Genomic DNA, 72,089 nt, shown 5'->3' with positions numbered 1-72,089 from the left:
TTGATGAGGAAGGAGCAGGTGTTCAGGAAGACAAGCTTCCCCTCAGGCCCTGGACTATAAGCAATATTTTCAGGGCAATATTCACAACTGCAATTATGCAGTACCTGGTGGAAGAAATTAATTTCCACCAGCTATGTTTGTGCTGTGGCTGGATGTGGCTGCCAGCGAAAGCACGCACATGAGGGACTGGCAACCTGTGGAGGTGGGGGAGAACTTTGTGTGGCTACCCTTACCATGTTGATGGTGTGTGTAAGAAAATATGTGCTCCATGACTATTGGTCAATTGATGAACTCTTGGGCACACCTGTCCTCGATAAGTATATGGCCCATGACAGGTACCTATTTATCCTAAGGTTTCTCCATTTCAATAGAAATTATGGGCCTGTACCAAACAACAGGTTGTGGAGAATTAGACCTATTCTAACAATACTCAAGGAGTCATTTTCCAGGGTTTTTCATCCATTTCAGAATGTGGTAATTGATGAGTCACTGGTGTTATTCTGGGGCAGGTTGGCATTTATTCAGTATGTGCCGTCCAAACATCACCCCTTTGGGCTGAAATTCTTTGTCCTTTGCAACTGCAAAACTGGATATGTGCTCAATGTGATAGTTTATTTGGCTACGGATGTTGATATACCTATTGATGATCCTCACGGTTTCTCGGCATCAGTCATGAAAGTACTGATGGAAAGATATTTCAACAGCACCACATGCTGTACACTGATAATTATTACATGGCCCCGGCATTGATAAAGTATTTGCTTTAACACAGTACTGGGCCGTATGGAGTGGAACTGTTCGGGCACACAGAAAGAATTTTCCTGTATTCCCAGTGAAGACTGATAAAGAAGCCCTTCTTACCAAGAAATGGGACAGCGTGTTAGTCCTTCTCTATCATGACAAGAGACGGGTTAACATGTTGTCAACAGTACATAAGGGTGTGCTTGAGGAAACGGGAAAAACAGAAGCCAGATGCTGTCAACGATTGTCATATCAACATACAGCTTGTTGATAAATCGGACATGCAAACTGATAAGGTTGATTGCCTATGTAAGTCCTGCAGGTGGTACAAGAAGAAGTTTTTACACTTTCTTGATATCGCCATCCTGAAGAGTTTCATTCTGTTCAAGGAACTCGTCAGGAAACCTCTCTCTCTAGAAGAGTTTGAGAGAGAGCTTGCACATGAACTCTTTGAAGAGTATTCAACCACACAGGTGCCAGGTGCTAGGCAGGAGATGCAGACTGCAAACAAGCATGGACTGACTGGTAGAGATTGGCTGTACCACAGCAGGTCGTCTGACATACTGGCGTTGCCACGTCCGTAACACGACCAAATGCCATCCCCCAGCACCGAAGAGACGGCCTACCAATGTGCAGAGCTAAGTCTACTAATACCAAGTCGGTTCACTTTCCCTCAGTGTGCAGGGAGGTGTGGCTTGTGTGTGACGTCAGTAGGCTTAAGTAACAGAAAATGTATAAAAGGGAAGACTCAAATTAAACATTTATAATAAGGGAAAACGAAGAAGGGGAAAAAGTGTGGACTCGTTTAACCGTATAACATAGCAGTAGGTTCCCTCACACCCCTATGCCTTCCCTCACACCCCCATACCTTCCCTCACACATTTCAGTCCCTTCCTTCACTTCGGACTGAAAATGTGTCATGATCTGGAGAGTGCAGCATACACCCACTCACCACCACGGTCAGGTGTCAACTGAACTTGGGTTTCGTGCAAGCTGACGTCACTCCGATGCTCCATCCCCTGCGCCAGCTTGGACCCGTTTTAGATGGAAGTGATCCGACTTGGTATTAGTAGACTTAGGTGCAGAGCGCAAGGTCCCTCTATGCTCAAAATGTTTTTGCAAGTATCATTCCGAGCGTGATTACTGAACAGGTGTGTGGGAAAGTGTGAATAGTATACAAGTATGCACTATTTTTTTTTTTTTTTTTTTTTATAAAGAAGTGAAATGTTAGATAGCCTATTATAAGCGATTTCTAGTAAGTGCTATGATATAAGTGGTTTATAATAAGTTCTACAAGTGTGATGCAATAAGTGTTACTATTAATTGGTTATTGGTGAAACAATTATTGGAAATACCTTGAGTTAGTCTACCTGTTACAAAACCACTTGTGGGCGGACCAGAAAGAAAATTACCTGGTTAGCTATAACTAAATTTTTTTCCCTTGATATTCAGGAAATAGTGCTGGATATGTGAGCATAATTGTATTTGTGATGTGAAGTACAAATAATGTAAGTTGTATATAACATTTGTAAGATTTTCACGATGTCCCTGCTTGGTACAAATCAGTCTGAATTATAGTACAAGTAATTACCTCATAATCTCAACCATACTGCATAAAACAGCCACAGCATTCACTTGTCAAAGTCCAATTACTCATAAACTTGATGTCAAGTGCAATTATAAGTGTCGTTGTAGAGGAAAATTGTTATAATTGATGGAAAAAGTGAGTACAGAAAAAGGATTTTTTTTTTTCCCCCACACACTCACGGGGCATAGTGGTGCTATGAAACAGGCGGAAAACTCTTTGGGGAGCCACATGGACGGGATGATGACTCATTCTTATGACTGTGAATAAGGAAAAGTCGAAGATCAAGTGGAATTTTCCACATTCCGTCCAAGGACGCCTGGGCAGTGTTACAATCACCACTCCATTCATTGCTGCCAATGCTAGCCAGTGAGTCCAAGGACACTGCCAGTAGCGCACGCTCAAAACCAGCCCGCCTAATTGTATATAACCAGACATATGCCACTTACCCTTACTCGTCGACGGGACTACATGGAGACCTCGGGATACTTTCATTTGAAAGAAGAGGAGTTGGTAAGTCATATGTATCTTTATTTTTTTCCTTTGGCTATTACAATTTGGCAGATATTAGGGTTTAAAGTAAGAGTATTTTCCCCAAAATCTCGGAAATTCCCAATAAGGAGGAGTGGTTGATGGCAGAAACCCCCGTCGGATAGGGGTTAATAATGCTTCTTTGTGTGTGTGTGTGTGTGTGTGTGTGTGTGTGTGTGTGTGTGTGTGTGTGTGTGTGTGTGTTTCTTACTCATCCAAGTCAGGGCAAAAACCAAACATTCCTTTACATGAAATAAAATAATCCTCCTACCCTTCGCCCATCAGAACGGATACAGCAGTTCCTCCTAAGCAGTAATGACCACCACCCCAAGGAGTACCCATTCGTCGTTTAAGTCTTTATGGGGAAAATATTCCAGTAACGTTTTTACCAAAGGTTCCTGAGTGTGTTATTTATATTTTGCTCTTGCAACCGCCACATCACACTCACCTTATGCACCTCACTTTCATAAGACGCACAATCCTTCAACTAAATGCCAACAAAAGAGTTGTGGTAACTCCGGAGTAAAGCGGCTGATTTCCTGTGGTTCGTCTTCGTTCAGATGAGCTTGGGGCTGGAACAAGAACAACCGCCAGACGACAGTCCGCGTTCTCAGTCGCAGAATATCGATAGGTGGAATTAAGCAATGTGATTATGCACTCTTCGCTTTTTCTCCCAAATTGTCCATCTGTCAATCGTGAATGCTGAGTTGCTGCAAGAGATGAAAATTAAATTATGATAGTCACGAGGGAGAGCTGTGTACTGGACAAAGAATCGTAGTATTGCGTTGCTCTGCTACTGGGCTGTTTGAAATAAGCTATTGAAGGACGAAAATCTCCAGTCTAATATAAAAGGGATGCAATTGCATTCACCCTGTATTTCACCAGATAATTCCATTAACTCCCTGAATTCGTCAAGGATTTTTAAAAATTATTATACCTGCATATCGCAACGAATTCATTAAAGCTGGGAAAGGCTTCTAGTACTGAAGGGATTAAGAAGGCTATATTAGTATCTGTTGTTTCGAAAAATTCATCCTGAGAGTGCCTATTGGCAGAATAAGATAAAAAAAAAAAGTTCCTGATTGGAGGGATTGCAAATGAAAAAAAAAAAAAAAAAAAAATCTTTGATAACTTATTCCTGCTATAGTTAGACTAATTAGTCAGTTTCAAGTTTACATACTCACAGGCACAAATGAGAGCGAGAGGATGAAGAATATTTAGCAAGTATAGTGCGTAGACCTAGACCCTGCCCAATTTTCGCTCTTTTGCGTTTATATTATGTAGCTCATGGGCAGGAAAAATAAAAAATACATTGCTACGACTCCACATCTGTTCCACAGCACTTTTCCTTGAGCAGCATTATACTTCAGCGTTAACATATTGCTACATTTCAACACTCCTTCATTCGCACTTTCCTCAGAAGCTACCATTAACTTTTTCACACCTATAACATCTTTTTGTAGCACACTCTTGCAACAGTCACACGATTTTAGTCAGTAGGATCTCGTCCTTTTAGACGCACAAAACGGCGTGAGAAAGAGTCAAACGAAGCCACTAATTGCGCCCCTTCTCTCACAGTCCCCCCTTCCCCCCTAAAAATCTTATTAACGCTTGCACCACAAGATATTGCTTCAATTTCCCGGCTTTCACTCCAAGAGGATTTCGTTTCCTCCCAACTGCCTCCCCTTCCTGCAACACATGGCAAGTAACTGAAAACAGGAAATACCTCGCAACACCAACAATGGAAGTAATGCGAGTATAAGTGGCTGGGGAATAGCTGGGAGAAGGAGGGAGGTGAGAAGACAGGAAGAAATCAGTAGGATAGAAGTTGTGGAAGCAATGAAGAAAGTTAAATCGGGGAAAGCCCCAGGAATTGATGGAGTGTGTGGCGAAATGCTGAAGCATGGGGGAGAGATAGTAGTAGAATGGATGTGGAAGATGTGCAGATTGGCCTGGGAGGAAGGTAGAGTCCCGGAGGATTGGAAGTCAGGTATAATTAATCCCTTGTACAAAGGAAAAGGGGAAAAAGAAGTGTGTGGTAATCATAGGGGCATTTGTCTTCTTAGTATAATTGGAAAAGTGTATGGTAGGATATTTATTGACAGAGTTAGAGAAAGAACAGAGAAATTAGTTGGAGAAGAACAGGGAGGCTTTAGGAAGGGAAGAGGTTGTGTGGATCAGATATTCATTCTTAGATCTTTAGTGGAAAAGTTTCTAGAGAAGGGAAAGAAGTTGTATGCGGCTTTAATGGATTTGGAGAAAACATATGACAGGGTGGACAGACAAGGATTGTGGAAAGTGTTAAGAATATATGGAGTAGATGGGAAGTTGTTGAATGCTATGAAGAGTATGTACGATGGTGCGAAGGCTGCAGTGCGTGTGGATGGTGAACTAAGTGAATTTTTCTCTTTGAAAGTTGGGTTGAAACAGGGATGTGTCATGTCTCCATGGTTGTTCAATCTGTACATGGATGGGGTAATAAAAGAGGTACAAGGTAGGGTAGTGGATGTTGGAGTGGCCCTGGTGAGAGAGGATAATGTTCGGAAACTCCCTGTACTGTTGTTTGCAGATGATACTGTGCTGTTGAATGAAGACGAAGGAGAGCTGCAAGGCTTGGTGGATGAGTTTGGGAGAGTGTGTAAGAATCGGAATCTAAAGGTGAATGTAGGGAAGAGTAAAGTGATGGTCTTTGAGAGAGGTGAAGTCAGTGAATGTACAGCGAGGTTGGATGGTGAGGAATTGGAAAATGTGAGTACGTTTAAGTACTTGGCTAGTGTGATGAGTAAGGATGGAGGTTTGGAGGGTGAAGTGCTTGAAAGGGTACAGCAGGGAAGAAAGATTGCTGGTTCTTTGAAAGCAGTGATATGAAGCAGGGAAGTGAGCATGGAAGTGAAAAAGTTACTACATTACAGTATTGTGATACCAACTCTAACGTATGGAAGTGAAGCTTGGATGTTGCTGGAAGGACACAAGTCAAGAGTGAAAGCAGTGGAAAAGAGTTATTTAAGAGGAGCCTGTGGAGTCACATGGAGAGACAGGCTGACGAATGAGGATATAAAGGAGCGTTGTGGTGTGGATGTGGATGTGACAGGAAGCGTTATGAGGAACACACTGAGGTGGTTTGGCCATGTGGAGAGGATGGAGGGTGAAAGACTGACGAAGAGAATGTATGTGAGTGAAGTGGAGGGGGGAAGAGGGAGGGGGAGGCCGAGGATGAGATGGAGGGATGGGGTAGAGAGGTATATGAGAGAGGGGGGTGTGAGTTGGAAGCAGGGGAGTGAAATGGCGGGGGACAGGGCGACTTGGAGGCGATTTGTTTGTGGCCACCCCAAACGGGATTGAGGCGTCTGGCAATAGATAGATAGATAGGTAGACCAACAATAAACGAATAAGAAATACCAAAAGCAATATCAGGCATAATAGAAAGCAAAACCAGGAACAACATTAAGTAACACCAGAAGCATTTCTCTAAGCCAACAAATAAGAAATACCAGAAGAAAATGAAGGAGAAACAGAAGCATCATCCAAAAATATAATAAACAAACCAGGAATAAATTACGAGGAACAATACGTGGTAATACCCAAAGCACCACCACAGGTACTCTCAGAAACAAACCAGTAATACATAGTAAGACATAACACAAGCGATATCTTGCCTTCACCCCCAAAGGATTCCTGGCCGCTTTCTTCGCATCCCTTAACACTTACCAAATAAAACAAAATTAGAAGAAGCATCCCACAGCACCAAAAAGAACACCGCGTAGCTTCGGAAGCAACCGATAATATAATTTACGAGCAATATTAAAACAGAGAAAACGAGTAATAATATTAACAAAAGCAACGACAAAAGCAATACGATTCTATGCCCGCAGAAAACGACGTAAAAATATTACTAAAAGCACCCGCCAACTTATACCACGAGAAATATCACAAGGTAAAATTGAAAATACACACACACACACACACACACACACACACACACACACACACACACACACACACACACACACACACACACACACACACACACAATACCGTGCAATATCAGGATCGACGTAAAGATTAACAGTAGAAGCTCCTTTATACCCTGCACCACCATGAGCAGTTCGAGAAATAATTCCGATAGAAACACCAACACACAAACTTCAGGCAATATAAGATGCATATCCCCCCCAAAAAAAAAAATTAAATAAATAAAAACAACAAACGGTAATACCAGGCTTCATATCCCCAGCTTTCACCCCCAAAGCTGGAACACCCAACCCCTAATCATCCCAACCACCACCACCACAAAAGAAAAAAGAAAATCATGTAGTATCAAGAGGAAAGTACCGCAGATAATACTCAGTAGCAGCACCAGGCCGAACCCAGTAATTAATACCATAAGAAGCACTACTATGCAATACCAAAAGCATACCAAGAAGAAATACCAGAAATAATACCAGACTATATCAGAAAGATGACCAGGTGCGCCAGAAATAAAACCAGAAGAAACACTAGACTGCAGAAACCAAAGTGTTAACATTCAGACTCTTTTGACGCCTTCACAACTGAAAAAAAAAAAAAAAAAAATCAAGCTTTAACTGCAATAAAATACTGCATGTCTCCATCATGAATTAATGGTAACAGTATTAACACCCTCAGGCCCTTTTGGTCTCTCATACCCCAGTAACATTATCTAACGCTGTAATACTAGACTGTCCCGATCAAAACAGAGTTGAAAGAGGCAACATAGCAAAATATCAGAAGCTATCCAATAACAAAGGTTTCGGTTTCTGGTCCGCTGCTTCCGCCTGCCGCAAGACCCAACGAATACCATAAGCAAAACAAGTAATATTGCTTATTTTTGTACATTTTAACTTGGACTATAAATGCCATTTCTCCATATTGAATGCTTAACTGTAACAAGAGACTAACATTAGAATATGATATTTGTTTTGAGGGAATGTTATAGTAAGGATGTAGAGCCGTCATACTGCCCTTTTTATTCCCACATGAAGTTAGTTGCGATAACGAGAAAATGTGAACTGAGCAAAGGTGAAAAAGCGACATTACCAAAAGTAAACCAAGAAGCAATAATTATCAGCAGGGGAAAAAATAAAACGCAATCCCTGAGTCCAAACGTAATGCAAAATGGAACATCGAAATCAAATCAAGAAGAAATACCAAACGACACAATACTATTTGGTACAAACAACTCGATCAGCTACACCAAGAATAGTCGCAGGTACGACAGTGAACTGATCGCATGTGTTTGTGAATCTGGCCACTGGTCAGTACCCCTCAAGGATCTGGCTTCCTTGTGTCGCTGCCAACGCCCACCACAATACTTAACCAGTACCCGAGGAAAGTTACAAGACTTTCCCTCAGTACCAATAAGAAAATAACGCGCATTGCAGAAAAACAATATCATAAAAAAAACACTAAAACCAAAGCACGAAACATTAGCAAACCATAGCCAAAACAACACCAAAACCAACACCAGAAACAATGCCAAACCAACGGCAGAACCAACACCAAGACCACCATCAGAAACAATGCCAAAACCAATGGCAGAACCAACACCAAGACCACCATCAGAAACAATGCCAAAACCAACAACAGAACCAACACCAACACCAGTACCAGAAACAATGCCAACCCAATAATGAGAACCAACATCAGAAACAATACCAACACAGCTGATACAACAACACTAGAAAGAATACCAGAATAAAATCATAAATATTATTAACAACCGAAGCAGCACCCAAGCATATACTACCAGAAACAAGATAAAATCCAGTAATATAAGGAAACACACACACACACACACACACACACACACACACACACACACACACACACACACACACACAAGACAAATTAACACCTAGCACAACATTACAATCCATTAAAAGAAATTGCGCAACTAATACGAGAACTCACATCAAAACCTAATCAAAAGCAGTGCCAGAAAGAATACCATCAACTTCACCATAAGTAACAACAGATGAAATGCCCAAAACACCACGGAGGTAAACACTGAAAGTGACATCCACGAAAGTATTAAAGTAGCGCCAAAAAAAGAAAAAAAAAAAAAAGACACACACACACACACCAAAGAAGTACCAAACGCAATATGAAAAGCATTGTCGGAATATAAACTCACAGAGAAAACAATGTTATGGCTAAAGGAAATGTGAATAACCGGAGAGAAGGACGGAGCGCCTTTAAGGGAGGAGTCAACGTGGGAGAAGTGGCAGAGTCAACTGGGCCCCTCCACACAGGAAATTAAATATTGGCTTGTGTTGTATCCTCCTCAGTGCTAGGAAACACACCAAGGCGAGAGGGGTATCTAAAGGATTGTTGGCAGGCAGGGGGTCACGGGAAGAAATGAAGAGAACGAGGAGGGGCAGGAGATGGAAGGGGGAAAGGACACAAATGAGAAGAAAAATAATGGGCACGGCAAAGGGGGGAGAAAAATTGAGAGGCTAAGGAAGGAGAGATAGTACACAGGGGCACAAAGGAAGTACACATAACAGGAAGCCTATTGGCCCATGATGACGATATCTGTTAGAAAAATTGCTTGTACAACTAAAACCTAGTCACGTGTAGGAGAAAAGAATAATAAAGAGGAAGGCTGTCCCCCACCCACCACAGCATCCGATAAAACCAGCAGGAGAAATATTTTTAAAAAATACACAGTGCTTGCTAAATTGAATATTATAAGAGAGGCAGAAGAGGACCAACTATGCACTTTGTAATATATTTTCTGTAGATCTGTAAAAGAAGGCAAACACAATCGCCAAATGTTTTCGTTATTAAGAAACGTTTCAGTCGTCAGCTTACACTTCAGCCTGGAAATAGACAACACTAAGTTAGTTAGAGGGCAGGATCCCATTGCTACCTGGCGCATCCTCAGGTAGTGGACAAGGAAAGGCCTTGCAGATATACGGGATACCGTTTCAAACTGCGTGGGCCATGCGACCCCCTAATAGAGGTCTCCACTGATTATACTTAATAAGGTGGCACAAAATTACATCACACCAGAAACCATGTGGCAGGAAGATGAGATTATTATGTCACAATCCTCCCAACCAAACATGAATTCTACAGTTAATGATTTGATGGGCGTTCCTGTTGGATCATTATCTACTTAAGGTCCAACCACACTGCCTCCTATGCTGACAGGCAATGTGCCACCAAAAGTGAGTAGGCACTGTCTCGGCAAATCAGAAACTGGGACACCAAACAAACTTGAATCCATTAAGATCTACACGTGCAATATTAGAGGCCTCAAAGAAGTTTCTAAACTTGATAACTTAATGGCTAAATTAGAAAAGGTTAGTTGGTATATTGTAGGGTTGAGTGCAATCCACATAATACAAGAAAAATTAATTCAGCTCCAGGACAGCAACCATCCATTTTACCACAGAGGAAGGTAAAATGCATGAATCATTTGTGTCGGATTTCTAATTAACAGAAATCTTGCAGAGAACATTGTTCAAATCAGCAGTGTAACTGACAGAGCAGCATGGACTGTAAATAAACTGTGCAAAAGATACACACTGAAAGTATTACAAATATAGACACCGACTTCTCAAAGCTCAGATTAAGGAACATGGATATTCTTTGGCAACATCTCCCAGATTATGAAAGAATAAAAGACCAAATATACTATACTCATGGGAGATTTCAATGCAAAAGTTGGCAAATCGAAAAATGGGGAAGCACGTATGGGAAAATTCTGAGTGGGAGAAAGGAATGAAAGAGGTGAAAATGGTGGTAACGTTCGCTGAAATGTATAGCGTGAGAATAATGAACACATTCTTTCACAAACGAACAGGGAGAAAATAGATCTGGAGAAGTCTGCATCAAAGAATGAAATCAACATCATTATGGCATTTACAAATAACACGATCATAAATGCCACAGTTATCAACAAAGTAAATATAGGAAGTGACCATAGAATGGTGGGTTGCACGAGCAGATTCAGTTTCAGAAGTGATGGAAAGAAGCAGATTAAAAATAGATATGTCCAAAAAAAAAAAAAAGTAAGAAAAAACAAAGCACCCTCACAATTAGAAATAACGAACAAATTTCAGGCTTTAAGTTATGCTGTGTCACTGACAAGTTGAATGATAGACTAACAGAAGTGCTAAGTGCATGAGCAAAGGTAGGAGGGAAAAGTATTACAATCAAAGCCAACAAGTATTCAAAAAAGACCCTTAAGGTCATGAAAAGAAGAATGTAGATGAAAGTAAAATCAAATAAAGATGAAACAGAAAGAACGACATTAAATAAACTTATCAACATGAGTCAGAGAGAAGAAAGAAGAAAATTAAACATGGATCATATCTGAGAAATTATCAAAAAAGGAAAAAGTCTGGAACAGGTCCGAGGTAAAATGCCAGTAGGAAAGCAACAACTTGTATCACTGAAAGACAATAATGATGAAGTCATTAAATGCAGAGATAAGATGGTAAGCAGAGTTGAAGAATTTTACAAAGAACAATAATAGTAATAGCTATCTTTTCAGTTGATACAAGTGAAATACCTGAGCTAACACCAGACGAAGTAATCATTTCTCTTAAAAGTATGAAAAGATTGAAGGCCCTACGAGAAGATGGAATAGTAGCAGAATTACTGTTGGATGCAGGAGTAGATGCACAAAACAGGCTTGCCCATTTATTTATACAGTGTATAAATAAGGAGAAAATTCCCAAATCATGGTGTAACGCAGTAGTTATTTTAGTTTACAAGAAAAAGAGACTCAAAAGATCTTAGTAACTATAGACCAATTAGCTTATTATCAGTTTGCAAACTCTTCACTAAAGACCTTCCGAATAGGATAACAACATTTGTGGAAGAAAACCAGCCTTGTGAACAAGCAGGATTCCGAAGCGGGTATTCGACTACTGATCATATACACACAACGAATGAACTAACTGAGAAAACTACAGAATATAACTAGAAAGCACTCACAGAGCGCATACCTCCACCAATGCCATTGCCATTAAAAAGGATCCGGATCCAGATCCGTGGAGATGTTCTGTGGAATACATAGGACACGAATCCTCCCCCAAACTTAATCAATTGTTCCTTAACCGATAGCCCACTCCTCCACAAAATTTTATTGAAATTCACAGAGAACTTTTGTAGATATTGTGCGGGATACATAGGATCCGGATCCGGATCCGCCCCCAAATTTAATAAATTCTTTCTTGGCCCATTGCCCACTCTTCCACATAATATCATTGATATTCACCTGGAGCTTTTGGAGATATCTTCTGGACAAACAGACAAACATAGATGAATACATAACCTCCTCCAACTTCGTTGGCAGAGGTAAAAAGGGAACTGCGACAGTTAAATTGCATAAAGATGCGGAATAAATTAAGAGTGAGAAGGGAGTACGTCAGAGAGATACAGTTTCACCAAAAACATTTATACCATGTAGGGCCGTAACCAGGACTTGAAAACAGACGAGACGAACACAGCCCTACTATGGCACTGTCCCCCGTAAAAGTTTTTGTTTTTTGTTTTTTATCCCTAGCACCAAATAATGCAATTGCAGGTGAATTGAACAGATTTAAATTAAGCAACTCAGAATATTTTTAAAATGTTGCTACAATTGTATTTTTATTAATTTATTCAGGAGTTTGTGGGGGCTCCTATTGCAGTAGGCTGTAGTAGCCTATACTATTCAGTCACGTTCTGAGTTGGACTGATCCACTCCCGAAGACTCACCCACAAGCACTGCGGGTTGAGGATGACAGGGATCAGTTTAAAGTTACGAACGCGATCAAAACAAGTCCCTGGACTTTGGGGTAGGGCTGGATTGAGCAGGCTGCTAAAGGAGGGGAGGGAGAGAGGAGATGCCAGACGAGGCGGCTACCTCGCCGGCTGCCTCGTCTGCCTTAAGGTGGTTACGGGCATGACCATGCCTAGAATGTATTTTAAGAAAGCTAGACTTGGAAAATAAAAGAATAAACATCAGTGGAGAAAACCTAAACCATTTAAGATTTGTAAATGACATAGTCCAAATCTCAAAAAAAAAAAAAAAAAAAAAAAAAACAATCATTACAAGAAATGTTAAATAATCTAAACAGGAAATGTTTCAAAGTAGGACTAAAAATGAATCCGAGTAAAATTAATGTTTAATGAAATCATACCGAATAGCATCATCAGAATAAGCGAAGAAATTCTTGAATATGTCGAGGAGGACAAATACTAATACTAACAAAAGAACATGATATAAATTGGATCAAATTAATTTTTTTTCTGAACACACACACACACACACACACACACACACACACACACACACACACACACACACACACACACACACACACACACACACTTATCAAAATATAACACCAGCTCTTCCTTCACAAACGCGGGCGTAAAAGTACGCCATCAGAGCAAAGTGTTTCACCAAGTGAGTACAGTCCTTGATCTTGATCGTCACCTTTGTTTTCCACTATCTCTTTGGTTTTAAGAATGCACACTTCATTTCCCAAGACTCCAACGCATCTTTCTTCTGACTGATAGTTGTATGGTTGAAGATAAACGTATATACCGGTACTAACAACCTTTTACACAACCTAAGTTAAGGTGTTTATAAATCTTGCCCTTGATCGTCATTCTTACCAGTTTTCCATTAACTCTTGGGTACGATGAAAGCCCATTCCACATCCCAGGTCTGCAGTGCACCCATGTCCTTACTCCATCATTCCTTCTCCCACTAAATCACAGATGATGATCGCCTCACACGCCATTTCATATCGACTGCATGAATCCTCCATATCCCAGCATCGTATCCTGGTTGCCTCCCTCCCCCCCACCACCCCGACACTGTCCCCACAGTTCACTCAACCTCTTTCTCCCCACCTTGGAATTCAATTTCCTCTCCCTCTCCCCACCTCCTCTCTATCCTTTTCACCCTCATTACCAACCTACCTTGGCCCTATCCTCATCTTTCCACTTTTACTCCGTCCAACTCCTCCTATCCACATCTTCACTTGGTTCAATTCAGCCCCTAGCTCCACTTCCCCGCGGTCGCCTCTTTCCCTTCTTTCTCCTCACCTTCCCAAGGTACTGTTCTCCTTTCAGGTCCCTTCCCTCGGTTCTGTCTGGCAACATCCCTTCCCCCATTCTTGTCCCTCCTCCTCACTGCCCTTGACCTTGTCCCTCCTATCTCCTCTTGGTCCTGTGCTCTCTCTCTCTCTCTCCCTTCGTACGTAAATTCCTTCTCTCCCCTCGTCCCTATACTCCATACCTTCCCTCGGTCATCTTCGTCCTCCCCTCGTCCCTATACCCTTTCGCTACCCTCCGTCCTATACGCTGTTTCCCCGCCCCCCTCTGTCCTATACCCTGTCTCCCCTCCTCGATCCTATATCCAGTCTCTCCTCGGTCCTATGCCATGTCTCCCCTCTGTCCTATATCCAGTCTCCCCTCGGTCCTGTATCCATTCCCTCCTCGGTCCTATACCCTGTCTCCCATCGATCCTATTCCCTGTTTCCTTTCGGTCCTATACCCTGCTTCCGTCGTCTCTATACCATCTCCCTACCCTTGGTCCTATACCCTGTCCCTCGTAGTCTCTATACCTTCTCTCTACCCTTGGTACTATACCCTGTCTCCCCTCGGTCCACATCAATCCTATACCATCTCCCGCCCTTCAATCCTATGTCCTCTCTCTTCCTTCGGGTTGATACCAACCTCTCTCTACTCTCCCCGTTAAGCTCCCCTTGGCCCTTTCCACTTATCCCTTTGCCTCATCCCGACCATTTTGTCCCTCCTCTCAGTCCTATCCCCTACCGTTCTCCCGTTCTCTCTTCCTTCATCTCGGTCCCATTCCCCCCCTCCCCCCCTCCTTTCATTGAGTCAAGCGCCCTTCGAAAAATTCTCCTCCTCCCATCGTTTCTTCCTCATCCCCTCTCCTCCGTTCCGTCTTTCACACTCCTTCACCCCCCCCCCAACTGCCAACCACTGTCTTTAAGATAGCCTCTCTCTCTCTCTCTCTCTCTCTCACTCTGTCAGTCTGATCTCCGAGCTACTGAGGGGAAGACGTGTTTGGTGCTCTCCCAATCTCCTGCCCAATCATTCCCTTGTCGCGTGTGTTGCGATTAGTTTATATGAGATTTCATTGTTCCGTGAGTTGCCAAGTAGGTGAGACAACTGACTTGTTATATGCCAGGTGGAAAAGTTGGATGAATGAGGCTGGATTGATGAGTGTCAAGGCAACATATGTAGAAGAAGTCGGTACAGAAGTGTTCGGCAAGGTAGATAACTTAGAAATTAGGCAAGCTGAGATCAGGCTAGATGATAATGATGGCTTTTAGTCAGTCTAGGGGAGGGTGCAAGGTTAAGGTAAGTAACACTGGTAGGAGTATGTCTACTAGGAATACGTTTCAGGTACAGTACTAGAGGATGAAGCGCAGCATGAGTGCCCTTATAGTTGGCACTTGAGGGGGTGGGGAAGTGAAGAAATGTGAAACGGAAAGGGGGGGGGGGTGAGGAAGAAGCGATGGGAAGAGAAGAATTTTGCGAAAGGCGTACGTCGTCTACACCTCATACATGTCGGGGATTCGTTGAACAGGCATAGGGGTTGTAGGAGGAAGTGTTTTGACTTTCTTGGTTGTAGGATACAAGATGTGAATGAGATAGTTGATTACTTTGTCAACAACACCTCATAGGACTCGGTCTTTGTTAGGGTTGGGACAAATAATGCAGCTTCAGGCAGGTCTGAGGAGATACGTAGAAAGTGTAAGGACCTTAGGAGGAAGTTCAAGGATCGTCGAATGAAGTTAGTTATCCGTGATCTGTAGAATAGAATGATAGGAGTTAATAGTAAGTTGGAAGGCCTATGTAGTAAGGAGGGTGTAGTGTCTGTAGATGTTTGGGACAATTTTTGTCAAGACAGTAGAATGTATGATTGAGGCAGCTTTCATCTCAAAAGGATAGGAAAAGTTGGGTTAGGTAAGGATCTACATGAGAGTATTAGGCATCCTTTAAGTAGTGAGAGAGAGATAGAAAGAGGGGTAGTTAATGACACAGCTGTTAATCTAATTCCTAAGGCCAATAGGAGAAGAGTAAGTGAAGAGAGATCAGCTCACCAGGATAATCTGGTGCATCTGATCTCAACTCAGGCGCAGGTAGACAATCAAGAGACTAGTGGAAAGAGAGGGAGTGCCTGATCAGCAGCGTTAATTATGCTACATCTTCTAAGGATTTATACGATTAAATAGGGCTAATTTTTGTGTGTCTCACAGTCCTATTAGAACCGCCATATTATGTATATGAATGCAAGAAGTATCATTTCAAAGTGAGAGGAATTAGTCATCTGTGCAACTACCACAATCCCGACATAATTACGATTACATAATCACCAGTGGGAGAGTTCTAATACATATTAAAAATCATATATATTCAATAAAGATAAGGAAATTGGATGTTGAAACATACGATTCTCTATGTCGAAATTGTGCACAGAGTAATAAACCCATTTTTTTCAGCTTAGTTTACGACTACTCAAGTTAGTCGTGCAAAATGACAAACTATTGTCTAGCGAAATAAAAACTATAATATAAAATGAGGATGACGTTGTTTGGGGGGATTTCAATAATCCAAACACTGACTGGAATAATTCACGTAAAGACAAGGAAGGAATAGGATTATAGAACTGATAGACAAAGCATTTTTTATCCAACCATCATCCAATCCTACGTTGCCCCATGAGAAGCGTAGGAGCCCGAGGCTAGGCAGTTGGTCCTGACATTTAAGATGAGAGTGACCAGCCTCACTCATCCCTGAGTGGCATTACGTGAGCAATAAACCCAAACCACCCCTTGGATATAAACCTTCACCGGCTCAATCCGAATGGAGCACAATAATTACCCACTAAACCACCAGGCGCCAAAATTTGGTTATATGGTTACCACCTAGCCTAGTAAATGGTTTCCTGGTGTACAGGAAACCATTTGGCTTGTCACTCAGTGTAGTGTCACCCACGGGCAGAAGGAAGAGGAAAGAATGAAGGAATGAAAGACAGAAGAGGGAGTATAAAGTCACCCGCAGGCAGAAAGACGAGGAAAGAATGAAGGAAAGAAAGACAGAAGAAGATGGAAGGAAAGAAGGATGGAGGAGAGGACAGGGCAGACACCCGAGAGTAGCACTACATTGAGTGAGTGGATGGTGAGCGTCCCCACTTACCACAAAGCATTTTTACGTCAGGCAATGAATTCACCGATGGATGCTAATAATATGTTCGACTTTGCCCTAGCAACAGACAGTGACCCAATATATTTTTGTGATATTGATGAAAATGTTAGTAACAGTGATAATAATATCATTAGACATGAAGCTAACATCAGCTGTAAGACCGGCATAAAAAGCCCTTTAGTTCCTAACTTTAAAAAATGTAACATCGATAACATGAGAATGGAAATTTCCAACACTATCTAGATTGGATTACTACGGGTGGATAACGTCGAAGGAATGTGGGAAATATTCACAGATCAACTGATGTCTATCGAATGAAAAAAATTACCGAGAATCACGCGAAGAAATAATCACACCAATAAACCAGTCTGAATGTCGAAGAATACTGACGCATCGGTAGCAAGAGAAGGGCATATGAAACCTATAAATGCACAGGAAATCATAATGACAATACAGAATGTCTTAAATTACAGCAGCAATGTACTAAAATAATTCGGAAAACTAGATGAGACTATAAGGCAAAACTTTCTCAAGAAGCAAAACACACCCTAAATTATCTTTTCAGTCCGTGAGGAGAAGGAAGAATGTAAAATACAGCGTAGGCTCTCCACTTAGCTGGGGAGGTGATCTCGTCCATGATTCCAAAAGATAGCAACAATACCGAACGACTTCATCCACAATCTTTTCACCAAAGAAAATAGCATAAAGATTTCCATCCCACACTCGGTTTTCCCAGGACCTGAAGCTGATAGGTTATTAGTCAACTGAGGGACAGGACACGAAGTGTTAAATTATCTTCAGAAAACTGACCCAAATAAAGAAACTGGCCCAAATCAGATTTCTCACATACTTCGAGAATTTTACGGTCAGCCTTTCTTATAACATAAATATTCAATGAACCATTAACCGAACGTTGAGTGTCTGACCAATGGCAGCTCGATAATATACCGCCTATCTTTCTTTTAAAAGGGCTATAAAAAACGCGCCACAAAGTACCGCACAATAAGCGTAACGTGAGTATTATGCAACTTTTTTGACAAAAAGGTGAGAGATAAAATTACCGTATTCCTTAATAAGCACAGCTTTGTAACAGATCATAGGCATAATCTTGTAACAGATAATCAGCACACCTATGACTGATTTTTTTTTTTTTTTTTCTTTTTTTTTTTACAAAGATATTCGATAACTGGGTCGCTAAAACATTATTGGATGTCAGCTACTAACATTTCCAGAAAGTGTATGATAAGGTCCCCCATGCAAGACTGCAACAAAACTAAAAGCCCACGGCCTCCCTAACAAATTATGTTCATTAATTTGAGATAAGTTAACGAATCGCAAGCAGCATGTATTGATAAATGGCGAATCATCAGACTGGCTAAAAGTAACATGTGAAGTTCCTCCAGGGCCTGTTCTACGACCAGTCCTTTTCAGTTTTTATATCATTGATCTAGAATATGGAAAGCGTTTCTAAGGTTGCGAAATTTGCAGATGACAGGACGAGTGAAGGCAAAGTATTTACGAATGTAGACTATGAATCTATACAAAACGATCTGTACAGTATAAGTTAATAAACTGGAGTGAAAATAGCAGTTGAAATTTAACATAGATAAATGTAAGATAATGCACTTTGACGACAAAAACATTAAATATGAGTATCGTATGTTCAATAGGCCACTGACGAAAGTAAAGGACGAAAAGGGTTGAGGAGTTATCAGTAACGACCTCATAAACTTCACACAGTGTAGAGCATTCAGTAACAAGGCAAACAAAATGCTCGGGTTCATCGCAAGGAACTTTGATCATAATATGTACGAGGTAATCTCTGAGCTTTATGCGTTATTACTTAGGCCATATTTAGAATACTGTGTACAGCAGTGGTCCCTGAATCCCATTATGGACGAAGACATACTCGAGAGAGTGCAACGCAGAACCTCAAAAATGATCCCATCGCTGCGAAATTTACCCTTCTAATACCAACTAAAGAAAATGAATATTTTTTCCCTACGAAAGCGACGACTCGAGGGAGATATAGGACGATCCTTACGATCCTTAAAAGATCTGACTATGTTCGATATGGTAATTCGTTCGAAATACAGGATGATGCTCTGAGGAGAAATAATGAAATGAAACTCAAAGGTAAGAGATACAGCAATAATATAAGGAAAACTACTTTAATAATCTCATAGAACAATGGCATAGGCTATCAGTAACAATAGTTAGTGCAAAGACGAATGATATGCTTAAAATTTGACTGGACAAATACTCGTCTTTTGAGGCTATAAGCTGTAACTAACTTCATCACCATCATCAGCCATTGCATGTCTACTGCTGAACAAAGGCCTTCCCCAACCATGTACACGAATTCCTTGACGAAGCCAATCTCTGCCACGTTTTGCCTTCAAACTTCTCTATCTCATCACTCCACCTCCTGTCTGGGCATTTTCTGCAAATGCTTACAATCTCGTGGAGTCCTGTCTGTCAGCCTTTTGCTCCATCAATTATATATCCATTATTCTTGCTACATGACGTGCCCATCTCCATTTCTGTTCTTATATAACTTTTATAATTTCTTTTACTTTAGTCTACTCTCTCAACCAAGTTCATCTATTCCTGCCTCTTAAAGATATTCCCAACACTGACCTTTCCATTGCTCTTTGAGAACGAATTAGTTGATTTTCCATCAATATTGTCAGATTCCAGGGTTTATAACCGCACGTCATAGCTGAAATTAAAAATTCATTATATACTTTTCGTTGCATACATATTGACAAGCTACTTTTCGTGATGTCTCTACATTTATTGGAAGCTTTTCACCCAATTGTAATGCGTCTTTGGGACAGGTGAAAGATATAGGCCACAAGGCAAGGATAGCTCAAACAGTTTTGATCTGATCTGAACCAAGTTTGATGCAAGTCATGGGTCATGCAAGATCAAAAGTATTACACTCAAAGAAAAATCAGTGAACAGTCAAGGTCACTGGGTAAGGTCATAGCTCGACCTAGGTACCTGTGTGTGAACCAAATAACTAAAAGTTTTGAGATGAATCGAACCAAGCTTGGTTTATGTGCTAATGGTCGCCCACGACACCGACCTATTTGTTTTTTTAGAACGATAGGTCAATCAAGGTCACAGGGCAGAGCCAACTTCAATAGTTTCTTTAGCAGAAGGGTGCAGGTTAAAGCATGGATAATGATATACAATTTTTGTCAAAGTTCAACGTCACGGGGAAAGATCAATTGTCCAGGTCACAGGGGCAATGTCAACTCAGACAGGTTTGATCTGAATTAATGAAAGCTAGGTGGAAGGGTAAAGCATTTTGCAAGAATGGAATAAATCGATTATGAAGGTAATCTGTTCAAGGCCAGTGTGACAGGGCAATGTCAAATATTCGACCCTCAGTTGTGGATGCTGCACGTTGAGCGGTCCCTCTTGTTCGTTTGGTTCTTACCCTCTTCAGTCGTTTTTATGCAAGTTTTCAGTGATAATTTGAGCTGGGAATCTTTGATAGAACCTTTATTATATTCGACAATATGGATAGCGTCTCTTAAATGATAAAGTCTAAAAGAATAAGTGAAAATAAGAAAAAAAAGGTTTGTCATCGGACTAACTGGGTTAAGTTTGTTATTCTGCTGCTTGTATAAGAGTTTGTCTCATTCATACAAGTACTAAAAACTTCACAATCAGATTAAATATTGAAGTGACACAATACACAAAACAACACATTTTCTGATAACAGCTACTTCTCATTGAAACTTATTAATCCTGTAAACTGGTTAGGATCCTTTATGAATACGATTCCAGAGTCAGGTGGGAGGGTGAGAAGAAGTGTGCGAAAAAAAACATCTATGAAATTAGGATGCAGGCAGCGCAGAACATAATATATGCACCGGCGGCCCGGGAAATGGATGCACCTTCATCATACAGATGAGGCTGTTGAAACATGGACAGAATGGCGATACGGAACCTGAATGGGGAGGAGGGGTTTGAAGGACGCGGCATACACTCGTAAAATACGGGATAGAGTCAATGCAAAAGAAAAGATGCATTGCAGGCTTGAGATATGGATGTGCCTTCACTATACATACCACTCAAAAGGAAATTAGTACACTGGTGATGAGGAACCGAGGCTGGGTATGAGAAATACAGTATGGAGGAAGCATGGATCTGACAATATTACATAACGATCGAGTTGACGTAAAAGAAAATGCATGATGAGATTTCGAGGCTTGGGAAGTGGAATGAGACGATTATCACCCACGATAAAATTGATCTACATCGTCAGACGCCTTAATCTCGCAAGGGGTAGTCACAAAGGCTACATGCTACCATCTGGCAAGCCTCTCTCTCTCTCTCTCTCTCTCTCTCTCACTATATGAGGAATGAAAAAAGTGTTTAGATGTCGTTCACTTAGAATGGATGTAAAGAGAAGGCTGTATGAGGGTGGTATCGACTACATTATATGGGGCTGAAATATGGAATATAGGTGTAGCAGAAAGGAAAAGTTTGGATGTAATGGAGATGAGGTGTCTGAGGAGTATGTGTGAAGTGACGCGTATGAATCGAGTGAGAAATGACGAAGTCAGAAGGAGAACTGGAGTTATGCGGGAGATGGCTGATCGAGATAAGCAGAGGGTGTTGTGATTGTTTAGGCATATGGAGATAATGCATGATGAACGATTTGTGAAAAAGATAACTGGATCGGATGTGAGAGGTGTAAGGCTAAAAGGAAAACCACGAATAGCATGGATGGACAGTGTGAAGAGAGCGTTGGATGCGGGAGGGATGTCTGTTGAGCAAGGAAGACCGGCTGTGGGTGATAGAAATGATTGGAGAGAAATTGTTATTGAATAAATGACGATGCACCCCTAAGAGGGTATTCTCCCGCATTTGGTCTGATCAGCTGATCAGGTCAGGTGCAGGTAAGGGGATGGGTTCATTATGATGTGGCAAGGGTAAACCAGCTCTGCTGTCGGGCCCTGCAGTGGATGTCACTGATTGCAATGCACAGTTGACCCTCGTGCAGTATGGTGCGAAAAGGATCTGTCCCTTCTACCCTTGGGGCTTAGATGCGAATAAATGTGTGTGTGTGTAGATGAGCAAGTTGAGAGTGTATCGTTCTGTCTCGGCTACCTCCCCCACTTTGGGGGAAGCAGCCTAAGTGTATAGATAGATAGATAGAATATATATATATATATATATATATATATATATATATATATATATATATATATATATATATATATTGTTACATAGCCTATGATTTCATCATCCTTTGTATAATTCTAACGTACACTATGCTGCATGTTTGATCACGATTCGCCTTGTGGCTTCCATAGTGACCAGGCTAGCGTGTTTTCCCTCACTCCCCCCTTCTCCCCCTTATAGTAGAGTAAGTCGTTCTTTCTGTTGTTCAGAGCAGGAGTGTCAACTCTTTGTCCCCTATTGCTTCATTTGCGCGTCCTTCTTACAAGTTGTATCAAGCTCTGCCGGCCCCTATATAATGAGCTCAGTCTCTGCATTAATTGCCACTTAGATCTACTCCTCATTTTGTTCACATCTCTGTCCTCTCCTGTACAGTTGTTATTATTTTTGTGGGTGCTCAGGAAGTCTCCAACCATCTAGCTGCTGTGTAATTTGAGTATAAGTGTTATTACATTTTTTTTCTTGTACTGTATAGCATAAGGTGTTAGTTCGTAGGCCTGGTAAGGTTTTTGTGATTAATGTAAAGTTTTACTGTCAGCCATTGTTAATAATATTTTGTATCTGTAATAATATATCTTGCATTAACTGAGCATTATCCGGTTTTCTAATTTTATCAGGGCTGACTTAGATAAATTTACTCTTGCTAATTTCGTGTTAATAGAGGCTATTGCAGTTAACCATATATTTAACCTGTTTCTTTGCCATTACATTATCCTTATGAGTCCTGAATGTTTAGTTGTTAGTTTGAGCATTAAACTTTAACTTGTAATTTTACCTAACACTTTTGTTTTGAACCCGGAACGTTGCGGGACAGTAGTGATTTTGGTGTTCCCACTTGAAGTGTTCATTATCTATCTCTGTTCCGTAACATAAATTTGGCGACCTCTTATCAGGTTATTCAGGATATTATCATAAGGATATTACTTGATATTTTGTGACTGTGATTTATTCATGATGTCTACTATTAATACGCTTGATGAAGCCAAAGATTTTTTGTCAAATGTGCAAACAGTGTGTGATGTAGAAAACAGAACAAAGAATGAACTTAAGCTTGTTGCTCAACAATTGGGAATTGCTGTTCACTCTCATCATTCTAAAGATCAAATTGTTGACATGATTAATGAAAGCTTGTTTAATGTAACTCCTCCATATGAGCAAACGCAGATTGAAATAGCTAAGTTACAGCTAGCCCCGCAGGAGGCTCATGCTAAGGAGGCTGAGTTTCAGGCACGTTCTAAGGAGGCACAGGCACAAATTGAAATTGCTAGGATTCAGGCAGACCATGAGTATCGCATGAAACAAAGTGGAACTGGATCATCTAGCTCTGATGATTTTGATGTGGCTAAAAATGTTAAACTTGTCCCTCCTTTTAATGAATCTGATTTAACAAAGTATTTTCAGTTGTTTGAGAGGGTAGCTACAGGTTTTAATTGGCCCAAAAAGTATTGGCCAGTACTCCTTCAAACTGTTCTCACTGGTAAAGCTCAAGTAACTTATACGTCTTTGCCTCAGGATCAATCTGATAATTATGATGTAGTTAAGAGCTTGATTCTTAAGGCCTATGAGTTTGTTCCTGAAACCTATAGAGTAAAATTTAGGACAACTTATAAGCAAGATAAGCAATCCCATGTTGAGTATGCAAAAATCAAAGAAGATCTGTTAGAGCAGTGGTTAAATTCTAAGAATGTAAATTCTGATTTGATAAATTTAAGCAGATGATTTTGCTGGAGGACTTCAAAAGGTGTATTAATAAAGATGTAAGCCTATATCTTGATGAGAAAAGAATAGATAATTTGTCTGATGCTGCAGTTTTAGCTGATGAATATGTTCTCACTCACAAGAGATATTCTAAACAAAAAAGGAAAGCTGAGAGTAAGTACGTTGCCTCTACTCAGAGTACAGGTAACAGGAAAGCGAATAAAGATGATGTTTCTCAGGAAGTAAATACCAGCTCCACCTCTAGATTTCAGAAAAGTAAATGTACTTATTGTAGTAAGCTTGGTCATACTACGGAGAAATGTTTCAGGAGACTGCGTGATGTGAACAAAAAGGAGTCTTTAAATATTCAGTCAATTGGTCTAGTGTCCACCCTTGAGAGTTCCCATAATTCTTTAACTGAGTTAACTGAACCTGCTTTGAGGGGTAAATTAAATTCTCATGATGGAGCTCCTCTTTTGAGCAGTAACGTGGGTGACACTCTCAAGAGTTCATGTGCTAATTTCCTGTCTGATGGTTTTGTCAGTCCTCTGGACAGTAATAACAGAAAATCAGTTAAAATATATCGTGATACAGGTGCTTGCCAATCCCTTATGCTGACCAGTGTTCTAGGCTCTAATGTTAATTCCTTTGATGAAACTGTAATCTTACAAGGTGTAGGGAATAATTACTTCTCTGTTCCTCTGTGCAGAGTGAATTTAGAGTCTGGTTTTGTTAATGGTTCCATTATGGTTGGGTTGATTGAGACACTCCCAATGTCAGGTGTAACTTTCTTACTTGGAAATGATATTGGTGGAAGTCAAGTGTGTCCAGCTCCTCAGTTGTCTAGTGAGCCAGTGACTGCAGCCCAGGATTGTGATGTCCCTGATGTGTTCTCTGCATGTGCTGTCACTAGGGCTAAGTCTAAAGTTACTGGTGACTTAGAGGATAATGATGATGATGATGTTATCCTAGCTGACACTTTTCTTGCTAATTTGGACCACTCACCAGATGAGGCAGTACCCCGTAGTGTTGATAATTTGTCTCGTCAAGAGTTGGTTGAGTTGCAGGTTGCTGACCCTGAGTTGAAAGGTCTAGCTAACTCTGCTTGCAGTGAGGAAGAGTCAGCTGGTGCTTCTACTTGTTATTATATAAAGTCAGGAGTACTTATGAGAAAGTGGAAACCCCCAACAGCATCAGCCGACTGTGAATGGGAGGTTGTACATCAAGTTGTCATCCCTTGTGTTTGTAGGCAGGATATCATTAGAATGGCTCATGATTCCAGTTTGGCAGGACACCTTGGAGTGAGGAAGACTGTGGCATGCATTTCGAAACACTTCTACTGGCCAGGTATCTTCAGAGATGTTTCCTGGTATTGTAAGTCTTGTCACACCTGTCAAGTTGTGGGGAAGTGTAATCAGACCGAAAAGGTTGCACCTCTAGTTCCCATTCCTTCTTTTGAGGCGCCATTCACCCGTGTGTTGGTGGATATTGTGGGCCCTCTTCCGAAGACTTCTTCAGGATTTTCTTATGTGTTGACCCTGATTGATATGGCTAATCGTTATCCTGAAGCCATTCCACTTAGAAATACCTCAGCAAAGAACGTGGTTAAGGAAATGCTGGGGTTCTTCACCAAGTTTGGTCTGCCCAAGGAATTACAGTCAGACCGGGGAAGTAATTTCATGTCAAATGTTTTCAAGCAGTCTCTGAAAGAGCTGGGCATCACCCAGATCACGTCTTCAGCTTACCATTCCCAGACCCAAGGAGCGTTGGAGAGATATCATCAAACACTCAAATCGATGCTCAAGAAATACTGTTTGGAACATCAGAAAGACTGGGATAAAGGTCTTCCATTAGTTGTATTTGCCGCAAGAGAATCTGCAAATGAATCACTGGGCTTCTCACCCTTTGAACTACTGTTTGGCCATGAAGTAAGAAGACCCCTTAAGCTACTCAAGGAATGCTGGCTGTCGGAGGAAGATGACGTCAACCTGCTGGAGTATGTGATGAAGTTCAAAGAACGGCTGTCCACTGCTTTACAGCTGGCGAGAGAGAATTTAGGAGCTGCTCAGGAGAAGATGAAGACTTGGTATGATAAGAAGTCCAGGTTACGCCACTTTCAGCCAGGAGATCAGGTTTTGATTCTGCTACCGGTGCATGGGCAACCTCTTCAAGCCAAGTTTAGTGGTCCTTATTTCGTGGAGAAGAAACTCAGTGATGTCAACTATGTCATCGCCACACCAGATCGTAGAAAGAACAAGCAACTTTGTCACATCACCATGCTAAAGTTATATCACAGGCGGGACAAAAATAACCCAGTCTGCACTGTAGCTGTTCCACTCGAGTCTGCAAGTGAAGTTCTCCCATGCAGTATGAGCCTGAGTGATAGTTTGGGGAAGAATCCTGATATCATGAATGATCTCCAGACTAAGTTTTCTCATCTAGCTCCCGAGGAAAGGCAGGAGTTTTCGGCATTACTGCAGGAGTACCCGCAAGTGTTCCGTGCCACTTCAGGAAGAACCACTGTGTTGATGCATGATGTTGATGTTGGAGACGCAAAGCCAATTAAACTGCCTCCTTACCGTGTGAACCCAGTGAAAGTTCCTCTCATCCAGAAGGAGCTTGGCTACCTGTTGGACCACAAGATGATTGAGCCCTGTCAGAGCGAGTGGAGTTCTCCTGTCACTCTAATCCCTAAGCCAGGTGGGTCACAGCAGCTTTGCATCGACTACAGACGTGTTAATCAGATAACCAAAACAGACACCCTGTCCCTCGCATGGAAGATTGCATAGACAAGATCGGAAAGGCTAGGTACGTAAGTAAGTTTGATTTGTTAAAGGGATACTGGCAAGTACCTATGACTGAACGTGCTAGGGAGATCTCATGTTTTGTAACACTAGGAAAGACTTTTGCATGTTCTGTAATGCCATATGGTATGAAGAATGCACCAGCCACTTTTCAGAAGCTCATGAATGTTGTAACAGAGGGTTTGGCAGGGTGTGTTGTTTATATTGATGATGTATTAATCTTCAGTGACAACTGGAAAGATCACCTATGCCATGTCAGTAAATTTCTTGAGCGTTTGGTTCAGGCTAATCTTGTAGCTAATTTATTAAAGTGTGAGTTTGGTCAAGCTAAAGTTCAGTACCTTGGGTACGTAATTGGTGATGGACATGTTGCACCACCAGGAGCTAAGGTTCAGGTTATAAGTGATCTTCCCAGACCTAAAAGTAGGAAAGAGCTACCAAGATTTTTGGGAATGGTAGGTTATTACAGGAGATTTGTTCTTAATTTTTCAATTCTTGTATCACCACTTACAGACCTACTGAAAAAAGGAGTTAAATTTGTCTGGACCGATAACTGTGAATCCTCTTGCAGCAAAGTTAAAGCTATCCTATTAAGTCAGCCAGTGCTCGCTACTCCAAATTTTGCTAAGCCTTTTAAGATGGCTGTTGATGCAAGTGATACAGGAGCTAGGGCTGTTTTGCTGCAAGAGGATGATCAGGGTATTGAACACCCTGTATCTTATTACAGTAAGAAGTTCACTCCACCTCAAAAGAACTACTCAACTATTGAGAAAGAGCTTTTGGCCTTGATTTTGGGTCTACAGCATTTTTCATTTTATTTGTGTTCTGGTTTTGACCCCATAGTCATTTATACCGATCATAACCCACTGAAATTCCTTAGTAAGTTTAAAGATAAAAATCAGAGATTGACAAGATGGAGTCTACTTCTTCAGGAGTATTCATTAGACATACAGCATGTCAAGGGGAAAGAAAATGTTATTGCAGATTGCTTATCTAGACTTTAGACAGATTGTTTTAGAGTAATAAGAAATTTCCTTTGTAAATTTTTTTTTTTTTTTTTTTGTGGGGAGGTGTTACATAGCCTATGATTTCATCATCCTTTGTATAATCCTAACGTACAGAATGATGCATGTTTGATCACGATTCGCCTCGTGGCTTCCATAGTGACCAGGCTAGCGTGTTTTCCCTCACTCCCCCCTTCTCCCCCTCATAGTAGAGTAAGTCGTTCTTTCTGTTGTTCAGAGCAGGAGTGTCAACTCTTTGTCCCCTATGGCTTCATTTGCGCGTCCTTCTTACAAGTTGTATCAAGCTCTGCCGGCCCCTATATAATGAGCTCAGTCTCTGCATTAATTGCCACTTAGATCTACTCCTCATTTTGTTCACATCTCTGTCCTCCCCTGTACAGTTGTTATTATTTTTGTGAGTGCTCAGGAAGTCTCCAACCATCTAGCTGCTGTGTAATTTGAGTATAAGTGTTATTACATTTTTTTTTCTTGTACTGTATAGCATAAGGTGTTAGTTCGTAGGCCTGGTAAGGTTTTTGTGATTAATGTAAAGTTTTACTGTCAGCCATTGTTAATATTTTGTATCTGTAATAATATATCTTGCATTAACTGAGCATTATCCGGTTTTCTAATTTTATCAGGGCTGACTTAGATAAATTTACTCTTGCTAATTTCGTGTTAATAGAGGCTATTGCAGTTAACCATATATTTAACCTGTTTTTTGCCATTACATTATCCTTATGAGTCCTGAATGTTTAGTTGTTAGTTTGAGCATTAAACTTTAACTTGTAATTTTACCTAACACTTTTGTTTTGAACACGGAACGTTGCGGGACAGTAGTGATTTTGGTGTTCCCACTTGAAGTGTTCATTATCTATCTCTGTTCCGTAACAATATATATATATATATATATATATATACATATATATATATATATATATATATATATATATATATATATATACACATAACTCTCTCTCTAAAACTATATCTATCTATCTCTATTGATCTATCTATCTATAGATCAGTAACTATCTATCTATCTATCTATCTATCTGTCTATCTATCTATCTGTTTATATATATATCTATATATATATATATATATATATATATATATATATATATACACACTCCATCTCTCTATCTCATCCTCGGCCTCCCCCATATCAACCTCCTCCACTTCACCGACATATATTCTCCTAGTTAGTCTCTCATTCTTCATCCTCTCCACATGGCCACACCATAGGAGAGTGTTTATCCAATTTTTTCCTAGCACATACACATCATCGCCACAGTGCTCATTCACTTCCCCATTTGTCTGTCAGTCCCTGCACGTAACTCCTCATGTTCCTTTCAGGCTACTCATTTCCACTGCTTTCACTCTTGGCTTGTGTTCCTCCAACGAAGTCCAAGCTTCACTTCTATACGGTAAAGTGGCTATCAGAGTACTGTTATGCAGCTATTTTTCTACTTCCATGCTCATTTCCCTCTTCCTTATCACTGCTCGAGCGATCCAACTACCTCCTTTCCTGCTGTATCTTTTCTTGCACTTCATCCTCTAAACGTCTGTCCATACTCACCAGACTACCGAAATATGGGAAGACCCTCGCACTGTACATTTTCCTGACTATTTAGACAGTGAACATTGGTAAAAATGATGATGGCGGTCTGCATTTAGCACAATGTGGTATGATAGATGCAGCATCTCAGAAAAGTACGCAAAGATACAGTCAACGTAGAAGAAAAGATGCACTAGTGATTCAAGACCTAGGAAATGGAGCAGCCTACACCATACAATAGGAAAATGGTGAAAGTGACGATAATGGTCGGGACGGGTGTCAAAAATGTGGTGTGAGAGAAGAAACATCTGAGATAACAAAGCAAAATTGCAATCAGCGTAGAAGAAACGATGTACTGAAGATGTGACGAAAATGAAGTGGTACAGTGGTCAAGATAATGATGAGGGTCTGGCAATGGTGTCAGAATTGGGGGGAGTGAAAGGGCTAACTTACAGAAGGAATGTATTCATCGCAGAAGAAAAGATGCGCTAGAGATTTGGAGGGTTAGGGAATGAAGAATGTCTTTATCGAACGCAAAAGGTAATGGGACTCTGATGAAAGTAATGAATGGGTAGGTTGGATATAAGAGTATTTTTTAATAAACACTTTGGAAGGAGAAAAATTGCAAACTATCCCACCAAACTACATATCCTCCTCCACTCAAATACCATCTTTCTATCAACTTATCCATCAATTACTGTACTTAAATCTGCTTCCACTTCAGTATCGTCCAATACTCTCCCCCTAAACCACCACCCAAGTACTTTTCACTCTCTCTCTCTCTCTCTCTCTCTCTCTCTCTCTCTCTCTCTCTCTCTCTCTCTCTCTCTCTCTCTCGTGCACATCCTTCATTGTTTTAGCCATACCATTAAGATTATCACAACAAATGCTCATAAAACTGCAGTTACCGGGAAACACTCTCTTTCCCATTCCTCCTCCTCCTTTCTTCTTTCTGGTGTTTTTGTTTCATTTCCCCTCCTTCTCATCCTCCTTTTTTTCTTAATATTATTATTATTCTTCCTCCCTTATCTATTCTTGCGTTACATCTCTCTTTTTCTTCGTGGAGGTTTATCACTTCGAATAAAATCGTCCGATGATGGCATGACGGAAATAGACAAATACGGTACTGAACTGCAGGGGCTAAGGTGGGAAGAGTGACGACGACGACGACGATGATGATGATGATTATGATGACGTATTTTATTTTAGCTGACTACAGGAGAAATTATTTAGGTGAAAGGAACTCACAACTGCGAAAGAATCGCATATTTCCACGAATCTCTACATAATTTGTTGTTTTAAATAAAGTGACTGACACAAAATTTTAAATTTTACGCCACTTTAAGAAATTTATGTCCATCTTATTAGCCCGTTTAATCTTTTCTTTTTTATATTGGGGAGGGAGAGTGGTATATTTTTGTCACTCCCAGCTTACTTTACTCTTTTATGATTTTTTTTTTTTTTTTTTTGTGTGTGTAAGAGGTAAAGAAAGTTCATTGTTTGAAACGTCTCTCCAAATGTCAATAAACTTGGCCAGAGATTAAAACAAACGACTGGAAAAAATAATGGAATTCAAAGGGATAACCCCTTTAGTGCAGCGTATTTTCTGCGCTGAAAAAACTGTCCATAGTCAGCCAAAACAAGGATAGGTTAGAATTTAACAGTCTAACAGTAGATACAGAAATGAATATCACACTCCCGTCTTTGGTAATGAAAAACAGTGCACAAAACATTTCCGTCTGCCAATACTGTAAACAAATTCCACTAGCTTCCATTGTTTTTGAAATAAGGACTTCAGACACAGATAAATTCCTCAACTGTACATTCCTTGACTTATTGTTATGACCTTGGATCTTTGTTGGCCCATCAGGGCATGTGTTCTGCACTTTTGAGTATTCTACACTTTTGAGTCACAGCTATCGTAAGATTCTTCTGTTTAGTTTTAAGGCTAAGCACTTCGATAACGGCCTCCAATGATTAATATACATTTGTAGTTAGGGGTGGAGGTAATAAGTTCTGTGTACAGCTCTTGGATACCTTAAAAGGCCGCCATATATCAAATTGAATTGTGACCAGTATCTCAGCAACGGACTGAAACGTGGGTGGCAATGCCAGCAGAGTTCAAGATTTTCGTGTCGTATTATCACACTTTTATCAAGGCGAGGCGATATATTTTTTGTCGGTGCGCGCGCGCGAGCGCGGAGCGCGTGCGTGCGTGCGTGCGTGCGTGCGTGCGTGCGTGTGTGTGTGTGTGTGTGTGTGTGTGTGTGTGTGTGTGTGTGTGTGTGTGTGCGCATCAAAAATCATCGCTTGCCATATCGCCATAATCACCACCTTACCCATGAATACTAAGTGTGGATGCAGTGAGATGCACATGACGTTTTCGGGAAATTATAATTCGATGGATCACCCGACTCATCTTGCAGTATGTTGTCCGCATTGACGCTAACAAACATTTACGAATACGTTTATTCTACCACTTGCATATTACTGATGCGGGGTCTACCTTTGACCCGGGCGTCATCTACATGACCAGTCGCTTGTCCCTGAGCGGCATTATATTTCCAATAAAACTTTGATCACTCTTTGAACTTAAACCTGGTATAAAAATAGATGAATACATATCAAAAGACTTACACGCATGAAAAACGGCGTACTGTTACGATTAAAACACATTCGGCTGAAGTGATAGAAGGTGTTACATGAAATATTTTTGTGATGATATGACTAATACAACAAAGGAAAAAGAAAAGGAAGGGCACTAACTTTTGAAGAAAAATAAGGATTTCGGAAGACAGGTTAACATACAAGAGAATATTACGGTGGAATATGCAAAACATATCATTCAAGAAGACGAACTACTTCTTCCATCTAGAATGCAAGCCACTCAGAGAAGCGCCAAAATGAATGGAAGAACCTTGAAGGTGAGTGCCCTGTCTGGCGAGCCAAGACTCCCAGTCCTACAAATTACTCCACCATTTACTATATAACCCCTTCAGTATGATGAGATCTTTTAATTATGCAACCAATCACTAATTCCATTCACTTTAGGAAAAGCTTTGGGCTGCAAGAGGTAGATGATAGCCTACTTTACCCCCTCTGCAACTGTGAGGGCCTTTCCTGTCCATTAGCAATAATGTTCCTCCCTACACTAACCTACAGTTATTGACATAGTTCCCTGCCAAAACTGTATCTCCAGGGAAAAAAATCCCTACCCTACCCTAGCAATACCATCAGTAACAATATCTCTCCTATCTTGAGTACAGCTTCTGAAACGATACCCGTCACTATAATATGCCCTACCATCTCTATCCCGCCCCAAATGTTTTATACTCAAAACTTCAGCTTCTGCAATACCCGACCCATCCCTACATGTACTGTACCTTTAAGAACAACATACTCTTTTATCCTAACAGTATCTCTAATAATAATTTTCCTTCCCATAACCTCTCTATACAGCACTATCTTCAACTACAGTACTCCCTTGGTTATTGCAGTTTTCGCTATCACTGCTCCTGTCATCATAGTGCATTTTGCAACTCGAGCGCACAGTTATCGCGCTCCCGGGTTGGTCCATACCCAAGCTGGAGACTCACAAGCATAGACACACACGTCTCACTCGCACTGACCCAGTACATCAGGCCATTACATCATCCAACAGATTTGTTAGATCTCCCAACTTGATAGTATGTGACAAAAAGTGAATCAACCCAAGTCGCTAAACCTCGGCCCAGGTCACATCATCCACGTACCCTCTCTCTGTCCTACGTCACCGTGGGCCACTGGTTCTCAAATTGGGAGCCATGGCCTCCAAAGGGACCACGGCAGGATTTAAGGGGGCCATGGCTGGCTAGTTTCACTAGTAAATCAGAGTGTGTTTGTGATATCTTGCCATTTTCCACAACATACTTACGTAAATCTGGTTTCTCCACACTTATACACATAAAAATAAAAGCCGAAACCAGACTGAGGTAGACCCAGATAAGAGATTTGCGTAATCAGTGGCTCAGCCTCGAGTCAGTTGACTGACTGAAACCAGTGTCATCCATCCCACTGATATGTAACAAAATATGTATTCTGGTTGATAGCTGATAACATTAAAGCAAATGGAGAGCACCAAAACATTATTATTTTTTTTTTCATTATTATTTGTGAGGGGCTTGAGAGAAAACTGATGAGGGGAGGGGGCACGGATGTTAAGTTCCCCACAATTGGGATTGAAGTGAAAAAGTTCGAGAAACACTGCCTTAGATCGAGATGGTTACCACCCTAGCTACATAATCTCTAATTTAAGGAAATTTTTAAACCAGAAAACATAGAAGCAAGCAAGCAAGCAATATATTAAAAAATCAGCCATGCAATCTTGTACTGCGCCGTACGAATATTGCTGCGCCGTAAAGATTATATTTAATTCTGGAAAACCTGCTAATACTGAAGAGACCTTTTTGAAAAAAATAAACCTCCTTTAAATAGAGCAAAATCCCCTGGTAGCAGCAAGTGTGAAGATAACTTACTCAGGTTGAAGGGGTCCATTCAGATATATTTCCAAGCAGTCTCACTTCCTCCTCTTTCCACATATTTAACCCTTCCATTAGCACTGACTTCCAGATGACGACTGATTATGTTATTCAGCTACTTTTGTCATAGAAAACCTGAGTCAGTACTGTAACCATAAGCCCTCTGATGGTTGAAATAACACTACTACTATATTCCATCACTCTCATTTTAAATGTCAGGACCAACTTGCCTAGCCCCGGGCTCCTGCACTCCTTATGGGGCAACACAGGATTAGGTGATGGATGGATGGATTATATTCCAAATGACGCCACTCGATTTTATCCAGCTGGAAGTGTGCCACAAGTGCTTAAAAATATCATTTACTAATTATCACTGAGAATAATCCCTAACTAATTTCTACTATTCATATTTTTCTATACGTCATTTCTTTGCTTCCACAATTAACACACAGACTCTCAGGTGAATAAATTTGTCTGGCATTAATCGAAGAAAATCATGAGAAAATCAATCAGTTGAATAAAATCGTTTGGGGTTAGGCCGAGTGAGTGCTAGGGGAGAGTCAACCACGAGAGGGTTATTGATACTTCTATTTATTAATCAGGCTCCAGGCACTCACTCTCCACTGAATAATTTCGTCTGGGAGAAGCAGGAGGAATATACTTTTTGGAGATAACCATGGAAAAGTTAATGGCACCAGAATTAAAACTTAAGGTCCTATGACGTACTCAGTTGAATAAAATGGTCTAAAGTTACACGCAGTAAAGAGCTTGAGGCAAATTGGTAATGGTAGTATCATCCCTCTGACGGTCAGGCTAACAAGTTTCTGCAAGTTAACGCTAGACTAAAGTAGGCTAAGTCACAAGAGACAGTGTGATGATGCTTTTATCGTTAACTCTTTTATGGTAGGTACAACTCTAACATTTTGTTCCAGCCTACATCAAATGACTTTATTTAGATGAGAAAGAGTCATAGGAACATGAGAGTGTGAACAACCTTCATCCCTGGTCATTTCCCTGTACCTCTATTGTAATTCTCTCAGCTCCTTTGTTTTCACATTTCTATACTTTCGTCATTAATTCTCTCTCTCTCTCTCTCTCTCTCTCTCTCTCTCTCTCTCTCTCTCTCTCTCTCTCTCTTACACACACACACACACACACACACACACACCTTCTCTTCGTAGCTCCCTTTCCCCCTCCGTCTGCCACTCTCCTCTCTGCTCCCATTCTGTCTTGCTAGTACTTCAACATTCCAGCTGAGCATTCCCAGTTATATAGCCTCAAGCCATAATAATTCACTGCCAACTTAATAACAATGTGAATTTGCATCGTCGCTCAACCTAAGTGACAGCTGGCTCGGTTCTCAAAGGCTGCCATTCCCACTGCTGTAATGGGTGTAACAGGGAACAATAATTAACTCTCTGGCGATGACGGAAATCTCAACAGACAGATGAATGTATTCAGTTTAGAACTGGCTTCTCATCCACTAAGAGTTAAAAAAAATAAATCGGTAATTAAATACAGCAGTATCCACTAACGTTCGAACAGTGAGCATTGTAACCAGTTGTATTGTACAGAGAAAATACCAACTGAAGAATAGGGTCCCAGTTGATTGGACGTTTCGCTAAAGCCATCTTTGGTGAAAAGTTGAATAAACTGGGCCCTGTCCGCACTTGGTGTTTCTCTCTACGAAATACCACAGCCAAGCCTGGATTATAAAACAGTTGTATCCTTGGTATCGCCAAATAAATTTATTAAGCTTAAGGTGGCGTCACACTAGACCAACACTGGCTAACATGCGAGCAGCTTTTGTGAGGCAAAACGGCTAGCAGAGTCGAGTGCCCATCACACTCGTGTGTTTTTGCGAGCCGAAACGGCTAACAGTGTCTTTAGCCTTGGCGCCTCGTGGTCATTTGTAAACAAACCACCACGGAGTACCCACTCCCTTTTCCTCAGTTTCTGCAACCGCCTGACGTACTTTAGCAACTCAGAGCTACAAAGCAGTCTACAAGAGTTTTACTTGTCGCAGGATCCATATCGAATACTGGTCACAATCTGATTTCCACTTGTTTGGAAACAAAGCAGACAATCTCCGCGGCTGGTCACCAGTGTCCTAATACTGATTTTATGTCACAAGAAAAAATAGAAATGAATAAAAAACCACAAGAATTAACTTATACTTACTTAACAATTTTAGTTACATTTTCCTTCTGTGAACAATAGCATATTTTCTCACCAGTTACAAAATTAATACCGGTATAGGCTCCTTTGAGTTCTAATCCCACCAACAAGCTGAGAGCGAAATTGTTATCCATTTCGCCACGCAAACGAAATCTCGCTCACTGTGGGTCAGTTTGGCCAGCGGCTCACAAAACTGTCTCGCATGTTAGGCAGTTTCGTCCCATTGTGACGGCACCTTTAGGAATCAATCTTTAAGACTACGTTTCTACCGTTATAATTGGGTATAACTGGAAACAATTAACCCTCTGAGGATATGTCGGCTTGTTTTTGTCCTTACCAACTCCAGACAACCATGTTCAACTATGGGAAAATGTTTCGCAGTGAAGGCATTGAACACATTCTCCATGCAACCCCTACCGTAAAAGGGGCTCGAAAATTAATTACAACGTTAAGTGGTATCATGAATCAAGGGAAAATGATGTTTTCGGGCTGAAGAGATTATATTATGGTACTAATCTTGCTAAATTGTAATTTTGGGCATGCTTTAAACAGCGATATATCTTGTGTTGTAATAAAGTGCATGAATAATAACGAGCGTTATGCAAATCACCGTATTAAGCTTTTAACAATTCTGCATCCATTGCAACGGAGACCACTGAATGGGGTTAACAACAGGCTATTGTTAATACGCTTGCTACACATAAATGACCAAAATATACATTGTGTGTGTGTGTGTGTGTGTGTGTGTGTGTGTGTGTGTGTGTGTGTGTGTGTGTGTGTATTCATTCACACTATACGTAAACACTAAGCACTGAGCCGCATATTGTTTCAGATGTAGCCTATATTTCTACAAGTAACACAGCCATGTGAATGGCGTATGTACACATGTACATTTGTATACATGCTCACACAAGCGTACGCTCACACACACACACACACACACACACACACACACACACACACACACACACACACTGCATGAATACTCATGCGAACAATCGAGCATACACTCACGATATGCACAAACATCAGACACACGACAAAGTATCACACACACACACACACACACACACACACACACACACACACACACACACACACACACACACACACACACACACACTCACAGTGCAAGAATATAAATGCGAACATTCAAGCATACACACACAGAATAAACAACCATAAGACACACACACACACACACACACACACACACACACACACACACACAGAGGGAGTCATCGGAGGTAGACGTCCGTCATCGGCGCTCCGTACCAGACCAACACGGCCAGTGGCATTACCTAAATTAGTATCTTTGAATGAGTCAAGCTCTGTACCAGGTTAGACTAAATGATTTTTCATTATTAAAAAGAAAAGAAATAATAAGTTTAAATAAGACTGGTTCAAACAGAACAAAGAACCACGATGCGCTGAGTCAGCTGGGTTTGTTTAGACTACAGCAACACGGGGAAAGTGTACATACTCTGTAAGTACATACTCTGTTCATTTAGTATTACAAAATGGATACATACTTCAGTAAAACAAATTTGGAAAAGAAAAGGGATAAAAGTAAAAAGCAAAATGATGATTTCTACCAAGAACTGGTTGAAGTGGAGACTCACAATAGACTGGTTGAACGTGTACACAAACTAGAAATGGCTTTAAAAAATGAAATTGATGAAATAAAGAAGCAAATGCACTTGCAAAAGGAAGAAATAGAAAAACTAGGAAGGGAGGCCAATAAGAAAGACACAACCATCAGTGAACTAACATTGGAATTGAGTACGCTTAGGAAAAAAAGTGAGTGAAATGGCAAGTACAGTAGTCAATCACGAGAGTGTTATGGAAGAGTTCAAAAATAACACAGAGACAATTAGGCAAGCAAACAGTCTTATGGACCCGAGCAGTGATACTGAGAAGATAACACAGGTGAATGAAGCTGTGCAAAGCTACAAAAATGATGTAGAAACCACGTATGCTGAATTGGTGAAAGTAAAGAAAGACTTACAAACAAGGGTGGAGGAAAAAAGCATTAAAAAGGAAGTGAAAAGAATAATCCAAAACAATCCAAAGTTAGTCAGAGATTCAGTAGAGATAAATAAATCAATAGTAATCACTGGTATAGAAGAGGAAGAAGTTAAAAACAAGATCACTAGAGACAAAAAGGAGATGGCAAATGTAATGAGCTTACTGAAAGAAGTATCAGAGGAAATCTGTAGTAAAGACATAGAGGAACACAAGAGGTTAGGGAAATACGAGAAAAGCAAGACAAGACCTCTAAAGGTTACTTTCCAGAGTGAAAACACTGTGGAAGAGATACTAAAAAATGCAAAGAATCTTATGGAAAAAGAGGAGTTCAAAAATGTATGGATATAAAGATGCCTAACACAAGAGGAACTGGAATTACTGAAAGAGAAAAGGGAGAAAGCAAAAACAAAAAATGAGGGAAGATCAGAAGAGGAGAAGAAGAAATTTTTTTACAAAGTAATAGGATTGCAGGTACGAAAGTGGTACACAAACAGGATGGAAGAAAAAGGAGGAAGGTAGTAGAACCATGTCATGACAAGTATATAAACAAGATGATAAAGTTGATGTACTCAAATGTGGATGGAATGGTATCTAAATTACTAGAGATGAATGATTATGTCAGAGAAAATGAACCACAAATTATATGCCTAACTGAGACAAAATTAACACCAAGGATATCCAATGACATACTAAACTTAGAGGAATACAATATATGGAGAAGAGACAGAAATTTAAAAAAAGGAGGAGGAATTATAATATTAACTAAGAAAAATCTAAAAAGTCAAGGAAAGAAACCTAGATATACCATCACAAGTAGAACTGATGGCAGTAGAGATCGACACATCTGAAGGTAAAGTAATGGTAGCCAATTTGTACATGCCACCCAGATCAAACACATGGGAAGGAGACGAATATGAGGACCTGGCAGAGAGTACAATTCAGAGTATAAGATCATTGCTACATAAAATGGAAGAGAAATCGGAAAGAATCATACTAACTGGGGACTTCAATACAAATATAAATTGGAATACTCTAGATATAAATAGCCAAGAAAGCTGTTGGGACCAAAAGCTCCTGGATCTCGTACAAGAGTTTTTCTGAACGCAACATGTGAGGGAAACCACCAGAAAAAAGAGGACTTGATGTACCTTCAGTGCTAGATCTAATATTTACTAGGCAAGAAAATATATATATATATATATATATATATATATATATATATATATATATATATATATATATATATATATATATATGTGTCCAACTCTAAGCAAAGGCTTTAGGGCCTATATCTCGGGGGCAGTAGCCTATTCCAAGGCCCAGTAGTCCTTCTACACCTCCACATGTCACCACTTCAGTACTAACACCCACCGTCCATATTGAATACATGCTAGGGCTGTTTCATACAGGACTGGTGTATTGGTACTAGCGGGGGTATTTTTACGACATGTCGGCGGGTCATCTGGTAGATCAGGAAAGTCTGCTTTTTATGAAATTCAAATCCTTAAACTGTTCCCTGCCCCAGCCGGGATTCGAACCTGGGTCCATCAGGACTGCATGCCGCTTCTCTACCGATTATATATATATATATATATATATATATATATATATATATATATATATATATATATATATATATATATAGAATATTAACAACTGAGGATCCAGTAAGAAACCTGATGGCATATATAAAACTGAAGACCAAGACAAGGAGACGATGTACTGGGGCCATGTTCACGATTTTTTCAGTAGTGACGTTTCGAGGTAATCCAACCCCATCATCAGACAAAAAAGTGGTTAAAGTGGACCAAATCCTGAGCTGCTTTGTGTGATGTCCAGTGTAGACGTTCCAAACGACGATATATGGAGGATCCAGCAGGGAACATGATGGTATATATGCCATCAGTTGTTAATATACTACAGACGCGTTATGGCCGACCAGTAGTCTTCATATACCGTCGGTTGGAACGTCTGCACTGGACATCACACTTAGTCTTTTTTACCACTTTTCTGTCAGATGATGAGGTTGGATTACCTGGAAACGTCACTACTGGAATAAATCGTGAACATGGTCCTAGTTCATCGTCTCCTTCTTGTCTTCAGTTATATATATATATATATATATATATATATATATATATATATATATATATATATATGGACTTCCTTCATATATATATATATATATATATATATATATATATATATATATATATATATATGAAGGAAGTCCATCCTGTCCAGTAACTGTGATAGGTGGGTGCACAAGAGATGGCGGTATATCTTTTTTTTTTTTTTTTTTTTTTTTTTTTATGTGTCCGACTCTGGGCATAGGCTTCACAGCCCGCTTTCAAGGCCCAGTAGTCTTCCTTCATCCTATAGACCTCTACATGTCACCACTTCGGTACTAACACCCACCGCCTGTACTGAATACATGCTAGGGTTGTCTCATACAGGACTGGTGTATTGGTATTAGCGGGGGTATTTTTACGACATGTCGGCGGGTCTTCTGGTAGATCAGTAAAGTCTGTTTTTCTTAAATTCAAATCCTTAAACTGTTCCCTGCCCCAGCGAGGATTTGAACCTCGGTCCGGTAGGACTGCAAGCCACCTCTCTACCGACTGAGCTACCGCCTCCCCTAGACTGCGAGGAAATGTTATTTCGTGTGTGCGGTGTGTCGGGGAGGCCATGCAGACATTGCAAGACGTGAAAAGATTGATCTTGTTGGTAAGTCTCTTGAGTGTGCGGAAGTTTTATTATGTTGGGGACATGTTATATGTTAGAGTTGGGGCTGGAGTAGCTCTGTGGTTATGGTAAGGAGTAGTTGTAGGAAGTTCAGGGAGCTGTTGCCTCTCCTGGTACTGTGAGGGCTCTCCTCCCTACTAAGGCATCATTTTATGCGGCATATGTTAGGAGTGTAATGATGTATGGTAGTGAGACCTGGGCAGTAAAGAAACAGGGTATTAGTAGGTTCAAACGTGCAGAAATGATTATGATTAGATGGATGTGTAGTGGGTCCTTGAATGCCAGGCCTGGGGTAGGGGCAGGGTGGATTTATGATTGAAGAATTGAGAGGAAGGATGGGAGAGGAATGATCTGGTGTTATGATGAAGAGGAGTAGTCTGAAACGGTTTGAGCATGAGGAGGATGGCAATTTGCTGAGGAAAGTGGTAACTGTGAACGTCGGAGGTAGGAGTGCGAGAGGCAGACCATAAACTACCTGGGACGAAGACACAGAGTGCGACCTCAGGGATAAGTGACTGAATAGGGAGGTCACCAGAGATCGAGCAGTGTGGAGAGTCGCCAGTACGTGGCCATGACCGATGCACGCAAGCCCTTTATAAGATATATATAATATATATATATATATATATATATATATATATATATATATATATATATATATATATATATATATATATATATATATATATATATATAAAAATATATATATATATATATATATATATATATATATATATATATATATATATATATATATATATATATATGAGGTGCTATGCAAAAATTCCAGTAATTTGAACAGAGGGAGGCAACCGTTTGCAGTTTTTCCTTTTGCCACTAGGAGGAGTCAGTAATACCCCTTGTGCGTCAGTGTGGCCCCGGCCATGTCTGTAAGCAGACGTGTTGTTGAGCTGTGCTTATTATTGGAACGTGGTGTGTGGATGGTTTGGCTGTTTTGCAATGGCGGACCTCACGGAACAAAGAACCTGTATCAAGTTCTGCTTCAAGACCAACAAGACGGCTGCAGAAATTCACCAGTTGCTTCAGCAAGCCTTTGGTGACAATACCATGTCCCAAAGCAGAACATTTTTCTAGTACAAGCGGTTCAGGGAAGGACGAATGTCCGTCGAAGACGATGACCGTTATGGACGACCATCAACGGCAACAACAGAAAACTTTGGAAATGTTAGTGAGGCTTTCCTAGCAGATTGTAGACTAACTATCCATGATGTTTGTGATATCGTTGGACTATTGTACGGGATGAAATGAATTTTGTCGGAGGGCATGAGATGCATTGCTGAAAAATTTGTGCCAAGACTGCTGAATGATGAGCAGAAGGCACATCGCGTTGCAGTTTGCAGGGAGCTCAAGAATCAGGTAAGAGATGACGCCACCTTCACCTCCAAGGTCATAACTTTTTTTTTTTTTTTTTAAATAACAGAACGGAGGAAGGAAAAACAAATCGGTAAAAAAAAATAATCCATACACCAGATTACTGGTGTCCTCTGTTCATAAAATATCTGTAACAGTTAGACTTAAACAGTTGTGGGTTGAAATTTGGAGGAAAACAACTCTGGGGAAGCGAGTTCCAGAGAGATGCAGTTCGGGGAATAAAAGAATTCTGATAGGCAGAAGTTCTGCAGTATGGTTGAGTGACATTCCAGTCATGAACGCTACCAGATGCCCGTGTAGCACGAGGGAAGGCATGGAGAGGTGGCACCATGGACGCAACTTCGTCTGAGCATTTGCCAAAAAAATATCTGTAAAATAATGCAAGGGAGGCAACATTCCTTCTTACTTGCAGGGGAGGTAGTTTATATGTAATGGCAGGGTTGTTAATGATTCTAACAGCTTTATTCTGAATTTTGTCTAGTTGTCTTAATGCAACCTCTCCACAACCATTCCACAAGGGTGAGCAATATTCAAGCTGAGAGTGCACATGACTCTTATAAATTATAGCTAACTGCTCATCGGCAAAGAAGTTACGGACTCTGTACAATAATCCAAGTTTCTTTGAGGCAGTTTTAGCAAGTGATCTGACATGAGAGGTCCAGCTGAGGGCACTGTTAAGTGAGACACCAAGAATGTCAAAACTTTTGGAGATGGGAATATTAGTAGCACTGAAGGTAATGTACGAATCTGGCAATATCTGTCTATTAGTAAACTGTATATATTTAGTTTTACTAGCATTAAAAGAGACAAGGTTGTTTTGTCCCCATTCACTGATTGTAGATAGATCTTGATTTATGGAGATGGCTGTACTGAGTTGAGAGGTAGAGATATTAGACTTTGTAAATGGATGTCTGAGTGTGAATGAACTATGTAGTGTTGAGTCATCTGCATATGAGTGAATGGGATTGTGAGTGACAGATAAGAGATCATTAATATGAACCAGAAATAGGGTTGGCGCCAGAACTGATCCCTGCGGCACGCCGGCGTTAATTGAGTGGAAATTCGAATATACATCATCTACTTTTGCTCTTATTTTCCTGTCACTAAGATAGGAAGAAATCAAAGGAACAAAAGATGTTAGTCCATAGCAAGGGAGTTTGGACAGCAGGGAACGGTGCCATACTCTGTCGAAAGCTTTAGAGATATCAAGAGCTACTGCATGAGTTTCTCCAAAAAGATCAATTGATTGATGGATGGTATGAGTTAAGAGACTGAGTATGTCAATGGTGGATCTTTCTTGGCGAAAACCGTGTTGTCTATCACTAATTAAGTTGTTGGATTCAAGATGTTTAACAATATGCTTATTAATTAAAGTTTCAAATACCTTACCAAGAGAAGATGTGACAGCTATTGGTCTGTAATTGGAGGGGTCAGACGAACTTCCTTTCTTCGGAACTGGGTGGATATTGGCTTCTTTCCATGAATTTGGGAATAAAGAAGTACGTATGCATAGTCTGAATAATTTAGCTAGGACAGAGGCAAAATCAGGGGAACACTTTTTCAAAACAATTGGCGGAATTCCATCTGGGCCTGGTGCTGAATCATTGGTTTATGGTTATGACCCAGAGACAAAGCAGCAGTCATGGCAATGGAAGGTTCCCAATTCACCGAGGCCGAAAAAAGCGCATCATGTTCGCAGCAATGCCAAGTCGATGTTGATCTTTTTCTTCGATATCCAATCGATTGTTCACAAGGAATTCGTCCCACCTGGTTAATCTGTCAGTGGAAAGTTTTACTGTTAAGTTTTGCAGCGTCTGAGGGAGAACATCCGCTGCAAACGTCCAGAACAGTGGAAGAACATGGACTGGGTCCTGCATCATGACAACGCCCCCGCCCACACATCAGCTGTTGTCCGGCAATTCCTGGCTTCCACTGACACGGTAGTCATTCCCCACCCATCTTATTCATTTGACCTTCCCCTGCCACTTTTTCCTGTTCCCCAAACTGAAATTACGACTGAAAGGGCGTCGGTTTGACTCGATTGAAGAGATTAAGACAGAATCGCAGGAGCTGCTCAAGACTATCACGCCTGAAGCCTTCCAGGGATGATGGACTTGTGGAAAAAACACTGGGACCACTGCATACGTGCCCAAGGGGACTACTTCGAAGGTGACATTGAGAACTAGGAGGTAAGGTAACTAATTTTCCTGCAGTATTCAAATTACTGGGATTTTTGAGTAGCACCTCGTGTATATATATATATATATATATATATATATATATATATATATATATATATATATATATATATATATATATATATATATATATATAAACAAGAAGGTAGGTGGACTGGAGGAAAGGGTAACTTGGGTGCGGGTCTGCTTACGCCCTGGGTCCAGCTCCGTATAAACCCAGAGCTACAACAGCAGCAGCAAGGGAAGGCGTTGTCCTGCGTCGACAGTTAATGCATCGAGTTGAAGGTGGACGCTGGGGGAGGGAGGGAGGGGTGGGGTGGAAGAGTAAGCAGGAGAATAGGAGAGGAGAAAAAGATGACAGAAGGAAGAGGAAGGCCAGAAAAGAAAAGGGAGGAAAAAAGAGACGAGAATAGAGAGAGAGAGAGAGAGAGAGAGAGAGAGAGAGAGAGAGAGAGGAGACAAGAGATGGGTGAAACAGAAAGTAAAAAGAGAAGGGGGAGAGGAGAGGTGAGGGAGAGAGTAAAGAGGTGAGAAAACTGGAAAAGGAGAAGGGGGATTAATAAGACGGGGAGGGGAGAGTGGAACTGAGAAAAGAGGAGGAGATGGGTGAAACGAGTGAAGAGGAAGGAGAGAGGGGGAAGAGAGAAGAGGGGAAGAGGAGGAGAGTGAAAATTATGGCAAAGAAGAGAAGGGAGAAGAGGAGGGAGAAGGGCGGATGAAGAGGAAAGAGGGAAAGAAGGAGAACAAAGAGAGAAGAGGAAAAATGGAGAAGAATGGGTAGAGGAGAGACGAGAGGAGGAAGAGAAAAAGGTGGGAAAGAAAGGAAAAGTGAAGAGGACAGAGATGAGAATGAAAGGACATAAAGAGGGGAGAGAAGAAGGAGAGAAGGAAAGAAAAGAGTTAAGGAGACGTGAGAGGAGAGAGGGGGAGAAGGAAGATGTGGTAGGACTGGAACAAAGGAGAGATGAAAGAGGATATGGGGGAGAAGAATGAAGGAGGAGGAGAGGGGGAGAGAAGAATTAGGAAAGGAGGAGAAGGGAGAATGCAAAGAAGAGAGAGAGAGAGAGAGAGAGAGAGAGAGAGAGAGAGAGAGAGACAGAGAGAGAGACAGAGACAGAGACAGACAGACAGACACACAAACAGACAGACAGACAGACAGAGAAGAGATCAGAGACTGGAAGAGGAATAAAGCAAAGGAGAGGAGAGATGAAGTAATACAGGTGAGATCAGAGTGTATATGGGGGAGGAGAGAGAGGGCAGAGGGAGTGGAGACTTGGGCTTTAGAGAGGAAGTTAGACAAAGGAAGAGAGTGGGGAAGGGAGAAATGACTTGGAAGAACAGGGAGTTTGATAATTTAAGGGTGGGTGAAAAAAGGGAGGGTTGAGGAAAAAAGGGGGAGGATAAGAGAATTCAATCGAATACATGTAATGGAGCAGAGAGGAAATGACACAGCAACATTCCTAATGGTCCTTTCGAGTATGTGTTAAATAGATTTCTGAGACTATGACATATATTTGTATAAGCTGAAGAAAATAGCAAAGCAAGAAGGAGAGACGGATGAGAGGGCAGCAGTGAAGACCAAAGAAATAAGGGTAGAAGTGAGGTTACAAAGGAAAGAGAAGATATGAAAGATGGGGGAGGAGGGAAAAGGGCGAAGAGAGAGGAAATGAGAGGAGCAGAGGAAGGAGAGAGACGGGGCCAAGTTGGATAGTCAGCACTGACACTATGGGAGAGAAAAGGAAGCGAGGAATGAGAGGGGAGGATGAGGAAGAGAAGTGAGGTCATAGATGTAAGCAAGAATGCAGGAGGGGAGGGATGAGATTGGGGGGCGGGATCAAAGTGGATGGAGCAAAAACAAGGGGAGGGAAGAGAGTGGGGACACAGAGAAAAATGGGGAAGGAAGTAGGGGATGGATGCAAAAACACAATCTGGTTAATGAGAATGGGACGACAGAAAACACAAAGCAAAGGAGAAAAGGATGAGGGAGAGAGAACAGAGATGGGAGAGGGAATGAAAACCGAGAGGAGGGAGAGATGAGAACAAAGAAATGAGAGGTTAGGGAGAGCGTGGAGAAGGAGGGGCCGAGTTGGCTCGCCAGCACTGGCACTCCGGGTGGAAGTTAAGGCACCCCAGGCCACGTCACAACGTCTGCCGCTTGAAGCTGAGTGGTTCATGTGGCTAGTATAAGTATCTAGTATCAATAATATTAAGATCACTACTACTGTAAAACTATCTCGCAAGTTGAATAATTAGTTGAGAAGCTTGATCTTGTCCACATTAATCAAGTCATATTTCAAACTAAGCTGGTCACATGGTTCTAACAGGTATCTTATAACTCGAATATATCATTCACAGTAATATTTTCACAACATGTACTCAACCCTCCATTTTATAGGCAGAGAACTTTGTGGATTGGAATTATTATTAGAAATAGGAATGTCACACTGACATCAGCAGCTCCACTCTGCCCTTAAGCAGGTTTTTCGTGGATTTGTCAAGCGCCAGTTTTCTCAATCTGGTTTAAGTCTCTTCAGTTCCTGGTAGCTTCTTCCCGCTTTTAGTTCATCCAACATTGGTTTTCTCATTCTACCCCTCGGTCTTCTCCCACAAACCTACTCTCCATCACTCTCCACACTGAACGTTCACCATGTACAGTATGTCTTATCCATTTTCTCTGTGTTGCCGTAATTTTCGTTATTACTTTTCTTCTTCAGTTACAAGCTGTAAAACATTATTTTTTAACGTTCTTTTCAACTAATCTTAAGCATTCTTCTCCATATCCACATCTCAAAGCTCTCTAATAACCACATTGCAGTTGCTCTGATAGTCCATGTCTGGACTCCATATATATATATAGTTCAACACTTCAGGAAATAAGCCACAAAGCTCTTCTCATGGGTTTAGTTAAGCTTTCCTGTTGGTAAACGTTTGTTTTTTATACACTGCTCACCCATCGCCATTCTGCTCCCCATGTCAAAATTATACCACTTCTGTTGTTCAGAATATTCCCAAAATATTTAAACTGTTCTACCTCCTGGTGAGATCTGTGCCTAATAATACTGTCCAATGCATTTCCTTCCCTTCTTGAAATTCAATTATTCGTTGCTTTTACACTCCTCCCCCATCTTTCGTATCTTCTCTTTCCTTTGTAACCTCACTTCTACCCTTATTTCTTTGGTCTTCACTGCTGCCCTCTCATCCGTCTCTCCTTCTTGCTTTGCTATTTTCTTCAGCTTATACAAATATATGTCATAGTCTCAGAAATCTATTTAACACATACTCGAAAGGACCATTAGGAATGTTGCTGTTTCATTTCCTCTCTGCTCCATTACATGTATTCGATTGGATTCTCTTATCCTCCCCCTTTTTTCCTCAACCCTCCCTTTTTTCACCCACCCTTAAATTATCAAACTTCCTGTTCTTCCAAGTCATTTCTCCCTTCCCCACTCTCTTCCTTTGTCTAACTTCCTCTCTAAAGCCCAAGTCTCCACTCCCTCTGCCCTCTCTCTCCTCCCCCATATACACTCTGATCTCACCTGTATTACTTCATCTCTCCTCTCCTTTGCTTTATTCCTCTTCCAGTCTCTGATCTCTTCTCTGTCTGTCTGTCTGTCTGTTTGTGTGTCTGTCTGTCTGTCTCTGTCTCTGTCTCTCTCTCTGTCTCTCTCTCTCTCTCTCTCTCTCTCTCTCTCTCTCTCTCTCTCTCTCTCTTCTTTGCATTCTCCCTTCTCCTCCTTTCCTAATTCTTCTCTCCCCCTCTCCTCCTCCTTCATTCTTCTCCCCCATATCCTCTTTCATCTCTCCTTTGTTCCAGTCCTACCACATCTTCCTTCTCCCCCTCTCTCCTCTCACGTCTCCTTAACTCTTTTCTTTCCTTCTCTTCTTCTTCTCTCCCCTCTTTATGTCCTTTCATTCTCATCTCTGTCCTCTTCACTTTTCCTTTCTTTCCCACCTTTTTCTCTTCCTCCTCTCGTCTCTCCTCTACCCATTCTTCTACATTTTTCCTCTTCTCTCTTTGTTCTCCTTCTTTCCCTCTTTCCTCTTCATCCGCCCTTCTCCCTCCTCTTCTCCCTTCTCTTCTTTGCCATAATTTTCACTCTCCTCCTCTTCCCCTCTTCTCTCTTCCCCCTCTCTCCTTCCTCTTCACTCGTTTCACCCATCTCCTCCTCTTTTCTCAGTTCCACTCTCCCCTCCCCGTCTTAATAATCCCCCTTCTCCTTTTCCAGTTTTCTCACCTCTTTACTCTCTCCCTCACCTCTCCTCTCCCCCTTCTCTTTTTACTTTCTGTTTCACCCATCTCTTGTCTCCTCTCTCTCTCTCTCTCTCTCTCTCTCTCTCTCTCTCTCTCTATTCTCGTCTCTTTTTTCCTCCCTTTTCTTTCTGGCCTCCCTCTTCCTTCTGTCATCTTTTTCTCCTCTCCTATTCTCCTGCTTACTCTTCCACCCCACCCCTCCCTCCCTCCCCCAGCGTCCACCTTCAACTCGATGCATTAACTGTCGACGCAGGACAACGCCTTCCCTTGCTGCTGCTGTTGTAGCTCTGGGTTTATACGGAGCTGGACCCAGGGCGTAAGCAGACCCGCACCCAAGTTACCCTTTCCTCCAGTCCACCTACCTTCTTTTGTTTTTATATATATATATATATATATATATATATATATATATATATATATATATATATATATATATATATATATATATATATATATATATAGACACGAGGTGCTACTCAAAAATCCCAGTAATTTGAATACTGCAGGAAAATTAGTTACCTTACCTCCTAGTTCTCAATGTCACCTTCGAAGTAGTCCCCTTGGGCACGTATGCAGTGGTCCCAGTGTTTTTTCCACAAGTCCATCATCCCTGGAAGGCTTCAGGCGTGATAGTCTTGAGCAGCTCCTGCGATTCTGTCTTAATCTCTTCAATCGAGTCAAACCGACGCCCTTTCAGTCGTAATTTCAGTTTGGGGAACAGGAAAAAGTGGCAGGGGGAAGGTCAAATGAATAAGATGGGTGGGGAATGACTACCGTGTCAGTGGAAGCCAGGAATTGCCGGACAACAGCTGATGTGTGGGCGGGGGCGTTGTCATGATGCAGGACCCAGTCCATGTTCTTCCACTGTTCTGGACGTTTGCAGCGGATGTTCTCCCTCAGACGCTGCAAAACTTAACAGTAAAACTTTCCACTGACAGATTAACCAGGTGGGACGAATTCCTTGTGAACAATCGATTGGATATCGAAGAAAAAGATCAACATCGACTTGGCATTGCTGCGAACATGATGCGCTTTTTTCGGCCTCGGTGAATTGGGAACCTTCCATTGCCATGACTGCTGCTTTGTCTCTGGGTCATAACCATAAACCAATGATTCAGCACCAGGCCCAGATGGAATTCCGCCAATTGTTTTGAAAAAGTGTTCCCCTGATTTTGCCTCTGTCCTAGCTAAATTATTCAGACTATGCATACGTACTTCTTTATTCCCAAATTCATGGAAAGAAGCCAATATCCACCCAGTTCCGAAGAAAGGAAGTTCGTCTGACCCCTCCAATTACAGACCAATAGCTGTCACATCTTCTCTTGGTAAGGTATTTGAAACTTTAATTAATAAGCATATTGTTAAACATCTTGAATCCAACAACTTAATTAGTGATAGACAACACGGTTTTCGCCAAGAAAGATCCACCATTGACATACTCAGTCTCTTAACTCATACCATCCATCAATCAATTGATCTTTTTGGAGAAACTCATGCAGTAGCTCTTGATATCTCTAAAGCTTTCTGACAGAGTATGGCACCGTTCCCTGCTGTCCAAACTCCCTTGCTATGGACTAACATCTTTTGTTCCTTTGATTTCTTCCTATCTTAGTGACAGGAAAATAAGAGCAAAAGTAGATGATGTATATTCGAATTTCCACTCAATTAACGCCGGCGTGCCGCAGGGATCAGTTCTGGCGCCAACCCTATTTCTGGTTCATATTAATGATCTCTTATCTGTCACTCACAATCCCATTCACTCATATGCAGATGACTCAACACTACATAGTTCATTCACACTCAGACATCCATTTACAAAGTCTAATATCTCTACCTCTCAACTCAGTACAGCCATCTCCATAAATCAAGATCTATCTACAATCAGTGAATGGGGACAAAACAACCTTGTCTCTTTTAATGCTAGTAAAACTAAATATATACAGTTTACTAATAGACAGATATTGCCAGATTCGTACATTACCTTCAGTGCTACTAATATTCCCATCTCCAAAAGTTTTGACATTCTTGGTGTCTCACTTAACAGTGCCCTCAGCTGGACCTCTCATGTCAGATCACTTGCTAAAACTGCCTCAAAGAAACTTGGATTATTGTACAGAGTCCGTAACTTCTTTGCCGATGAGCAGTTAGCTATAATTTATAAGAGTCATGTGCACTCTCAGCTTGAATATTGCTCACCCTTGTGGAATGGTTGTGGAGAGGTTGCATTAAGACAACTAGACAAAATTCAGAATAAAGCTGTTAGAATCATTAACAACCCTGCCATTACATATAAACTACCTCCCCTGCAAGTAAGAAGGAATGTTGCCTCCCTTGCATTATTTTACAGATATTTTTTTGGCAAATGCTCAGACGAAGTTGCGTCCATGGTGCCACCTCTCCATGCCTTCCTCGTGCTACACGGGCATCTGGTAGCGCTCATGACTGGAATGTCACTCAACCATACTGCAGAACTTCTGCCTATCAGAATTCTTTTATTCCCCGAACTGCATCTCTCTGGAACTCGCTTCCCCAGAGTTGTTTTCCTCCAAATTTCAACCCACAACTGTTTAAGTCTAACTGTTACAGATATTTTATGAACAGAGGACACCAGTAATCTGGTGTATGGATTATTTTTTTTTACCGATTTGTTTTTCCTTCCTCCGTTCTGTTATTTAAAAAAAAAAAAAGTTATGACCTTGGAGGTGAAGGTGGCGTCATCTCTTACCTGATTCTTGAGCTCCCTGCAAACTGCAACGCTGATGTGCCTTCTGCTCATCATTCAGCAGTCTTGGCACAAATTTTTCAGCAATGCATCTCATGCCCTCCGACAAAATTCATTTCATCCCGTACAATAGTCCAACGATATCACAAACATCATGGATAGTTAGTCTACAATCTGCTAGGAAAGCCTCACTAACATTTCCAAAGTTTTCTGTTGTTGCCGTTGATGGTCGTCCATAACGGTCATCGTCTTCGACGGACATTCGTCCTTCCCTGAACCGCTTGTACTAGAAAAATGTTCTGCTTTGGGACATGGTATTGTCACCAAAGGCTTGCTGAAGCAACTGGTGAATTTCTGCAGCCGTCTTGTTGGTCTTGAAGCAGAACTTGATACAGGTTCTTTGTTCCGTGAGGTCCGCCATTGCAAAACAGCCAAACCATCCACACACCACGTTCCAATAATAAGCACAGCTCAACAACACGTCTGCTTACAGACATGGCCGGGGCCACACTGACGCACAAGGGGTATTACTGACTCCTCCTAGTGGCAAAAGGAAAAACTGCAAACGGTTGCCTCCCTCTGTTCAAATTACTGGAACTTTTGCATAGCACCTCATATATATATATATATATATATATATATATATATATATATATATCTTATAAAGGGCTTGCGTGCATCGGTCATGGCCACGTACTGGCGACTCTCCACACTGCTCGATCTCTGGTGACCTCCCTATTCAGTCACTTATCCCTGAGGTCGCACTCTGTGTCTTCGTCCCAGGTAGTTTATGGTCTGCCTCTCGCACTCCTACCTCCGACGTTCACAGTTACCACTTTCCTCAGCAAATTGCCATCCTCCTCATGCTCAAACCGTTTCAGACTACTCCTCTTCATCATAACACCAGATCATTCCTCTCCCATCCTTCCTCTCAATTCTTCAATCATAAATCCACCCTGCCCCTACCCCAGGCCTGGCATTCAAGGACCCACTACACATCCATCTAATCATAATCATTTCTGCACGTTTGAACCTACTAATACCCTGTTTCTTTACTGCCCAGGTCTCACTACCATACATCATTACACTCCTAACATATGCCGCATAAAATGATGCCTTAGTAGGGAGGGAGAGCCCTCACAGTACCAGGAGAGGCAACAGCTCCCTGAACTTCCTACAACTACTCCTTACCATAACCACAGAGCTACTCCAGCCCCAACTCTAACATATAACATGTCCCCAACATAATAAAACTTCCGCACACTCAAGAGACTTACCAACAAGATCAATCTTTTCACGTCTTGCAATGTCTGCATGGCCTCCCGACACACCGCACACACGAAATAACATTTCCTCGCAGTCTAGGGGGAGGCGGTAGCTCAGTCGGTAGAGAGGTGGCTTGCAGTCCTACCGGACCGAGGTTCAAATCCTCGCTGGGGCAGGGAACAGTTTAAGGATTTGAATTTAAGAAAAACAGACTTTACTGATCTACCAGAAGACCCGCCGACATGTCGTAAAAATACCCCCGCTAATACCAATACACCAGTCCTGTATGAGACAACCCTAGCATGTATTCAGTACAGGCGGTGGGTGTTAGTACCGAAGTGGTGACATGTAGAGGTCTATAGGATGAAGGAAGACTACTGGGCCTTGAAAGCGGGCTGTGAAGCCTATGCCCAGAGTCGGACACATAAAAAAAAAAAAAAAAAAAAGATATACCGCCATCTCTTGTGCACCCACCTATCACAGATAATGCAAAGGATGGAATTCCTACATATACCAACGTGGACAGCCGTATATATATATATATATATATATATATATATATATATATATATGAAGGAAGTCCATATATATATATATATATATATATATATATAATATATATAATATAACTGAAGACCAGGACAAGGAGACGATGTACTGGGGCTATGTTCACGATTTATTTCAATAGTGACGTTTCGAGGTAATCCAACCCCATCATCAGACAAAAAAGTGGTTAAAAAGGACCAAATCCTGAGCTGCTTTGTGTGATGTCCAGTGCAGACGTTCCAAACGACGATATATGGAGAGTACTGGTCGGCCATAACGAGTCTGTAGAATATTAACAACTGATGGCATATATACCATCATGTTCCCTGCTGGATCCTCCATATATCGTCGTTTGGAACGTCTACACTGGACATCACACAAAGCAGCTCAGGATTTGGTCCACTTTAACCACTTTTTTGTCTGATGATGGGGTTGGATTACCTCGAAACGTCACTACTGAAAAAAATCGTGAACATGGCCCCAGTACATCGTCTCCTTGTCTTGGTCTTCAGTTTTATATATGCCATCAGGTTTCTTACTGGATCCTCAGTTGTTAATATTCTATATATATATATATATATATATATATATATATATATATATATATATATATATATATATATATATCATCGGTAGAGAAGCGGCATGCAGTCCTGATGGACCCAGGTTCGAATCCCGGCTGGGGCAGGGAACAGTTTAAGGATTTGAATTTCATAAAAAGCAGACTTTCCTGATCTACCAGATGACCCGCCGACATGTCGTAAAAATACCCCCGCTAGTACCAATACACCAGTCCTGTATGAAACAGCCCTAGCATGTATTCAATATGGACGGTGGGTGTTAGTACTGAAGTGGTGACATGTGGAGGTGTAGAAGGACTACTGGGCCTTGGAATAGGCTACTGCCCCCGAGATATAGGCCCTAAAGCCTTTGCTTAGAGTTGGACACATAATATATATATATATATATATATATATATATATATATATATATATATATATATATATATATATATATATATATATATATATATATATTTTCTTGCCTAGTAAATATTAGATCTAGCACTGAAGGTACATCAAGTCCTCTTTTTCTGGTGGTTTCCCTCACATGTTGCGTTCAGAAAAACTCTTGTACGAGATCCAGGAGCTTTTGGTCCCAACAGCTTTCTTGGCTATTTATATCTAGAGTATTCCAATTTATATTTGTATTGAAGTCCCCAGTTAGTATGATTCTTTCCGATTTCTCTTCCATTTTATGTAGCAATGATCTTATACTCTGAATTGTACTCTCTGCCAGGTCCTCATATTCGTCTCCTTCCCATGTGTTTGATCTGGGTGGCATGTACAAATTGGCTACCATTACTTTACCTTCAGATGTGTCGATCTCTACTGCCATCAGTTCTACTTGTGATGGTATATCTAGGTTTCTTTCCTTGACTTTTTAGTTTTTTCTTAGTTAATATTATAATTCCTCCTCCTTTTTTTAAATTTCTGTCTCTTCTCCATATATTGTATTCCTCTAAGTTTAGTATGTCATTGGATATCCTTGGTGTTAATTTTGTCTCAGTTAGGCATATAATTTGTGGTTCATTTTCTCTGACATAATCATTCATCTCTAGTAATTTAGATACCATTCCATCCACATTTGAGTACATCAACTTTATCATCTTGTTTATATACTTGTCATGACATGGTTCTACTACCTTCCTCCTTTTTCTTCCATCCTGTTTGTGTACCACTTTCGTACCTGCAATCCTATTACTTTGTAAAAAAATTTCTTCTTCTCCTCTTCTGATCTTCCCTCATTTTTTGTTTTTGCTTTCTCCCTTTTCTCTTTCAGTAATTCCAGTTCCTCTTGTGTTAGGCATCTTTTTATCCATACATTTTTGAACTCCTCTTTTTCCATAAGATTCTTTGCATTTTTAGTATCTCTTCCACAGTGTTTTCACTCTGGAAAGTAACCTTTAGAGGTCTTGTCTTGCTTTTCTCGTATTTCCCTAACCTCTTGTGTTCCTCTATGTCTTTACTACAGATTTCCTCTGATACTTCTTTCAGTAAGCTCATTACATTTGCCATCTCCTTTTTGTCTCTAGTGATCTTGTTTTTAACTTCTTCCTCTTCTATACCAGTGATTACTATTGATTTATTTATCTCTACTGAATCTCTGACTAACTTTGGATTGTTTTGGATTATTCTTTTCACTTCCTTTTTAATGCTTTTTTCCTCCACCCTTGTTTGTAAGTCTTTCTTTACTTTCACCAATTCAGCATACGTGGTTTCTACATCATTTTTGTAGCTTTGCACAGCTTCATTCACCTGTGTTATCTTCTCAGTATCACTGCTCGGGTCCATAAGACTGTTTGCTTGCCTAATTGTCTCTGTGTTATTTTTGAACTCTTCCATAACACTCTCGTGATTGACTACTGTACTTGCCATTTCACTCACTTTTTTTCCTAAGCGTACTCAATTCCAATGTTAGTTCACTGATGGTTGTGTCTTTCTTATTGGCCTCCCTTCCTAGTTTTTCTATTTCTTCCTTTTGCAAGTGCATTTGCTTCTTTATTTCATCAATTTCATTTTTTAAAGCCATTTCTAGTTTGTGTACACGTTCAACCAGTCTATTGTGAGTCTCCACTTCAACCAGTTCTTGGTAGAAATCATCATTTTGCTTTTTACTTTTATCCCTTTTCTTTTCCAAATTTGTTTTACTGAAGTATGTATCCATTTTGTAATACTAAATGAACAGAGTATGTACTTACAGAGTATGTACACTTTCCCCGTGTTGCTGTAGTCTAAACAAACCCAGCTGACTCAGCGCATCGTGGTTCTTTGTTCTGTTTGAACCAGTCTTATTTAAACTTATTATTTCTTTTCCTTTTAATAATGAAAAATCATTTAGTCTAACCTGGTACAGAGCTTGACTCATTCAAAGATACTAATTTAGGTAATGCCACTGGCCGTGTTGGTCTGGTACGGAGCGCCGATGACGGACGTCTACCTCCGATGACTCCCTCTGTGTGTGTGTGTGTGTGTGTGTGTGTGTGTGTGTGTGTGTGTGTCTTATGGTTGTTTATTCTGTGTGTGTATGCTTGAATGTTCGCATTTATATTCTTGCACTGTGAGTGTGTGTGTGTGTGTGTGTGTGTGTGATACTTTGTCGTGTGTCTGATGTTTGTGCATATCGTGAGTGTATGCTCGATTGTTCGCATGAGTATTCATGCAGTGTGTGTGTGTGTGTGTGTGTGTGTGTGTGTGTGTGTGTGTGTGAGCGTACGCTTGTGTGAGCATGTATACAAATGTACATGTGTACATACGCCATTCACATGGCTGTGTTACTTGTAGAAATATAGGCTACATCTGAAACAATATGCGGCTCAGTGCTTAGTGTTTACGTATAGTGTGAATGAATACACACACACACACACACACACACACACACACACACACACACACAATGTATATTTTGGTCATTTATGTGTAGCAAGCGTATTAACAATAGCCTGTTGTTAACCCCATTCAGTGGTCTCCGTTGCAATGGATGCAGAATTGTTAAAAGCTTAATACGGTGATTTGCATAACGCTCGTTATTATTCATGCACTTTATTACAACACAAGATATATCGCTGTTTAAAGCATGCCCAAAATTACAATTTAGCAAGATTAGTACCATAATATAATCTCTTCAGCCCAAAAACATCATTTTCCCTTGATTCATGATACCACTTAACGTTGTAATTAATTTTCGAGCCCCTTTTACGGTAGGGGTTGCATGGAGAATGTGTTCAATGCCTTCACTGCGAAACATTTTCCCATAGTTGAACATGGTTGTCTGGAGTTGGTAAGGACAAAAACAAGCCGACATATCCTCAGAGGGTTAATTGTTTCCAGTTATACCCAATTATAACGGTAGAAACGTAGTCTTAAAGATTGATTCCTAAAGGTGCCGTCACAATGGGACGAAACTGCCTAACATGCGAGACAGTTTTGTGAGCCGCTGGCCAAACTGACCCACAGTGAGCGAGATTTCGTTTGCGTGGCGAAATGGATAACAATTTCGCTCTCAGCTTGTTGGTGGGATTAGAACTCAAAGGAGCCTATACCGGTATTAATTTTGTAACTGGTGAGAAAATATGCTATTGTTCACAGAAGGAAAATGTAACTAAAATTGTTAAGTAAGTATAAGTTAATTCTTGTGGTTTTTTATTCATTTCTATTTTTTCTTGTGACATAAAATCAGTATTAGGACACTGGTGACCAGCCGCGGAGATTGTCTGCTTTGTTTCCAAACAAGTGGAAATCAGATTGTGACCAGTATTCGATATGGATCCTGCGACAAGTAAAACTCTTGTAGACTGCTTTGTAGCTCTGAGTTGCTAAAGTACGTCAGGCGGTTGCAGAAACTGAGGAAAAGGGAGTGGGTACTCCGTGGTGGTTTGTTTACAAATGACCACGAGGCGCCAAGGCTAAAGACACTGTTAGCCGTTTCGGCTCGCAAAAACACACGAGTGTGATGGGCACTCGACTCTGCTAGCCGTTTTGCCTCACAAAAGCTGCTCGCATGTTAGCCAGTGTTGGTCTAGTGTGACGCCACCTTAAGCTTAATAAATTTATTTGGCGATACCAAGGATACAACTGTTTTATAATCCAGGCTTGGCTGTGGTATTTCGTAGAGAGAAACACCAAAAGGCGGACAGGGCCCAGTTTATTCAACTTTTCACCAAAGATGGCTTTAGCGAAACGTCCAATCAACTGGGACCCTATTCTTCAGTTGGTATTTTCTCTGTACAATACAACTGGTTACAATGCTCACTGTTCGAACGTTAGTGGATACTGCTGTATTTAATTACCGATTTATTTTTTTTAACTCTTAGTGGATGAGAAGCCAGTTCTAAACTGAATACATTCATCTGTCTGTTGAGATTTCCGTCATCGCCAGAGAGTTAATTATTGTTCCCTGTTACACCCATTACAGCAGTGGGAATGGCAGCCTTTGAGAACCGAGCCAGCTGTCACTTAGGTTGAGCGACGATGCAAATTCACATTGTTATTAAGTTGGCAGTGAATTATTATGGCTTGAGGCTATATAACTGGGAATGCTCAGCTGGAGCAACTGCAATGTGGTTATTAGAGAGCTTTGAGATGTGGATATGGAGAAGAATGCTTAAGATTAGTTGAAAAGAACGTTAAAAAATAATGTTTTACAGCTTGTAACTGAAGAAGAAAAGTAATAACGAAAATTACGGCAACACAGAGAAAATGGATAAGACATACTGTACATGGTGAACGTTCAGTGTGGAGAGTGATGGAGAGTAGGTTTGTGGGAGAAGACCGAGGGGTAGAATGAGAAAACCAATGTTGGATGAACTAAAAGCGGGAAGAAGCTACCAGGAACTTAAGAGACTTAAACCAGATTGAGAAAACTGGCGCTTGACAAATCCACGAAAAACCTGCTTAAGGGCAGAGTGGAGCTGCTGATGTCAGTGTGACATTCCTATTTCTAATAATAATTCCAATCCACAAAGTTCTCTGCCTATAAAATGGAGGGTTGAGTACATGTTGTGAAAATATTACTGTGAATGATATATTCGAGTTATAAGATACCTGTTAGAACCATGTGACCAGCTTAGTTTGAAATATGACTTGATTAATGTGGACAAGATCAAGCTTCTCAACTAATTATTCAACTTGCGAGATAGTTTTACAGTAGTAGTGATCTTAATATTATTGATACTAGATACTTATACTAGCCACATGAACCACTCAGCTTCAAGCGGCAGACGTTGTGACGTGGCCTGGGGTGCCTTAACTTCCACCCGGAGTGCCAGTGCTGGCGAGCCAACTCGGCCCCTCCTTCTCCACGCTCTCCCTAACCTCTCATTTCTTTGTTCTCATCTCTCCCTCCTCTCGGTTTTCATTCCCTCTCCCATCTCTGTTCTCTCTCCCTTATCCTTTTCTTCTCTCTCTCCTTTGTGTTTTCTGTCGTCCCATTCTCATTAACCAGATTGTCTTTTTGCAGCCATCTCCTACTTCCTTCCCCATTTTTCTCTGTGTCCCCACTCTCTTCCCTCCCCCTGTTTTTGCTCCATCCACTTTGATCCCGCCCCCCAATCTCATCCCTCCCCTCCTACATTTTTGCTTACATCTATGACTTCGCTTCTCTTCCTCATCCTCCCCTCTCATTCCTCGCTTCCTTTTCTCTCCCATAGTGTCAGTGCTGACTATCCAACTTGGCCCCGTCTCTCTCCTTCCTCTGCTCTCATTTCCTCTCTCTTCGCCCTTTTCCCTCCTCCCCCATCTTTCGTATCTTCCCTTTCCTTTGTAACCTCACTTCTACCCTTATTTCTTTGGTCTTCACAGCTGCCCTCTCATCCGTCTCTCCTTCTTGCTTTGCTATTTCCTTCAGCTTATGCAAATATATGTCATAGTCTCAGAAATCTATGTAACACATACTCGAAAGGACCATTAGGAATGTTGCTGTTTCCTTTCCTCTCTGCTCCATTACATGTATTCGATTGGATTCTCTTATCCTCCCCCTTTTTTCCTCAACCCTCCCTTTTTTCACCCACCCTTAAATTATCAAACTCCCTGTTCTTCCAAGTCATTTCTCCCTTCCCCACTCTCTTCCTTTGTCTAACTTCCTCTCTAAAGCCCAAGTCTCCACTCCCTCTGCCCTCTCTCTCCTCCCCCATATACACTCTGATCTCACCTGTATTACTTCATCTCTCCTCTCCTTTGCTTTATTCCTCTTCCAGTCTCTGATCTCTTCTCTGTCTGTCTGTCTGTCTGTTTGTGTGTCTGTCTGTCTGTCTCTGTCTCTGTCTCTCTCTCTGTCTCTCTCTCTCTCTCTCTCTCTCTCTTCTTTGCATTCTCCCTTCTCCTCCTTTCCTAATTCTTCTCTCCCCCTCTCCTCCTCCTTCATTCTTCTCCCCCATATCCTCTTTCATCTCTCCTTTGTTCCAGTCCTACCACATCTTCCTTCTCCCCCTCTCTCCTCTCACGTCTCCTTAACTCTTTTCTTTCCTTCTCTCCTTCTTCTCTCCCCTCTCTGTGTTCTTCCATTCTCACTTCTGTCCTCTTCACTTTTCCCTTCTTTCCCACCTGTTTCTTTTCCTCCCCTGGTCTCTCCTCTACCCATTCTTTTCCATTTTTCCTCTTCTCCCTCTCCTCTCTCTTCTTTCCTTCTTTTCTCTTCTTCCGCCCTTCTCCCCCTCTTCTCCCTTCTCTTCTTTGTCATCATTTTCTCTCACCTCCTCTTCTCTCGTCTTCCCCTATTCTCTCTTCCCCCTCTCTCCTTCCTCTTCACTCGTTTCACCCATCTCCTCCTCTTTTCTCAGTTCCACTCTCCCCTCCCCGTCTTATTAATCCCCCTTCTCCTTTTCCAGTTTTCTCACCTCTTTACTCTCTCCCTCACCTCTCCTCTCCCCCTTCTCTTTTTACTTTCTGTTTCACCCATCTCTTGTCTCCTCTCTCTCTCTCTCTCTCTCTCTCTCTCTCTCTCTCTCTCTCTCTCTCTCTTTATTCTCGTCTCTTTTTTCCTCCCTTTTCTTTTATGGCCTTCCTCTTCCTTCTGTCATCTTTTTCTCCTCTCCTATTCTCCTGCTTACTCTTCCACCCCACCCCTCCCTCCCTCCCCCAGCGTCCACCTTCAACTCGATGCATTAACTGTCGACGCAGGACAACGCCTTCCCTTGCTGCTGCTGTTGTAGCTCTGGGTTTATACGGAGCTGGACCCAGGGCGTAAGCAGACCCGCACCCAAGTTACCCTTTCCTCCAGTCCACCTACCTTCTTTTGTTTATATATATATATATATATATATATATATATATATATATATATATATATATATATATATATATATATATATATATATATATATATACACGAGGTACTACTAACATATCACAGTAATTTGAATACTGCAGGAAAATCAGTTACCTTACCTCCCTAGTTCTCAATGTCACCTTCGAAGTAGTCCCCTTGGGCACGTATGCAGTGGTCCCAGTGTTTTTTCCACAAGTCCATCATCCCTGGAAGGCTTCAGGCGTGATAGTCTTGAGCAGCTCCTGCGATTCTGTCTTAATCTCTTCAATCGAGTCAAACCGACGCCCTTTCAGTTGTAATTTCAGTTTGGGGAACAGGAAAAAGTGGCAGGGGGAAGGTCAAATGAATAAGATGGGTGGGGAATGACTACCGTGTCAGTGGAAGCCAGGAATTGCCGGACAACAGCTGATGTGTGGGCGGGGGCGTTGTCATGATGCAGGACCCAGTCCATGTTCTTCCACTGTTCTGGACGTTTGCAGCGGATGTTCTCCATCAGACGCTGCAAAACAAAACAGTAAAACTTTCCACTGACAGATTAACCAGGTGGGACGAATTCCTTGTGAACAATCGATTGGATATCGAAGAAAAAGATCAACATCGACTTGGCATTGCTGCGAACATGATGCGCTTTTTTCGGCCTCGGTGAATTGGGAACCTTCCATTGCCATGACTGCTGCTTTGTCTCTGGGTCATAACCATAAACCAATGATTCAGCACCAGGCCCAGATGGAATTCCGCCAATTGTTTTGAAAAAGTGTTCCCCTGATTTTGCCTCTGTCCTAGCTAAATTATTCAGACTATGCATACGTACTTCTTTATTCCCAAATTCATGGAAAGAAGCCAATATCCACCCAGTTCCGAAGAAAGGAAGTTCGTCTGACCCCTCCAATTACAGACCAATAGCTGTCACATCTTCTCTTGGTAAGGTATTTGAAACTTTAATTAATAAGCATATTGTTAAACATCTTGAATCCAACAACTTAATTAGTGATAGACAACACGGTTTTCGCCAAGAAAGATCCACCATTGACATACTCAGTCTCTTAACTCATACCATCCATCAATCAATTGATCTTTTTGGAGAAACTCATGCAGTAGCTCTTGATATCTCTAAAGCTTTCGACAGAGTATGGCACCGTTCCCTGCTGTCCAAACTCCCTTGCTATGGACTAACATCTTTTGTTCCTTTGATTTCTTCCTATCTTAGTGACAGGAAAATAAGAGCAAAAGTAGATGATGTATATTCGAATTTCCACTCAATTAACGCCGGCGTGCCGCAGGGATCAGTTCTGGCGCCAACCCTATTTCTGGTTCATATTAATGATCTCTTATCTGTCACTCACAATCCCATTCACTCATATGCAGATGACTCAACACTACATAGTTCATTCACACTCAGACATCCATTTACAAAGTCTAATATCTCTACCTCTCAACTCAGTACAGCCATCTCCACAAATCAAGATCTATCTACAATCAGTGAATGGGGACAAAACAACCTTGTCTCTTTTAATGCTAGTAAAACTAAATATATACAGTTTACTAATAGACAGATATTGCCAGATCCGTACATTACCTTCAGTGCTACTAATATTCCCATCTCCAAAAGTTTTGACATTCTTGGTGTCTCACTTAACAGTGCCCTCAGCTGGACCTCTCATGTCAGATCACTTGCTAAAACTGCCTCAAAGAAACTTGGATTATTGTACAGAGTCCGTAACTTCTTTGCCGATGAGCAGTTAGCTATAATTTATAAGAGTCATGTGCACTCTCAGCTTGAATATTGCTCACCCTTGTGGAATGGTTGTGGAGAGGTTGCATTAAGACAACTAGACAAAATTCAGAATAAAGCTGTTAGAATCATTAACAACCCTGCCATTACATATAAACTACCTCCCCTGCAAGTAAGAAGGAATGTTGCCTCCCTTGCATTATTTTACAGATATTTTTTTGGCAAATGCTCAGACGAAGTTGCGTCCATGGTGCCACCTCTCCATGCCTTCCCTCGTGCTACACGGGCATCTGGTAGCGCTCATGACTGGAATGTCACTCAACCATACTGCAGAACTTCTGCCTATCAGAATTCTTTTATTCCCCGAACTGTATCTCTCTGGAACTCACTTCCCCAGAGTTGTTTTCCTCCAAATTTCAACCCACAACTGTTTAAGTCTAACTGTTACAGATATTTTATGAACAGAGGACACCAGTAATCTGGTGTATGGATTATTTTTTTTTACCGATTTGTTTTTCCTTCCTCCGTTCTGTTATTTAAAAAAAAAAAAAAAAAGTTATGACCTTGGAGGTGAAGGTGGCGTCATCTCTTACCTGATTCTTGAGCTCCCTGCAAACTGCAACGCGATGTGCCTTCTGCTCATCATTCAGCAGTCTTGGCACAAATTTTTCAGCAATGCATCTCATGCCCTCCGACAAAATTCATTTCATCCCGTACAATAGTCCAACGATATCACAAACATCATGGATAGTTAGTCTACAATCTGCTAGGAAAGCCTCACTAACATTTCCAAAGTTTTCTGTTGTTGCCGTTGATGGTCGTCCATAACGGTCATCGTCTTCGACGGACATTCGTCCTTCCCTGAACCGCTTGTACTAGAAAATGTTCTGCTTTGGGACATGGTATTGTCACCAAAGGCTTGCTGAAGCAACTGGTGAATTTCTGCAGCCGTCTTGTTGGTCTTGAAGCAGAACTTGATACAGGGTCTTTGTTCCGTGAGGTCCACCATTGCAAAACAGCCAAACCACCCACACACACCACGTTCCAATAATAAGCGTAGCTCATCAACACGTCTGCTTACAGACATAGCCGGGGCCACACTGACGCACAAGGGGTATTACTGACTCCTCCTAGTGGCAAAAGGCAAAACTGCAAACGGTTGCCTCCCTCTGTTCAAATTACTGGAACTTTTGCATAGCACCTCATATATATATATATATATATATATATATATATATATATATATATGTATATATATATATATATATATATTTATATATATAATATATATATATATATATATTATATATATATATATATATATATATATATATATATATATATATATATATCTTATAAAGGGCTTGCGTGCATCGGTCATGGCCACGTACTGGCGACTCTCCACACTGCTCGATCTCTGGCAACGTCCCTATTCAGTCACTTATCCCTGAGGTCGCACTCTGTGTCTTCGTCCCAGGTCGTTTATGGTCTGCCTCTCGCACTCCTACCCCCGACGTTCACAGTTACCACTTTCCTCAGCAAATTGCCATCCTCCTCATGCTCAAACCGTTTCAGACTACTCCTCTTCATCATAACACCAGATCATTCCTCTCTCATCCTTCCTCTCAATTCTTCAATCATAAATCCACCTGCCCCTACCCGAGGCCTGGCATTCAAGGACCCACTACACATCCATCTAATCATAATCATTTCTGCACGTTTGAACCTACTAATACCCTGTTTCTTTACTGCCCAGGTCTCACTACCATACATCATTACACTCCTAACATATGCCGCATAAAATGATGCCTTAGTAGGGAGGGAGAGCCCTCACAGTACCAGGAGAGGCAACAGCTCCCTGAACTTCCTACAACTACTCCTTACCATAACCACAGAGCTACTCCAGCCCCAACTCTAACATATAACATGTCCCCAACATAATAAAACTTCCGCACACTCAAGAGACTTACCAACAAGATCAATCTTTTCACGTCTTGCAATGTCTGCATGGCCTCCCCGACACACCGCACACACGAAATAACATTTCCTCGCAGTCTAGGGGGAGGCGGTAGCTCAGTCGGTAGAGAGGTGGCTTGCAGTCCTACCGGACCGAGGTTCAAATCCTCGCTGGGGCAGGGAACAGTTTAAGGATTTGAATTTAAGAAAAACAGACTTTACTGATCTACCAGAAGACCCGCCGACATGTCGTAAAAATACCCCCGCTAATACCAATACACCAGTCCTGTATGAGACAACCCTAGCATGTATTCAGTACAGGCGGTGGGTGTTAGTACCGAAGTGGTGACATGTAGAGGTCTATAGGATGAAGGAAGACTACTGGGCCTTGAAAGCGGGCTGTGAAGCCTATGCCCAGAGTCGGACACATAAAAAAAAAAAAAAAAAAGATATACCGCCATCTCTTGTGCACCCACCTATCACAGTTACTGGACAGGATGGACTTCCTTCATATACCCTCGTGGACAGCCGTATATATATATATATATATATATATATATATATATATATATATATATATGAAGGAAGTCCATATATATATATATATATATATATATATATATATATATATATATATATATATATATATATATACATATATATAACTGAAGACCAGGACAAGGAGACGATGTACTGGGGCTATGTTCACGATTTATTTCAATAGTAACGTTTCGAGGTAATCCAACCCCATCATCACACAAAAAAGTGGTTAAAAAGGACCAAATCCTGAGCTGCTTTGTGTGATGTCCAGGGCAGACGTTCCAAACGACGATATATGGAGAGTACTGGTCGGCCATAACGAGTCTGTAGAATATTAACAACTGATGGCATATATACCATCATGTTCCCTGCTGGATCCTCCATATATCGTCGTTTGGAACGTCTACACTGGACATCACACAAAGCAGTTCAGGATTTGGTCCACTTTAACCACTTTTTTGTCTGATGATGGGGTTGGATTACCTCGAAACGTCACTACTGAAAAAAATCGTGAACATGGCCCCAGTACATCGTCTCCTTGTCTTGGTCTTCAGTTTTATATATGCCATCAGGTTTCTTACTGGATCCTCAGTTGTTAATATTCTATATATATATATATATATATATATATATATATATATATATATATATATATATATATATATATAATCGGTAGAGAAGCGGCATGCAGTCCTGATGGACCCAGGTTCGAATCCCGGCTGGGGCAGGGAACAGTTTAAGGATTTGAATTTCATAAAAAGCAGACTTTCCTGATCTACCAGATGACCCGCCGACATGTCGTAAAAATACCCCCGCTAGTACCAATACACCAGTCGTGTATGAAACAGCCCTAGCATGTATTCAATATGGACGGTGGGTGTTAGTACTGAAGTGGTGACATGTGGAGGTGTAGAAGGACTACTGGGCCTTGGAATAGGCTACTGCCCCCGAGATATAGGCCCTAAAGCCTTTGCTTAGAGTTGGACACATAATATATATATATATATATATATATATATATATATATATATATATATATATATATATATATATATATATATTTTCTGCCTAGTAAATATTAGATCTAGCACTGAAGGTACATCAAGTCCTCTTTTCTGGTGGTTTCCCTCACATGTTGCGTTCAGAAAACTCTTGTACGAGATCCAGGAGCTTTTGGTCCCAACAGCTTTCTTGGCTATTTATATCTAGAGTACTCCAATTTATATTTGTATTGAAGTCCCCAGTTAGTATGATTCTTTCCGATTTCTCTTCCATTTTATGTAGCAATGATCTTATACTCTGAATTGTACTCTCTGCCAGGTCCTCATATTCGTCTCCTTCCCATGTGTTTGATCTGGGTGGCATGTACAAATTGGCTACCATTACTTTACCTTCAGATGTGTCGATCTCTACTGCCATCAGTTCTACTTGTGATGGTATATCTAGGTTTCTTTCCTTGACTTTTTAGATTTTTCTTAGTTAATATTATAATTCCTCCTCCTTTTTTAAATTTCTGTCTCTTCTCCATATATTGTATTCCTCTAAGTTTAGTATGTCATTGGATATCCTTGGTGTTAATTTTGTCTCAGTTAGGCATATAATTTGTGGTTCATTTTCTCTGACATAATCATTCATCTCTAGTAATTTAGATACCATTCCATCCACATTTGAGTACATCAACTTTATCATCTTGTTTATATACTTGTCATGACATGGTTCTACTACCTTCCTCCTTTTTCTTCCATCCTGTTTGTGTACCACTTTCGTACCTGCAATCCTATTACTTTGTAAAAAAATTTCTTCTTCTCCTCTTCTGATCTTCCCTCATTTTTTGTTTTTGCTTTCTCCCTTTTCTCTTTCAGTAATTCCAGTTCCTCTTGTGTTAGGCATCTTTTTATCCATACATTTTTGAACTCCTCTTTTTCCATAAGATTCTTTGCATTTTTTAGTATCTCTTCCACAGTGTTTTCACTCTGGAAAGTAACCTTTAGAGGTCTTGTCTTGCTTTTCTCGTATTTCCCTAACCTCTTGTGTTCCTCTATGTCTTTACTACAGATTTCCTCTGATACTTCTTTCAGTAAGCTCATTACATTTGCCATCTCCTTTTTGTCTCTAGTGATCTTGTTTTTAACTTCTTCCTCTTCTATACCAGTGATTACTATTGATTTATTTATCTCTACTGAATCTCTGACTAACTTTGGATTGTTTTGGATTATTCTTTTCACTTCCTTTTTAATGCTTTTTTCCTCCACCCTTGTTTGTAAGTCTTTCTTTACTTTCACCAATTCAGCATACGTGGTTTCTACATCATTTTTGTAGCTTTGCACAGCTTCATTCACCTGTGTTATCTTCTCAGTATCACTGCTCGGGTCCATAAGACTGTTTGCTTGCCTAATTGTCTCTGTGTTATTTTTGAACTCTTCCATAACACTCTCGTGATTGACTACTGTACTTGCCATTTCACTCACTTTTTTTCCTAAGCGTACTCAATTCCAATGTTAGTTCACTGATGGTTGTGTCTTTCTTATTGGCCTCCCTTCCTAGTTTTTCTATTTCTTCCTTTTGCAAGTGCATTTGCTTCTTTATTTCATCAATTTCATTTTTTAAAGCCATTTCTAGTTTGTGTACACGTTCAACCAGTCTATTGTGAGTCTCCACTTCAACCAGTTCTTGGTAGAAATCATCATTTTGCTTTTTACTTTTATCCCTTTTCTTTTCCAAATTTGTTTTACTGAAGTATGTATCCATTTTGTAATACTAAATGAACAGAGTATGTACTTACAGAGTATGTACACTTTCCCCGTGTTGCTGTAGTCTAAACAAACCCAGCTGACTCAGCGCATCGTGGTTCTTTGTTCTGTTTGAACCAGTCTTATTTAAACTTATTATTTCTTTTCCTTTTAATAATGAAAAATCATTTAGTCTAACCTGGTACAGAGCTTGACTCATTCAAAGATACTAATTTAGGTAATGCCACTGGCCGTGTTGGTCTGGTACGGAGCGCCGATGACGGACGTCTACCTCCGATGACTCCCTCTGTGTGTGTGTGTGTGTGTGTGTGTGTGTGTGTGTGTGTGTGTGTCTTATGGTTGTTTATTCTGTGTGTGTATGCTTGAATGTTCGCATTTATATTCTTGCACTGTGAGTGTGTGTGTGTGTGTGTGTGTGTGTGTGTGTGTGTGTGTGTGTGTGATACTTTGTCGTGTGTCTGATGCTTGTGTATATCGTGAGTATATGCTCGATTGTTCGCATGAGTATTCATGCAGTGTGTGTGTGTGTGTGTGTGTGTGTGTGTGTGTGTGTGTGTGTGAGCGTACGCTTGTGTGAGCATGTATACAAATGTACATGTGTACATACGCCATTCACATGGCTGTGTTACTTGTAGAAATATAGGCTACATCTGAAACAATATGCGGCTCAGTGCTTAGTGTTTACGTATAGTGTGAATGAATACACACACACACACACACACACACACACACACACACACACACACACACACACACACAATGTATATTTTGGTCATTTATGTGTAGCAAGCGTATTAACAATAGCCTGTTGTTAACCCCATTCAGTGGTCTCCGTTGCAATGGATGCAGAATTGTTAAAAGCTTAATACGGTGATTTGCATAACGCTCGTTATTATTCATGCACTTTATTACAACACAAGATATATCGCTGTTTAAAGCATGCCCAAAATTACAATTTAGCAAGATTAGTACCATAATATAATCTCTTCAGCCCGAAAACATCATTTTCCCTTGATTCATGATACCACTTAACGTTGTAATTAATTTTCGAGCCCCTTTTACGGTAGGGGTTGCATGGAGAATGTGTTCAATGCCTTCACTGCGAAACATTTTCCCATAGTTGAACATGGTTGTCTGGAGTTGGTAAGGACAAAAACAAGCCGACATATCCTCAGAGGGTTAATTGTTTCCAGTTATACCCAATTATAACGGTAGAAACGTAGTCTTAAAGATTGATTCCTAAAGGTGCCGTCACAATGGGACGAAACTGCCTAACATGCGAGACAGTTTTGTGAGCCGCTGGCCAAACTGACCCACAGTGAGCGAGATTTCGTTTGCATGGCGAAATGGATAACAATTTCGCTCTCAGCTTGTTGGTGGGATTAGAACTCAAAGGAGCCTATACCGGTATTAATTTTGTAACTGGTGAGAAAATATGCTATTGTTCACAGAAGGAAAATGTAACTAAAATTGTTAAGTAAGTATAAGTTAATTCTTGTGGTTTTTTATTCATTTCTATTTTTTCTTGTGACATAAAATCAGTATTAGGACACTGGTGACCAGCCGCGGAGATTGTCTGCTTTGTTTCCAAACAAGTGGAAATCAGATTGTGACCAGTATTCGATATGGATCCTGCGACAAGTAAAACTCTTGTAGACTGCTTTGTAGCTCTGAGTTGCTAAAGTACGTCAGGCGGTTGCAGAAACTGAGGAAAAGGGAGTGGGTACTCCGTGGTGGTTTGTTTACAAATGACCACGAGGCGCCAAGGCTAAAGACACTGTTAGCCGTTTCGGCTCGCAAAAACACACGAGTGTGATGGGCACTCGACTCTGCTAGCCGTTTTGCCTCACAAAAGCTGCTCGCATGTTAGCCAGTGTTGGTCTAGTGTGACGCCACCTTAAGCTTAATAAATTTATTTGGCGATACCAAGGATACAACTGTTTTATAATCCAGGCTTGGCTGTGGTATTTCGTAGAGAGAAACACCAAGTGCGGACAGGGCCCAGTTTATTCAACTTTTCACCAAAGATGGCTTTAGCGAAACGTCCAATCAACTGGGACCTCTATTCTTCAGTTGGTATTTTCTCTGTACAATACAACTGGTTACAATGCTCACTGTTCGAACGTTAGTGGATACTGCTGTATTTAATTACCGATTTATTTTTTTTAACTCTTAGTGGATGAGAAGCCAGTTCTAAACTGAATACATTCATCTGTCTGTTGAGATTTCCGTCATCGCCAGAGAGTTAATTATTGTTCCCTGTTACACCCATTACAGCAGTGGGAATGGCAGCCTTTGAGAACCGAGCCAGCTGTCACTTAGGTTGAGCGACGATGCAAATTCACATTGTTATTAAGTTGGCAGTGAATTATTATGGCTTGAGGCTATATAACTGGGAATGCTCAGCTGGAATGTTGAAGTACTAGCAAGACAGAATGGGAGCAGAGAGGAGAGTGGCAGACGGAGGGGGAAAGGGAGCTACGAAGAGAAGGTGTGTGTGTGTGTGTGTGTGTGTGTGTGTAAGAGAGAGAGAGAGAGAGAGAGAGAGAGAGAATTAATGACGAAAGTATAGAAATGTGAAAACAAAGGAGCTGAGAGAATTACAATAGAGGTACAGGGAAATGACCAGGGATGAAGGTTGTTCACACTCTCATGTTCCTATGACTCTTTCTCATCTAAATAAAGTCATTTGATGTAGGCTGGAACAAAATGTTAGAGTTGTACCTACCATAAAAGAGTTAACGATAAAAGCATCATCACACTGTCTCTTGTGACTTAGCCTACTTTAGTCTAGCGTTAACTTGCAGAAACTTGTTAGCCTGACAGTCAGAGGGATGATACTACCATTACCAATTTTCCTCAAGCTCTTTACTGCGTGTAACTTTTAGACCATTTTATTCAACTGAGTACGTCATAGGACCTTAAGTTTTAATTCTGGTGCCATTAATCTTTTCCATGGTTATCTCCAAAAAGTATATTCCTCCTGCTTCTCCCAGACGAAATTATTCAGTGGAGAGTGAGTGCCTGGAGCCTGATTAATAAATAGAAGTATCAATAACCCTCTCGTGGTTGACTCTCCCCTAGCACTCACTCCTCGGCCTAACCCCAAACGATTTTATTCAACTGATTGATTTTCTCATGATTTTCTTCGATTAATGCCAGACAAATTTATTCACCTGAGAGTCTGTGTGTGTTAATTGTGGAAGCAAAGAAATGACGTATAGAAAAATATGAATAGTAGAAATTAGTTAGGGATTATTCTCAGTGATAATTAGTAAATGATATTTTTTAAGCACTTGTGGTACACTTCCAGCTGGATAAAATCGAGTGGCGTCATTTGGAATATAATCCATCCATCCATTATCCAATCCTGTGTTGCCCCATAAGGAGGGCAGGAGCCCGGGGCTAGGCAAGTTGGTCCTGACATTTAAAATGAGAGTGATGGAATACAGTACTAGTGTTATTTCAACCATCAGAGGGTGGCTGGCTTATGGGTTACAGTACTGACTCAGGTTTTCTATGACAAAAGTAGCTGAATAACATAATCAGTCGTCATCTGGAAGTCAGTGCTAATGGAAGGGTTAAATATGTAGAAAGAGGAGGAAGTGAGACTGCTTGGAAATATATCTGAATGGACTCGTGCGACCTGAGTAAGTTATCTTCTCACTTGCTGCTACCAGGGGATTTTGCTCTATTTAAAGGAGATTTATTTTTTTTCAAAAAGGTCTCTTCAGTATTAGCAGGTATTCCAGAATTAAATATAATCTTTACGGCGCAGCAATACTCGTTCGTTATTTACAACATTGCATGGCTGATTTTTTAATATATTGCTTGCTTGCTTGCTTCTGTGTTTTCTGGTTTAGAAATTTCCTTAAATTAGAGATTATGTAGCTAGGGTGGTAACCATCTCGATCTAAGGCAGTGTTTCTCGAACTTTTTCACTCCATTCCCAAATTGTGGGGAACTTTGAATATCCGTGCCCCCTCCCTCATCAGTTTTCTCCTTTCCTAAGCCCTCACAAATAATAATGAAAAAAAAAAAATAATAATGTTTTGCGTGCTCTCCATTTGCTTTTAATGTTATCAGCTATCAACCAGAATACATATTTT

The sequence above is a fragment of the Coenobita brevimanus genome, chromosome 103 (assembly GCF_032717465.1).
Source record: "Coenobita brevimanus isolate Jiangsu-jjx chromosome 103, ASM3271746v2, whole genome shotgun sequence".
NCBI classification, from domain to species: domain Eukaryota; kingdom Metazoa; phylum Arthropoda; class Malacostraca; order Decapoda; family Coenobitidae; genus Coenobita; species Coenobita brevimanus.
Note: the sequence above shows the minus strand (reverse complement) of the source record.